At 36.0% G+C, this 72,089-nt stretch overlaps 5 protein-coding genes and 1 non-coding gene across 7 annotated transcripts; 4 read left to right on the top strand and 2 right to left on the bottom strand.

Annotated features, from left to right (window-relative positions):
- The first annotated feature begins 21,518 nt into the window (after positions 1-21,518).
- Positions 21,519-23,425, top strand: LOC145014897 (outer envelope pore 24B-like protein). Its single transcript, XM_078973371.1, has 3 exons — positions 21,519-21,843; positions 22,290-22,646; positions 23,185-23,425. Exons 1-3 carry the CDS (start codon positions 21,640-21,642, stop codon positions 23,263-23,265), a joined length of 642 nt encoding a protein of 213 aa, XP_078829497.1. The 5' UTR covers positions 21,519-21,639; the 3' UTR covers positions 23,266-23,425.
- Positions 23,426-24,888: 1,463 nt separating this feature from the next.
- LOC145014809 (DNA ligase-like protein) lies at positions 24,889-28,891 on the top strand. Its single transcript, XM_078973272.1, has 11 exons — positions 24,889-25,972; positions 26,165-26,219; positions 26,330-26,429; positions 26,515-26,734; positions 26,825-26,878; positions 26,975-27,120; positions 27,199-27,772; positions 27,856-27,970; positions 28,048-28,091; positions 28,161-28,319; positions 28,432-28,891. Exons 1-11 carry the CDS (start codon positions 25,085-25,087, stop codon positions 28,678-28,680), a joined length of 2,604 nt encoding a protein of 867 aa, XP_078829398.1. The 5' UTR covers positions 24,889-25,084; the 3' UTR covers positions 28,681-28,891.
- Positions 28,892-30,626: 1,735 nt separating this feature from the next.
- Positions 30,627-34,521, top strand: COP8 (Proteasome component (PCI) domain protein). The gene is made up of 14 exons (XM_078973179.1): positions 30,627-30,838; positions 30,928-31,079; positions 31,409-31,512; positions 32,328-32,388; positions 32,617-32,709; positions 32,819-32,919; positions 33,017-33,125; positions 33,241-33,285; positions 33,381-33,449; positions 33,521-33,612; positions 33,762-33,804; positions 33,880-33,939; positions 34,064-34,123; positions 34,288-34,521. Exons 1-14 carry the CDS (start codon positions 30,709-30,711, stop codon positions 34,360-34,362), a joined length of 1,194 nt encoding a protein of 397 aa, XP_078829305.1. The 5' UTR covers positions 30,627-30,708; the 3' UTR covers positions 34,363-34,521.
- Positions 34,522-41,587: 7,066 nt separating this feature from the next.
- LOC145014580 (protein DETOXIFICATION 29-like) lies at positions 41,588-48,524 on the bottom strand. Of its 2 annotated transcripts, XM_078973090.1 has the most exons (9): positions 48,405-48,524; positions 47,948-48,314; positions 47,292-47,833; positions 46,226-46,312; positions 43,127-43,183; positions 42,804-43,042; positions 42,194-42,312; positions 42,012-42,098; positions 41,588-41,890 (listed from the first exon to the last, which is right to left on the bottom strand). In XM_078973090.1, the coding sequence occupies exons 2-9, from the start codon at positions 48,242-48,244 to the stop codon at positions 41,825-41,827; spliced, it is 1,494 nt and encodes a 497-aa protein (XP_078829216.1). In that variant the 5' UTR covers positions 48,245-48,314; positions 48,405-48,524; the 3' UTR covers positions 41,588-41,824. The 2 variants fall into 2 exon arrangements, with proteins under 2 accessions (XP_078829216.1, XP_078829142.1); XM_078973016.1 differs by having other exon boundaries at positions 47,948-48,469.
- A 1,008-nt stretch (positions 48,525-49,532) lies between these two features.
- LOC145027891 (U6 spliceosomal RNA) lies at positions 49,533-49,635 on the bottom strand. Its single transcript, XR_013675654.1, has one exon. It is a non-coding gene; the product is annotated as a U6 spliceosomal RNA (small nuclear RNA).
- Positions 49,636-67,857: 18,222 nt separating this feature from the next.
- Positions 67,858-71,042, top strand: LOC145014490 (protein DETOXIFICATION 30-like). The gene is made up of 8 exons (XM_078972905.1): positions 67,858-68,330; positions 68,460-69,001; positions 69,125-69,211; positions 69,630-69,686; positions 69,794-70,032; positions 70,125-70,243; positions 70,348-70,434; positions 70,744-71,042. Exons 1-8 carry the CDS (start codon positions 68,034-68,036, stop codon positions 70,807-70,809), a joined length of 1,494 nt encoding a protein of 497 aa, XP_078829031.1. The 5' UTR covers positions 67,858-68,033; the 3' UTR covers positions 70,810-71,042.
- Positions 71,043-72,089: the final 1,047 nt, after the last annotated feature.

Here is a 72,089-nt window from a genome sequence, read left to right as displayed (position 1 = left end):
AAAGAAATGTATTTTTCATTATATAATCAAAATTCGGGGTGTCATGTTCCGATATAGACCAATAAGCATAAACGATAACATTACAAGTCATTCAACAAATATTTACATATACAGACTTGTAAACAAAAACAACTTGATGGTTCATCCATCTTACGCCCTTGTGCCACTTCCTGTAATACAAATAAAACTGTGTGGGTCAGGCTTGGGAGCCTGGTGAGCATATAGGGTTTTCAACCCACAATAAATAATTAAATTAATTATTATTAACCAACAATAACCCAGTTACCCATTCCCGTTATTCTCACTTTACGTCCCTAAAATAACTAACACAAGGGACCTAATCTAAGAATATTTTCATCGGGGTGACAACACATGATGCGGGGGTTCCTCAGCAATATAAGTCAAATAAGGCAACCATGAGGTGGATGGGATACAACGAATGAACACCCAAGTTCATTAACACCTACAGGTTATGAGCCTGCTAGCGTTCCACTGGACTGTCTAGAAAAGTCCGTGGTCGTCATCTAAATTCCGCTAGATGACTGGATCAAAACAACAACGAGGCCTCTCATCTGTTTATTACACACCAACTATCTACCTATGTTCTACCCAACATATTAGTAGATAAAAACATACATTTTTATACATATTTTCAAAACCTGTATAACATGCTTGATCAATACATTTTTCCATATAACAGATGAGGCACACACACATAACACATATTTCATATAGAAATAATCAGATCTGTTAGATAGAAGAAAGTGAATATACATTCACACACATAACAACAAAATATACACATAACACGTATCTCGTATAAAATACTTCATAATTATACGTTAAGAGAAAGTAACAACACACTCACACGTATAAACAACAATATACTTAATACACTCAAACCATACTTGTATTATTATTGCGTTTATGAAAGGCAGTATACATTCACTTGATCAGAAGATGATCGGACAACACTACGACTTGCAAAAACTAGTAATCCTCAGCAGATCTGGAAGATCTCTACAAAAATCGAACTTCTCGCGGGCAGAGCTTCGGCTCGGAAACCGCACTTCTCGGGATCTTCGGGATCTCGGGACTTGCTTCGGGACTCGGGAATATTTTTGGGGCTTCGGGGGTAAAAACGCAGAGCTTCGGAACGAAACGGAGGAGAAAAGAGCAACTATGCCCGGACCCCTCGCATCCTATTTATAGGAGGCTGGAACCTCCTCGTACGCGGGGCGTACAGGGCTCCGAAATCGTCACTGCATGCGTCATCCGAAGTGTCGACATTTCTTGCTGTACGCGGGGCGTACTCCGGATGAGTCCGGTGACTCGTCTTCGGATAAGGCCGGATTTAATAATTAAATTTAATTATTAATTATTTAATAAACTTCGAAAATTCATATCTCCTTCGTACGAACTCCGTTTTCGACGTTCTTTATATCCACGCGAAGGTGAGACTACGCTCTACAACTTTCGTTTAGACTCCGTCGGCTAATTTTGAATTTATTTTTATTATTTATTTTTAATAGGCCGGGACAGAAAATTTCGTTATAAATTCATAACTTCTTCGTTTGACGTCCGTTCTCGCCTAACTTTTTATCGCTTTGATACTAACAACGAGATCTTCGGGTCACTAAGGCTAAATATCGCTCTAACGTAAATTTCACTTTTTACATTTAATCAGCGTTGCTGGTTCTGTCGCGAAACTTCGACAGGTCATAACTTCCTCGTTATAACTCGGATTTCGGCATTCTTTATATCTTCAGAAACCTTGTTTCAACTACTACAACATTATCTAAAGATATCAGGTTTATTTTACACTTAAATTTTGACGCTTATTTTTATTCTTAATTAATCAAACCACATAATTAAGCAATTAAGCACAAAACACATAATACTCAAATAATACAATTCTAGTATTTCAAAACGGGTTACAAAGGTTAACCTAGACTATCACATTGCTAAAAATGGCAAGCCCAGAAACACAGGCGTTACACCGATACCGACATAATGACTTACACGAATCGATTCTGTGACTTGGCGATTCTGTGTCCAGAGATGGTTACTCTAGAGAGCAAAAAGATTGAAAGGTATATTTGGGGACTGTCGCCCCAAATACAAGCAAGCATCATTGCATCTAAACCTGTCACCTTTGACAGTGCCAAAGAACTAGCACAGTCACTTATTGACCACGGAAACCGTCAAAACTCTGTGGTTACTGCCCCAGAACAACCTAGAGAGAACAACAACAAGAAGAAGAAGAAGGGTTGGAACAAAAGAAAGGGAAAATCTCCTCTGGAACCTTCAAAGAAGCAACAAATAGTGGCAGTCCATGCTACTACTGTGCCTGCTACCATACTTACTACTGCACCTATTGTTGCCCCTAACTACCCAGCACCAACTAAACCCTATGTCGGTAGCCTCCTTAAATGCAACAAGTGTAATTTTCACCACACCGGGAATTGCCCTGAAATGCAGTGTCGTAACTGCAACAGGAAAGGGCATACTGCCCGATTCTGTAGAACACCACCTCAACCCCTTAGCCAAGTACCTGCCGTTGGAGTAAGTCGAGCATGCTACCAATGCGGTGATGTGGGGCATTTCAAGAAAAATTGTCCAAAAGCTGGAAATTCCGGTGGGGTTAGGAGAATTCTAGCACTAGGTCACGAAGAAGCGGTGGCAGACCCTGCAGTTGTCACAGGTACGTTCCTTCTCAACAATACTTATGCATGCATTCTTTTTTATTGTGGTGCCGAGAGGAGCTTCGTGAGCCATAACTTTAAACATATACTAAATCAGAACTCCCAACCACTAAATAAAACTTTCACAGTGGAAATGGCTAATGGGAAATCCGAATCCACCAATGATATATACATAGGATGTATCCTTACCTTAAATAACTTATCTTTCCCAATAGACCTTATGTCGGTCTCTATCAAAAGTTTTGACATCATAATAGGTATGGATTGGTTGTGCCCCAACCATGCCGACATCCTATGCTATGAAAGAGCTATTCGTTTGAACTTGCCAACTAACGAAACTCTTATTATCTACGGTGACAAACCCGGAACGAACCTTCAGATCATTTCTTGCATTAAGGCACATAAATACCTTCGCAAGGAGTATTGTGCATTCCTAGCTCATGTAGTAGACAAAAATCAAGAAGTGAAAGACATCGCAAGCATTCCAGAGGTCTGCAACTTTCCCGATGTATTTCCCGATGATCTTCCAGGAGTGCCTCCCGAACGACAAGTCGAATACCGAATCGACTTAATCCCTGGAGCTACCCCCGTAGCCAAATCCCCCTACCGTCTTACACCTTCTGAAATGCAGGAATTATCTAGCCAACTTAACAAACTCCTAAGCAAAGGTTTCATAAGACCAAGCTTCTCACCTTGGGGAGCACCGGTTTTGTTCGTAACGAAGAAGGATGGATCATTCCGCATGTGTATAGACTACCGTGAACTGAATAAACTTACCATCAAGAATCGATACCCTCTGCCACGCATTGACGATATGTTCGACCAACTTCAAGGGGCGAACTACTTCTCGAAGATAGACTTAAGATTCGGGTATCACCAGTTACGAATTTTGGAGGAAGACTTTCCCAAAACCGCGTTCAAAACTCGTTATGGTCATTACGAGTTTATAGTGATGCCATTTTGGATTGACGAATGCACCTGCAGTGTTCATGGACCTAATGAACAGAGTGTGTCGTCCATTATTGGACAAATTCGTTATGGTCTTCATCGACGATATCCTTATCTACTCAAAGAGCAAAGAGGAACATGGCCAACATCTTCGTCAAATATTACAAACACTTAGATCGGAGAAGCTCTATGCGAAGTTTTCAAAGTGTGAATTTTGGATCAGGAAGGTAGATTTCCTAGGTCACGTGGTCCGTTCAGAAGGAATACATGTCGACCCTTCCAAAATAAAGGCAATTGAAAACTGGTCAGCACCCAAAACACCTACAAAAATCCGTCAATTCTTAGGTCTTGCTGGCTATTATCGCAGATTCATTCAAAATTTCTCTCTAATAGCTAAGTCTCTTACTACTCTGACCCAAAAGGGTATAACTTATAGTTGGGGAGAAAAGCAAGAAACAACGTTCCAAATGCTGAAGCGAGCCTTGTGTAGTGCACCGATCCTGTCTCTCCCTGAAGGGACAGAGGACTTCGTAGTGTACTGTGATGCTTCTAATAAAGGGATTGAATGTGTTCTTATGCAAAGAGGAAAGGTTATATCCTATGCCTAAGGACAGCTAAAGACACATGAAGTCAACTATACAACACATGACCTTGAACTAGGATCAGTGGTGTTTGCTCTAAAGATCTAGAGACATTACTTATATGGCACGAAATGCACAATATTCACGGACCATAAAAGTCTCCAACATATCTTCGATAAGAAAGAGCTGAATATGAGACAACGACGATGGGTGGAGCTACTGAACGATTACGAGTGTGAAATTCTTTATCACCCTGGTAAAGCAAACGTAGTAGTTGACGCCCTTAGTAGAAAAGAATACTCGGGATGCCGGGTAAAGTCGTTGACCATGACAATCCATTTGTATCTGTCCACGCAGATCAAGGAAGCTCAACTTGAAGCCTTGAAACCCGAAAACGTGACAGGTGAAACCCCGAGAGGAATGGATAAGAACTTCGAAGTCAGGGATGATGGAGTGTATTATTTCATGAACCAAATCTGGACACCAAAGTTCGGTGGTTACAAAGACGTGGTTATGAATGAAGCACACAAAACCCGATACTCCATCCACCCAGGTTCAGACAAGATGTATCTGGACCTTAAGAAACTATATTGGTGGCCTATAATGATGGCAATGGGTACGGGTATACCGGGTTTCGTGTTCCCCGTCCCCATACCCGAATCCCGATTCCTAAACCCATACCCGACCCCATCCCCATCGGGGATTAAAAATTTATCCCCATCCCCATCCCCAATGGGTAATCAGGGATTTTTCCCCGTTACAAAGTTTTGAACTTTTATGAAAAATAACTCATAATTATATACTAACCAACATTACAAAAACTAACAGAACAATATAAAACACTATAATCACTGAATGTCTTTAAACACGAACAATAACATTTAAGGCTACAAATAAAAGCATTTTTTGCAAAAAAAAAAAAAAAAAGACATAAAAATTCTTCCTAAAACTATACGTTTGATTGTTAAAAAACCTTACTTTGTCTACTTAAAATTTCTTTATGCATTATTAAAAATAAAAACATAAGTAATACTATATATATATATATATATATATATATATATATATATATATATATATATATATATATATATATATATCGTAACCATCGGGGCCGGTTTCGGGTACGGGTATGGGTACCCGATAGGTAGAACCATCCCCATCCCCATCCCCACTTTTTATATTCGTGTAATACCCATCCCCGTCCCCATCCCCGGTTAACTCGAGGATTTACCCGATCAAATCGGGTTAGGGTTTCGGGTACCCATCGGGTACGAGTTTTTTTGCCATCTCTAGTGGCCTAACATGAAGGCCGAAATCGCTACCTTTGTGGGTAAGTGCCTTACTTGCGCCAAAGTTAAGGTAGAGTACCAGAAACCTTCAGGATTATTACAACAACCTGAAATCCCTGAATGGAAGTGGGAGCGGATTACAATGGATTTCATAACCAAGTTGCCCAAGACATCAAGTGGTTATGATACAATTTGGGTAATCATCGATAGATTAACCAAATCCGCACACTTCTTACCAATCAAAGAGACTTACAAGATGGAAAAGCTAATGAGAACATACCTCAAGGAGATTGTCCGACTGCATGGTGTACCGATGTCCATTATTTCAGACCGAGATAATAGATTCACCTCTCATTTTTGGCAGTCTTTACAAAACTCTCTAGGAACTAGGCTAGACATGAGCACAGCCTACCATCCGCAAACCGATGGACAAAGTGAAAGGACGATTCAAACGTTAGAAGATATGTTACGAGCTTGTGTGATAGACTTTGGGAAGGCATGGGATATTCATTTACCCCTTGTTGAGTTCTCTTATAACAACAATTATCACACTAGCATAAAAGCTGCTCCATTTGAAGCCCTTTATGGCCGCAAGTGCAAATCCCCTCTGTGTTGGGCAGAAGTGGGAGACACGCAGCTAGCTAAAGGTCAAACTCCTGACAGCGCTCTCACAGGTCAATAAATTATTCAAGAAACTACTGAGAGGATCGTACAAATTCGGGAATGACTTAAAGCTTCCAGAGATAGACAAAAAAGCTACGCAGACAAAAGGAGAAAACCTTTGGAATTCCAGGTTGGCGACCGAGTTTTGCTGAAGGTCTCACCTTGGAAGGCCATTATATGCTTTGGAAAGCATGACAAACTAAATCCAAGGTACATAGGACCATTCGAGATTCTTACCCGAATCGGCCTTGTAGCTTACAAACTACGATTACCCCAAGAACTAAGTAACATTCATCCTACCTTCCACGTTTTGAACTTGAAAAAGTGTCTTTCCGTCGAGACTCTTATGATACCACTCGAGGAAATCGAGATAAACGAGAGCCTCAATTTTATGGAAGAACCCGTAGAGATACTAGACAGGGAAGTTAAGAAAACCAAACAAAGCCGCATCCTGATAGTGAAGGTTCGCTGGAATGCAAGGCAGGGACCTGAATTCACTTGGGAGCGGGAAGATCAAATGCAACAGAAATACCCACATCTTTTTCCCTAGTCTATCTGTAAAGTAAATTTCAGGACGAAATTCTCTCTAACGGGAGGATAAAGTAACAAACTGTTATTTCAAACATATGTAATAGTATAGGTCAATTTGTACATCTTTGTAAATTAATAAAGAGAAATTTTAGCATACTATGTGTATTTACATAATTGACCCACAAAAATAAATTATTAAATAATCTCAATTGGTATAAACCAAGTGATAGAGATTGTAACAAGGTTTCCAAAAATATAAAGAACACTAAAATCCGAGTTATAAAGAAGAAGTTATGACCAATCGAAAATCCGCGACAAAACCGGCAAAACATTGTTCAGTGTAAAAGCTGAAATTTTGATAAAAGGCTTTCTAGCCTTAACAATCTAAATGAAAGTTATAGTTTATGTTAAACCGAGAACTTTCATAAAAAGAACGCCAAAATCTGACTTCGTATGAGGAAGTTATGATTTTTCGAAGTTTCAATATAACAGTGTACAGCTAAAAACTCGAAATAAAGACCAAGTGGTTTTTAGCTGACACAGCCTAAACAAGAATTGAAGGTCTCGTCATTAGTAGTACAACGGTAAAAAGACAGACAAAAACGAACGTCGTACGAAGAAGTTATGAATTTATAACGGATTCACGTCCCGGTCTGTTTAAAATAATAATATTAAAAATAAAGTCAAAATTAGCCGACGAAGTCTAAACGAAAGTCGTAGAGTATAACTTTACCTACGCGTTCATATAAAGAACGTTAAAAACGGAGTTCATGCGAAAGTTATGAATTTTACAAGTTTTGGCAAAAAAATAAAGAAAAATAACAAAAACCGGGAATTTTCGCATGAACAGTAACGCCACATCACCCTCGCATGCGAGCCTCCACGTGGCACTTCTGATTGGGTCGCAGCCTCGGGTGTCACCTCCTGATTCGACCAAGTCTGAGGTCCCGTAAGAACCGGACAGCATTGCATGAGACACACCGGACCTCACCCTCGCACGCCCCTCGCACCCTTCTGTTCGCACGTGTCGCCTTTCTATTCGACTGAAGTTCGGTCCAATCCGAGCCAGCCAGCAGCGAACCGAAGCAGCCCCCTCCCTTCGCCACCTATCCGACACGAGGCAGCCTTGCATGGCCTCGGATCCGAGGCTTCGGCCTATATAAGGCATGCGAGGGCTCCAAAGAATTTTCACTTTTTCACCCCAAATTTCACCCTCTTTCACATTCTCCACTCCCCTAAGCTCATATACAACCCCTAAAGCCGCGGTATCAAGAATCGAACCCGAAGTAAGCCTTGACACCCTGAAATTCTTGAGAATTCATCCTCTCTCCTGTCAAAACGTTGTCCAAATTACCATCTATCATGTGAGTTCATACCCCTACATCTTCATAATTTCTATTGTTTTAATGGGGGGGGGGGGGAGGGGGGGAATACAAGTATAACACAAAAACTTTGTGTTATAAATAAATGATTTCAAATCACGATAAAATGATTTTAAACCATAAAAAATACTCCAAACATTGAACTCTTCTATAAACTTATATTTTTCCCAAATATACATATTTGGATATATAAAATTGTATATGTATAAAAATATATAAGTTATCTCATCAGTTTAAATACCCTTTGTAATATGTTGAGCAAAGGATTACATGCAAAAATAGTTATTTACCAATTCATAAAGTATATATAAATTATAATAGGTATAATTTATAATACATAGAGCAATACTTCATGATTTAAGTATACATGAATACACTGTTTTACATGAAACAAGGGTTTTAATTCAAAACAAATCAAGGGTTTAACCTTGTCAAATACATGTTCGGAATATTAATTCAAGAACATACTATCAATCATTTATTTCAGAATGATTGGGTTTTCATAACCAATATACATGTAACGTTTATATGCTTTTTATGAGATATCCAATTCAGATTGTTTAATTCATTTTAGACAAACAAGGTAAAGCCCTGACATTATAACAAGAATCTCCAGTCCGGAGATCGAAACAAGTTGTGTGTAGATCTATATCGGGATTGACAACCCCGCACTCAGGCTGCTAGCTACAGTCAGGCATACAAGCCAATGAGTGGCAATTGTTATCAACAATTTAAGCGCTCACAAGGCGTTTGTTTCAGACGTTCAGGTCTTAGTATGGTTATAATAACTCATTAAAAAGATATTAACAATACGTTAGTGTATAAAGAACTAAACGTAAATACATCTTCAAAGTACTAGTTTACAAAATACAAAGTACAATGGTATACTACAAATTTCAATAACCGTTGGCGAAGCCAGGCACACACTCAATTACCAGTTTTACAAATACATTGGTTCACAAATAGGACGGTTTTATGGGAATAAAACTACTTTTCACATACCACAGGAAATATGGGATTTTCTAGAAGAGTTTTCATATTCAACATACAAAGACACCCATGCAAACATAAAGACTTATGTACTCACTCAAATTATTGTTGATACTCTATTTTCAAATTACTTGTATTCTCAGGGAAATAATAACAGGTACTCCCCGAGCTTTTTTGAGAAGATGGATCCATTATGAGTCTTATCTTCTTATTTTGTATAATTATTTTGGTTTCAATATACAATGATTGAGCACATATAAATATTATACTTTTAAATACAATGGTTGTTTGAACTTTGATTACTATGATGCATGTGTTGTGATACTACAAATGAAGTCCTCTACCCCCGAACGTTTCCGCCATCTGGTTTGTGGGTGTGACATTAAGTTCACCTTGTCTTGTATCAAATAATATGTCCTAAATTTGTCACAATTTTTCGTGTTTAAGTGGACAACAATATCGACGATCGACCAGACAAAGATGTTGTAACGCCTCTATTTCTGGGCATGTCATTAATGTTGATATAATAGTCTAGGTTAACCTTTGTTACCCATTTTGAAATAATAGAAGTGTATTATTTGAGTATTATGTGTTTTGTGCTTAATTGCTTAATTATGTGGTTTGATTAATTAAGAATAAAAATAAGCGTCAAAATTTAAGTATAAAATAAACTTTATATCTTTGGATAATGTTGTAGTAGTTGAAACAAGGTTTCCGAAGATATAAAGAATGCCTAAATCCGAGTTATAACGAAGAAGTTATGACCTGTCGAAGTTTCGCGACAGAACTGACAACGCTGAATGATGTAAAAAGTGAAATTTACGTTAGAGCGATATTTAGCCTTAGTGATCTAAACGTAAATCGAAGATCTCGTTGTTGGTATCGAAGAGATAAAAAGTTAGGCGAGAACGGACGTCAAACGAAGAAGATATGAATTTATAACGAAATTTTCTGTCCCGGCCTATTAAAAATAAATAATAAAAATAAAGTCAAAATTAGCCGACGGAGTCTAAACGAAAGTTGTAGAGCGTAGTCTCACCTACGCGTGGATATAAAGAACGTCGAAAACGTAGTTTGTATGAAGAAGATATGAATTTTCGAAGTTTATTAAATAATTAATAATTTAATTTAATTATTAAAACCGGCCTTATCCGAAGGGGAGTCACCGATCTGATCCGAAGTACGCCCAGCGTACTAGCGTACGCCCCGCGTACAGCGAAGCATCACACGCCTCGCACTCGAGTTCTTCGGATGACGCATGCAGTGACGAATTCGGAGGCTTACGCCCCGCGTACTCCGAGGCTCCAGCCTCCTATAAATAGGATGCGAGGCTGCCGAGTTCTTTTTCTATTTTTCTCTCTTCTCTCTCCCGTTTTGCATCGATTTGCATGCCAGAAATACCCCGAAGCCCCGGTAATATTCCCAAGTTCCGAAGCAAGTCCCGAGATCCCGAAGATCCCAAGAAGTGCGGTTTCCGAGCCGAAGCTCTGTCCGCGAGAAGTTCGATTTTTGTAGAGATCTTCCAGATCTGCTGAGGATTACTATTTCTACAAGCCGTAGTGCTGTCCGATCATCTTCTGATCAGGTGAGTATATACTACCTTTCATAAACACGATTATACTACAAGTATGGTTTGAGTGTATTAAGTATATTGTTGTTTATATGTGTGAGTGTGTAGTTACTTTCTTCTAACGCATAATTATGAAGTATTTTATACAAAATACGTGTTATGTGTATAATTTTGTTGTTATGTGCGTGAATGTATATTCACTCTTCTTCAATTTCATAGATCTGATTTGTTTTCTATGAAATACGTGTTATGTGGGTATGCATCATCTGTTATGTGAAATATGTATTGAATAAAAATGTTATACAAGTTTTAAACTATGTATAAAAATATATATTTTTATCTACTAATATGTTGGGTAGAACATGGGTAGATAGTTGGTGTGTAATAAACAGATGAGAGGCCTCGATGTTGTTGTTGTTGTTGACCTGGTTATTCAGCGGAGTATGGATAATGACCACAAACTCCTTCTAGACAGTCTCGTGGAATGTTAGCAGGTTCATAACCGTAGGTGTTGTGAACGATGTGTTCACCGGTGTACTCTATCCCCCTCATGGTTGCCTTTAGGATATCTATTGTTGAGGAAACCCCTTAGCAGTAATGTTCATCCCGATGAAAATCCTAGATTAGGTCCCTTGAGATAGATGTTGTTTTAGGGACGTAAAGTGAGGATAACGGGAATGAGTAATCGGGATAGTGATTGGTTGGTGAAATTAAATATAATTTATTTATTGTGGGTTGAAAACCCTATATGCTCACCAGGCTCCCAAGCCTGACCCACTCAGTTTTATTTGTATTACAGGAAGTGGCGCAAGGGCGTAATATGGATGAATCATTGAGTTGTTTTGTTTACAAGTCTGTATATGTATATATTTGTTGAATGACTTGTAATGTTATCGTTTATGCTTTATGGTCTGTATCGGAACATGACACCCCGAGTTTTAATCATATAATGAAAATGCATCTCATGATGAAATGCTTTGATAAATATTATTTTATCATGTTTTGTTTTGGGAACAAATTCCGCAACACTTTTAAATCAAAAGGATTTACTCCGAAATTATTTAAAAAAACATAAATGAAATCGGTCTTTTCTGGCCGTGATTTTGGGGATGTCACAGTTGGTATCATAGCATTAGTTTAAGCGAATTAGGAATTTGTAGGATTTCTAGACTTAAACTTAGAATGCTAAGTAGAATTTTGAGATGTGTGTCTGTTGGATTTTAGACACGAGCACTAGTTTATTTTTATGAAAGTTGCCTAAAATGCTTTTATGTGCTAAATGTTATATGTTGCCATATATGATATTGTTTGTTCGGATCTACGGTTTGTTGCCAACCGGATCTGAAGGTTTATGTGTTTAGGATTCTAAACGTATGTATACGATATTAGAACTAGCATGTAATCGTTTCAGAGTGAGAAGGATGATTTGAAATCTATAATGAATGAAGATCTAAATTTCACCTTATTCGGTGTGTAGATCAAAAATGGTGAGAACAAGGAGTGGCGTTGGAAACGCGGATGAAAACAGGAATCAACCGCCAGTGATTGAGCAAATACCTATTGTAGCAGCAACACCAGAACCAATAACGATGGTTTGGGTGCAAGCCATGATTTGGGGTATGTTAGCCGAACAAAGGGAGGAGACGCGACAGATGTTGCATAATAATAGGGACGAACCTATCATACCTATTGAGGAACCTGAATTGATTCCTGAGCAATCGGAGGAAGGGAACAATAGTCGCATTATGAGTCAAGTTGGGACTCAAGAAGAACGAAGAAACAATCCGGAAAGGAGAAACAACAAGGATGAGCGAATGTACAAGAATTTCTTGGGCGCCAAGCCGCCAAGTCTTTCTGGGAGCCCAAAGCCTATTGAGATAATGGATTGGATCTCCGAAATGGAGATGGTATTTGAAAGTTGCAACTGTAGCAACAAACAGAAGACTGTCTTTGCAGTTAGACAACTGAAGACTGGAGTATTGAGTTGGTGGAAGTTGTTGGCAGATACTATGCCACGAGGAGAAGCTCTGAAAATGTCTTGGGAGGAGTTCTTGGAACAACTAAGGGTGCAGTATTGTTCAGAGATAGATCTGATTGATCTGAACAATGAGTTCCAAAACTTGAAGAAGGGGAGGATGAGCATAGACGACTATGCTACGACATTCACTAAGAAAATGAAATTATTTCCGTACCTAGTGCCAACAGAACTCTCCAAGATTGAGAGGTTTGCTAATGGACTGCCTGCCGACTTTGGTCCGACAGTCAAGATGGCAACTACTCTGAAAACGGCTGTTCGTGCAGCTAAGAATGTGGAGGCCCAGCAGAAGGAAAAGGGTCTGGAAAGGATAGAAGTTGGTGAAAGGAGGAAGTTCGATGGAACTTCAGGGTCCAATAAGAAAAACAAGTTCTCGAAGTCTGGTTTGAGGGGAAGTGGAGGCGAAGCGAAATGGTGCGACAAATGTAAGAAGAAGCCTCATGGAAAATGTGAGGTAGTGGCCACATGCTATAAGTGTGGAAAGCTAGGTCACTATGCCAATGAATGTACCCTCACTAAGAAAGTTTGTTATGGTTGTGGTGAGGAGGGACACATGTCGAGGGACTGCCCGAAGAAGAAGGAGGCAGCTATACCCAACATTCCACCAAAGCCAAAGGCGAGAGCATTCCAGATTACACTGGAAGCCGCTAAAGATGAAGCTGATGTCGCTTCAGGTACCTTTCTCGTAAACAAATTGCCTGCCCAAATTTTATTTGATTCTAGAGCCAACTACTCATTTATATCGCATGAATTTAGTAGAAAACTAGCTTTGCTTGTTGATAGACTAGATAATGCTTTACTAGTCGAAGTTGCTAGTGGCAAGTTTGTACCTGTTAGCCATCGTATGAAAAACATCTTAATCGATCTGAATGGGAATAAGTTCTACGAGGAATTATTACCTATCGAACTTAATGGTTTCGACATCATTATGGGAATGGATTGGCTTAGCGCCAATGACGCCGAGATTTTGTGCAAGAAGAAGATAGTGAAAGTGAACCCGCCTGGGAAGGAATCGTTTATGGTGTATGGGGACAAACGCCGAGTGAATTCTGGAATCATTTCCCTAATGAAAGCCAGAAAGTGTTTGACCAAGGGATGTACATCATATTTAGCATTCATGATTGATGCTAAGAAGGAAAAGAAGGTGATGCAGAGTATTCCTATGGTGTGTAATTATCCGGAAGTATTTCCCGAAGATCTTCCTGGATTACCACCTGATAGACAAGTGGAGTTCAGAATTGACTTTTTACCAGGAACAACGCCAATAGCAAAACCACCTTATCGATTAGCACCGACGGAGATGAAGGAGTTGATGATGAAACTTCAGGAGTTATTGGACAAAGGTTTCATTAGACCTAGTTCATCACCCTGGGGAGTGCCAGTGTTATTTAGAAGAAGAAAGACGGAAGTATGAGAATGTGAATTGATTACTGAGAGCTGAATAAGGCAACAATAAAGAATAGATACTCGTTGCCAAGGATTGATGACCTATTCGATCAACTACAAGGTTCGAGCTATTTCTCGAAGATCGACCTAAGGTCCGGATATCATCAGCTGAAAGTAAGAGAGCAGGATATAAGGAAGACTGCATTCAGAACCCGATATGGACACTACGAGTTTTTGGTTATGTCGTTTGAACTAACCAATGCTCCAGCAGCATTCATGGATTTAATGAACAAAGTTTGTAATTTGTTCCTTGATAAATATGTGATAGTGTTCATAGATGACATTCTGATTTACTCGAAAAGCCAGGAGGAGCATGACAGACACTTGCGAGAAGTGTTAGAAGTCTTGAAGATGGAGAAGTTGTATGCTAAGTTCTCCAAATGTGATTTTTGGATTCGTGAAGTCCAATTCTTGGGTCACGTGGTCAGCAAAGAAAGGATAATGGTCGATCCAACAAAGATTGAAGCTGTAATGAAGTGGGAACAACCGAAAAGTCCCACGGAGATCCGAAGCTTTTTAGGATTAGCCGGATATTACTGAAGGTTTATCCAGGGTTTTTCTTCGATCGCTACTCCATTGACAGCTTTGACCCACAAAGGAGCTACTTATGCTTGGAATGATAAGCATAAAGAAGCATTCGAGAAGCTATGCGAGCCACCGATACTTTCTCTACCCGATGGAGTTGAAGACTTCGTTGTTTATAGCGATGCGTCTCGGGTTGGATTGGGTTGTGTTTTGACCCAATGAGAAAAGGTGATAGCATATGCGTCTCGACAGCTGAAAGAGCATGAAAAGAGCTACCCGACTCATGATTTGGAGTTGGCAGCGGTAGTTTTCGCTCTGAAAATATGGAGGCATTACCTCTATGGCACGAAGTGCAAACTTTTCACTGATCATAAGAGTCTCCAATATATCTTTAATCAGAAGGAATTGAATATGAGGCAATGACGTTGGCTAGAATTACTCAAGGCCTACGACTGTGAGATACTTTACCATCTCGGTAAAGCTAATATTGTTGTTGATGCTCTCAGTCGGAAAGTCAATCTTGAAAGGAAGAGGCCAAGAGCGTTGAGAATTGAAGTTGTCTCGACTATTTTGGCAAGTATAAAGAAAGCTCAAAGTGAAGCTTCTGAGAAGAATGACCGAAAGGAGGAACGTTTGGGCAAAACGTTGGTGTTCGGTGTAAACAGTCATGGACTAAAGGTGTTCCAAGATCGGATTTGGATACCTAAGATAGGAGGAGTCATAGATCTTCTGATGGAAGAAGCTCACAAAACCATGTACTCGATTCATCCCGGTAGCACTAAAATGTATAGGGACCTGAAACCCTAGTACTGGTGGTCGACGATGAAACTTGATGTTGCAAAGTATGTGGCTGAGTGTGTGACTTGTGCAAGAGTCAAGACTCAACATCAGAAAACGTACGGGAGTTTAGAACCATTGTTTGTGCCTATGGGTAAGTGGGAAGACATTGTTATGGGTTTTGTCACTAAACTGCCCAGAACAAAGAATGCTCACGACATGATTTGGGTGGTCATTAATCGATTCACTAAGAGTACGCATTTCATAGCAGCCAGGGAGAAATGGTCTATGGAAAAGCTTGCGAATTCTTATGTGAAGGAAATTGTGAGACTTCACGGTGTTCCGCTAACAATTGTGTCGGATCGTGATAGTCGTTTCACCTCGAGGTTTTGGAAAAGTCTACAAGAGGAAATGGGTACCAAGTTGTGTTTAAGTACAGCTTACCATCCGCAGACTGATGGCCAGAACGAACGAACGATACAAACACTTGAAGATATGCTAAGAGCATGTACCTTGGAATTCCTAGGTAATTGGGATGAACATTTACCGTTGGTAGAATTTTCCTACAAGAATAGTTTTCACTCGAGCATTAAGATGACACCTTACCAAGCTTTGTATGGACAAAAGTGTCGTACGTCGTCTTGTTGGCTTGAGGCTGGGGAAAAGCAGTTTATGGGACCACAGATGGTTCATCAAATTGCCGAAAAGTTGAAAATAATTAGGGAAAGAATGTTAGCAGCTCAAGATCGTCAAAAGAGCTATGCTGACAAAAAGCGAAGACCGATGACTTTTGAAGTTGGGGATTCGGTTTTGCTTAAAGTCTCGCCGTGGAAGGGACTTATAAGATTTAGAAAAAGGGGAAAATTAAGTCTAATGTTTATTGGACCGTTTAAAGTTCTTCAGACGATTGGGAACCAAACTTACAAGCTCGAACTACCAGAACAACTGAATGGAATTCATAACACTTTTCATGTGTGTTATTTACGGAAGTTCACGGGGGAAGTTCCCGACATGATTCCACTTTCGGAGTTGAGAATCGATGAGAACAAAAGGTTGATTGAAGAACCAGAGGCAATTGTTGACCGAAAGACTAAGAAGTTGCGACACAAGATGGTCGAGTTAGTGCTTGTCCGATGGAAACACACGAATGGGCCGAATCTCACATGGGAGACGGAGAGTGACATGTTGAGTCGCTATCCACATTTGTTTGTTGATGTGTGATTCTGGGGACAAAATCATTCTAAGGTGGAGAGAATTGTAATGCCTGTGTTTCTGGGCCTGTCATTAATGTTGATATAATAGTCTAGGTTAACCTTTGTAACCCGTTTTGAAATAATAGAAGTGTATTATTTGAGTATTATGTGTTTTGTGCTTAATTGCTTAATTATGTGGTTTGATTAATTAAGAATAAAAATAAGCATCAAAATTTAAGTATAAAATAAACTTGATATCTTTGAATAATGTTGTAGTAGTTGAAACAAGGTTTCCGAAGATATAAAGAATGCCGAAATTCGAGTTATAACGAAGAAGTTATGACCTGTAGAAGTTTTGCGACAGAACCGGCAACGATGAATGACGTAAAAAGTGGAATTTACGTTAGAGCGATATTTAGCCTTAGTGATCTAAACGAGAATCAAAGATCTCGTTGTTGGTATTGAAGCGATAAAAAGTTAGGTGAGAACGGACGTCAAACGAAGAAGTTATGAATTTATAACGAAATTTTCTGTCCCGGCCTATTAAAAATAAATAATAAAAATAAATTCAAAATTAGCCGACGGAGTCTAAACGAAAGTTGTAGAGCGTAGTCTCACCTACGCGTGGATATAAAGAACGTCGAAAACGGAGTTCGTATGAAGAAGATATGAATTTTCGAAGTTTATTAAATAATTAATAATTAAATTTAATTATTAAAACCGGCCTTATCTGAAGGGGAGTCACCGATCTGATCCGAAGTACGCCCAGGGTACTAGCGTACGCCCCGCGTACAGCGAAGCATGACACGCCGCACACTCGAGTTCTTCGGATGACGCATGCAGTGACGAATTCGGAGGCTTACGCCCCGCGTACTATGAGGCTCCAGCCTCCTATAAATAGGATGCGAGGCTGCCGAGTTCTTTTGCTATTTTTCTCTCTTCTCTCTCCCGTTTTGCATCGATTTGCATGCCAGAAATACCCTGAAGCCCCGGTAATATTCCCGAGTCCCGAGATCCCGAAGATCCTGAGAAGTGCGGTTTCCGAGCCGAAGCTCTGTCCGCGAGAAGTTCGATTTTTGTAGAGATCTTCCAGATCTGCTGAGGATTACTATTTCTACAAGTCGTAGTGTTGTCCGATCATCTTCTGATCAGGTGAGTGTATACTACCTTTCATAAACACGATAATAATACAAGTATGGTTTGAGTGTATTAAGTATATTGTTGTTTATATGTGTGAGTGTGTAGTTACTTTCTTCTAACGCATAATTATGAAGTATTTTATACAAAATACTGTTATGTGTATAATTTTGTTGTTATGTGCGTGAATGTATATTCACTCTTCTTCAATCTCATAGATCTGATTTGTTTTCTATGAAATACGTGTTATGTGGGTATGCCTCATCTGTTATGTGAAATATGTATTGAATAAAAATGCTATACAGGTTTTAAACTATGTATAAAAATATATATTTTTATCTACTAATATGTTGGGTAGAACATGGGTAGATAGTTGGTGTGTAATAAACAGATGAGAGGACTCGATGTTGTTATTGTTGTTGACCTGGTTATTCAGCGGAGTATGGATAACGACCACAAACTCCTTCTGGACAGTCTCGTGGAATGTTAGCAGGTTCATAACCTGTAGGTGTTGTGAACGATGTGTTCACCGGTGTACTCTATCCCCCTCATGGTTGTCTTTAGGATATCTATTGTTGAGGAAACCCCTTAGCAGTAATTTTCATCCCGATAAAAATCCTAGATTAGGTCCCTTGAGATAGATGTTGTTTTAGGGACGTAAAGTGAGGATAACGAGAATGAGTAATCGGGATAGTGATTGGTTGGTGAAATTAAATATAATTTATTTATTGTGGGTTGAAAACCTTATATGCTCACCAGGCTCCCAAGCCTGACCCACTCAGTTTTATTTGTATTACAGGAAAAGGCGCAAGGGCGTAAGATGGATGAATCATCAAGTTGTTTTGTTTACAAGTCTGTATATGTATATATTTGTTGAATGACTTGTAATGTTATCGTTTATGCTTTATGGTATGTATCGGAACATGACACCCCGAGTTTTAATCATATAATGAAAATGCATCCCTTGATGAAATGCTTTGATAAATATTATTTTATCATGTTTTGTTTTGGGAACAAATTCCGCAACACTTTTAAATCAAAAGGATTTACTCTGAAATTATTTTAAAAAACATAAATGAAATGCGGTACTATGTTCTAGACTAGGGTCCGATGTTAGGGTAAGCCCGAGGAAGAATTATATGTGCATGTTAGATTATACTTATTGTATTTGCCATCCACGACTACTACATGCAAGATGGTGCCTTTGTACTTTCCCTTAAAATGAGCACCATCCATAATAATAACTTTTCTACAACACTCTCTAAAAGCACGTATTTGCAACAACAATATAAAAAACATTAATATATCAACAATATAATTTGTTTATAAACATTTAAGAAAATAACGAATATATTTAAAAATATATCACAGCGCATCCAATAGCGAAAAAGCAATACTGAAAACGATCATCCGAATTAGTTTTTATGTACGTCACAATACTAGGATTATGTTTATTCAGATTGTGAAAATAATCTGGAAGTTTGGAGAAACTTTCTTCGGGGGTCTCCATCATCAATACCAAAGCAAATTCTCTAGCATGCCATGCTTGTGAATAACTCATATTTATTTGTAGCAAATCATTCATATCTCAAATTATATCATTAGGCCTCCAAAATCTCAAACTTCCTTGATCCATAATGTCATGTATTATGGTTCCCAAAACTTTGCTATTTGCTTGCCTATGATTTGAGTGTATAAACAATGAAGAACATGTATGCTCGTCATTAAACATCTTGATTTCAACAAATTTTGTTCTTTTAATGAGAGATGCGTATAAACATCAATGACAGTTTTCTTGCATACAAACAACCTGATACTGAGATTTTAAAGATGTTTGAACCTTATCTAAAAGTTTTCTCTAATGTCTTTGAATTTAACAACAAATGGTAGGTCTTTTTGGTGTTATAGGTTTGATTGACAATTAATTTATCATTCAGACCTACATTGTGAAACGGTCTAGGTTCAAGAATAGGTTCTGGACAATCATGAATAGAAGGAATACAATACCATGAATTAAAAGCAGTTTTTCGTTGTGTGTACTCATCGTCCGACCACCATTCATTTGCTTTTTCCTCACATCTTCGGTCATCAATTTCAGGAACTTCTCCAAACTCGAACAAATATTGACGTTGTAATTAAGTCATGCCCACTTTTGCTTATTTATCATTATTTGATACAAAAGTATCATTATCAGATACAAATTTATCATTAACCGAAACTTTTTTTTTTCATAACCCATTAGCACTTCATTTCCTCTTCCCCTTTGTACAGTTTCCATCACATTGGCTTCCTCTACGACTTCTATTAGTTTTTGCTAGATTAAACTGGTTGTTAACATTGCTCGTTCTTCAGCTTCTTCGCCTACCACCGTTAAATACAAATGCACCGTCTTCTTTGATTCAGACATTACACGTCTCAATTGAAATACATCAGTTTAATCTCCAAGCACCATGACATACCCTAACTCCGAGTGTTTAAAAGACAAACATATATGACTATTTAACACACCTGCCTTACTTCTAACCATTTGTAATAACATTTTATGGTCAATGTTAGGAGGAAGATTTAAACAATAGTTTTTCAAATTATTTCTAACGTAAACCTCATTTCCATTAACTAACAACCACGACCCTCCCGTACACAAAATAATAAAACTCATTTTACAAATTACTCTCCACAAACACAATGAAAAAACAACTTCTACTGGTAATTGAAAACTCATAAACTCACAAAAAAACACTTAAAAACATATATAACTTTTATAACTGATCCACAGAGGTGTACACCGATCTGCATAGGTGTACACAAATTTGCAGAAGTGTATACTGATCCGCAGAAAAAAGTTTTGCGTATTCCTTAACAGTTATGCAGAGATGTACACTGATCCACAGAGGTGTACACTTATCCCCATAAAGCTATTCTGCGTATTCCCTAACAGTTATGCATAGGTGTACACTAATCCGCAGAAAACAGTTTTATAACTGATATATAGAGGTGCACATTAATCCGCAGATGTGTATACTGATCCCCAGAAAACAGTTCTTATGTGGCTAAATGATGTGTCAAAAACTCCTTACCTGGACTTCTGCATATCAAAGTTTTCGTGGTTTAATTTGAATGAATGAAGTTTATTTCTAAGTATGTTTATTATGAAGGTTGCAACAAATCAAAGTTTTAGTGGTTCTATTTGAATGAATGAAGTTTATTTATAAGTATGTTTATTATGAAGGTTGTAACAGATCAGAGTTTCCGTGGTTCGATTTGAATGAATGAAGTTTATTTCTAAGTATGTTTATTATGAATGCTGTATGTTTATGTTTTCTAAAATATGTTTTTTAACCTACTTAAAGTATGTTTATTATTTAGAATATCGGTATGTATAATTTTATATAAAACATGAAATATTTGTATAATTTTTATTAAACACACAACTTTTTTAAACGGGTAATTAAATAAGAAAAAGAAAAAATGAAAACAATTTTTTTTACATAATAATCACATAATAACTTATGTGATTAAAAAAATAATAATATTAATAAATGAAAATAAAAAAAAAAAAAAAAAAAAATCCGTAGAACCTTCACTGCCTAACCTGTATTTATTTTCTAAAATCCTTATTTTTCATGGTCATTTTCTTAAAAAAAAAAAAAAAAAAAAAAAACTTTTTTTTTTTTTTTATTTATTGCTCGAGATTTCTCAAAAATAGAGACAAAAATAATAACATAAAAAACGTTTCTCACCAAACCACAACAAAATATTGGCCGGAGAAACCGATAACTCCGCTTACTGCTTTTTTCTACAAAGGTATACACGTAGTCTTTTGGCTCCTTGCGGCGCCTAGGGCAACTACTCCGGCTCCACAAAATGAAGGCGTCTTTCAAGGCAAAGTACGACGCCGACAAAACCACCCCCGCCTCGGCCATCACCCTCGCCTTTAACGCCGGCGATGTCAAACTCCGTGCTTCCATGACCGATGCTACTCTGGTCAACGGCCCCTGCTTAAACGGTTTAGCTCTAGCCGTGGATAAACCTGGATCCTTCACCATCGACTACAATGTCCCCAAAAAGGTACCCCAGAGTTCAGATTAGGTCTAATACAGTGAAATTCATAGATGTGATGTTATTAATCAGATAACATATATCGATGAAAATACAAGTTTGTATATTTGCTCCTTTTGCCGCTTGATTTTTTTTTTTTTTTTTTTTTTTTTTTTTTTTTTTTTAAATTTATGCTTCTGCTTGTGAATTCGATTAAGTACGCATATATTACAAACTAGCTCTTCTGATTTTATCGATGCGTGTCGGACGATTGATTTTAGGTTTCGGATTTATGAACACGATAGGTCAATTATATGCAAAATTATACGCGAATAAGCTTATCTATACACCAATTACAAGCGTGTCTGTATATTTATACTCATCTTTGTGTCTTGTCTATTGGTGTAGATTATAGACTGTGTGGGTAATGTAATATGAATTTGTTGTTCCTGAATTGCATTTTGTTTGGGCTACAGGACTTCAGATTTCAGTTCATGAACACAATCAAAATTTCAGAGAAGCCATTAAACTTGGTGTACAGTCACAGCAGAGGAGATCAGCGAACTATGCTGGATGGAACACTGGTGATTGATTCAGCCAACAAGGTATCAGCCAATCATGTTCTTGGTTCTGGAAACTGCAAATTGAAGTACACTTATGTCCATGGAGGGTTGACCATTGAACCTAGCTATGAATTGGCCAAAGATTCATGGGATTTTGCTGTTTCAAGGAAGGTTTACACAGATCACGTGTTAAGAGCTGTGTATCAGACCTCCAACCAAAATTTGGCACTGGATTGGACGACTAAATCACAGATGGCTGGATCTTATAAGGTATTACATTATGCTCCTTATGTTCTTCACAAATCTTTGGCTTTATGTCTTTTTTATATCGGTTTATGAAAGCTTCCAAAAATACATAGTAATGAACAGTTGTTGAACAAAAATTGAAGTTACAGATGAAATGAAACTATAATTGTTACATGTTTACAAAAAAACTATACTTAAATAAGAAAAATATACATCAACTTCAACATATAATTTGTTCATTCTTAGTGGTAGGTCCAAGGAATGAAATTCCATTCTCCCTTCCTTTATTTAAAAAGGCAAATTCCTCCTTTTATACATAATCCAAGGATCAATTTTCAAACCAAACAGAAAACATCAAAGAATTACATTCCAATTCATGCCCAACCAAACACATGATAGATTCAAATTCCTTGAGATTCCAATTCTTTTAGTAGATTCCATTTCCTTCCAAAGACATTTTGCAATCCTATTCAAAATTATGAGAATCTCAATCTATATATATATATTATATATGTATTTACATGTAAGCAAATTACTAACCATGGTTTTCTTACATATGCAGATTTCAGCACTTTTCAACTTGGAGGATGGAGTAAAAGTCCCACGAGTGACAGCTGAAAGCACGTGGGATTTTGAAATGTGAAATTTGGTTGCCATTTTTATTGATATCAGTTTACATGTTAACTTGGTTCGATATTAATATTGTCTTTTCAATGATGTAACTATTTACATACCTTTGTAAGCATCATTGCCTAAAGTCTAAACCGTTTGTGTCATATAAATTGGTTTAAATTATTCCATAAGGCTTCCTCTCTTGAACATGAGTTAGAAGATAGGGTTGTCTTCCTTTCGGTTTTATATATCTTTCAGATTAATCAAAGATGTATACAATTTTCGTATTAGAATATAAATTAAACATCTTTTTAAATTATAAGTAATTTGCAAAAGGTTGTATCCGGGTTTGCATCCGAAATATTGGTTTTATGATTTCACCTTTTGCCGATTTACCTTGTTTGCTTTGATAGATCATTTATGGTTGTCAAAATCGCGATTCTGATCGTAGGATCGTACGATCCTAGGTATGAAAAACGATCCGAATCGTAAAAAGACCGTGGGGTAGAATTGTAGGTAAAGTTGAGATCCGATCCTACCTTTCCTTGATTATTTATTTTATTTTATTATTATTATTTTTTTTTTGCAGATGAATTTTTTACCATTTTATGTCTTATCTTTTATCAATTTACCATTTTGTATTGTGGTCTATTACTAATATTTTGAAGTTTTTATAACTTTTGAATAAAAAATTGAATGTTTTAAATATTTTTTATGATTAAAAATTAAAAATTAAAATTATATTTTATCTTGTGGGATCTTAGGATTCTGATCTTGCAAACCCAAAAGCGATCCTAGGTAGGATCCCGATCTTGACAATCTTGAGATGATTCATCCAATATTTGAATATTGCTCAAAATAATGATATAATTACCATGACATTGGAACAAAAATTGTTTGTTTTGTAGGTCTATCTGTTAAACTAAAACCATTTTTTTTCGTGGATAAAGATAAAATCTTATTTATTTAATTAATAAAGAGGAATTTCCAAAAATTACCAAAATACAAACCGGAGTGCCAAAAAGTTACCAAAAAAACAAGGAGGTTTTCCAAAATCAATCAAGAGTCTACAAAGGGTCTATGGACTCGCTTTCCTTCTTAATACTCGTGTTATTATACTTTTTTCGTAATACATCATCCTCTATGGATTTGCGGACTGATGTATTGTTATGCGAACTTGTTCTTCACAAAGTGAGTTCGCAAAAGGTTTTTTGTGGACTCATTGTACATTGCAGGCTAAAACTTTGAAACATAATTTTTAAGTTCGCTGAGGAAAAGATGGGTCTCGTTGATTATTTCTAGAAAATCTCATTTTTTTGTCTCTAAGATCTGTATTTTGGTTATATTTGAAAATTTCTCTTATTAAATGTGAATAAACCAACAAAAGAATCCATTGTTCAGTTGTGTTCTTGACTAATTGTACGGAAAACAAAACAATGTCATTCATTCGCGGATCTTGCTCGATCAATGTATCCATATGAGATATGACCATCACCATAAGCTTTTGATATATGATGATGACAGGGAGCAATCATATTTCTCTTTGCTATCATAAGTAAAAAAACTGATCTTGTAGTTCACCAAACTTCAAGGGTGAATATAACATCATAGCAAACCTAAGGGCCAAATTTCTTTTACGCTATTAGCAAAAATCGGTTTTAGCGCCTTAACAAATTTCGAAACACTTGCCGCCCAAATCACCCATTTTTGCATCTCCCTCCATAACCCCCCTCCCACCGCTCTTTTCTTTATCCTCACCTGCAAATATACTCATTCAGATAATCAGATTCATTTCCAGTCTTTCTCCACCAAATCAAAACCCTAATTCTCTGACATTTTCATCACAGACGATGGAAATCGACGATGATTACGAGTCATTTTCCTTTCCCAACAACGAGCCTTCACCTTCACCCAAGCATCGAAGACTCAAACGCCTCAAGAAATCTACGGTTGTTGTAGATCAATCAGCCCCGGTCGAATCAATAAGCGAACTCATTGACTTGCCTCAAGTTGATTTTATCAGTATAGAAGCCCTAGAATCTTCAGATATCCGAGCATTTGATGATTCATGTGAGCCGCATTCGTCTCTGCCGGCTGAGAGTTTTGATGATGATGTAGATGGAAAAGAACCGAGCACTGCTTGTGCTGATACGCTTGTGAATGTAGATCGGAAGGAAACGAAGCGGTTATTAGAATTCGAAGAGGGGCTTGATGACGGTAGTGTGAAGGAAAAAGATCTGAGCTCTTGTTATGATGATACACGCGTGAATAGCGGTCGGAAGGAAACAAAGAGAGATTTAGAGTTTGAAGAAGGTTTGGGTGATGATGGAATGGAAAATAATTCAAATTCTGGCGTTGGTGACACGCCCGTGAGAACAAATCGGAAGGAAACCAAGAGAGCATTGGAGTTTGAAGATGAGATTACTGAGAGTGCAGTGGATAAAATGGTGGGAAATGAAGCAGAGATGAACTCTGTTGCTGGTGAATCGCCTGTGAGAACAGATAGGAAGGAAACGAAGAGAACATTGGATTTTGACGATGAGATTACTGAGAATGTAGTTGATTCAATGGTGGGAAAGGAAGAATTGATTGCAGATATGAAAATCAAGGAAAATGAGGAGAAGGAAGTAAATGAGGATGCGATGAATGAGAAGAAAGGGAGGAAAAAGAGACATAAGAGTTCCAGTGAGGACCCAAAAGTCAAAGCCTCTTCTACTAACAAAAAAAGGGAAGCAAAGGTACATATCTTCTAGTCTTTCGATTGTTTTAGATTAGATAACTTTTCTCGTCGTTTTCAGGTTAACTACGAGTTATGTCTTTTATTTTCTAATGTTAAAAATATAAAAGAAGTTAAAAAAAACACAGTTACTTATTTTGCATTGAGCTGTATCATATCCCCCTGTTGGTGATTTTGTTTATTGGATTTACAGGAAAGGAGAGCTCATCTAGAACAACTTCATGCTGAATCTCAGAGACTTTTAAGAGGTGCTTGTTTTAATCATGTATTATCACTTGGTGTTTCTTAATGGTAGCAATGCATTCTATATAATATTCTTTATCGCTCTGATTTGTATTCCATGTATCTCATATGTTAGAGACTAGAGGTGCTTCGTTTAAACCAGTACCAGTTGTGCAAAAGCCCATATCATCCATTTTGGAAAAAATAAGACAAAGGAAGCTTGAGGTGTCAAAGAAGTGAGTATTTATCTTGATTTATTATATTTGGTACATGTGGCCTATATCCCTAGTTTCATACCCTCTTCTTATTGTAAATTTTCAGGTTTTCCCAGTTTAATTGTGATGATCCTGTTAAGGAAGCTGATGCTTTTCAGAAACAGACCACAAATCATTCCAAGAATGTGGAAATAGAAGTTGGTGACATATCAGAGTCTGTGAAAGAAGATGAAGTTTTAAGTGGCCCAAAAGAAGATGATATTGATATGGATGGACCTGATGTCTGTGGAGAACAGAAGACCCATGACAATGATTCTTCTCAAATGGTATGCAGTTATGAATATAAAATTATATTTTGCAAGAATTATTTTGTATCAAAGTTTTGCATATGATTATATCTTTTAACGTTGCTACAGCCTTTGGATGACAAGTCTACACCTGTTCTTCGGGCTCCAGTTGATGATACTCAGGTTATTTTTAACTTCTATCTCTATTGAGAAAAATATTTTACCCAACTTATATTCAACCTTTTTGTCCATGTATGCTCATTACTTTGCTAAATGTAGGATCTTTTTGGTGATTCTCAAACAAGTGATAGCACAGACTCTAAAGATGAGGAACCTGATGAACATGCTATTAGCTCTCAAGAAGAACAAATGGAACCTTCTTTGCTAACAATGAAATTAAAGTTTGATTCTGTTCCTGATGATATGTAAGTTTAAGCTCTACTCTTTGTGTGAAACTTGTAATAATTACCATCTAAATATGTGACTCTTATCCAAAATTTCAGCTCTGATGAAGAAGAAAACGACAAGGAGAATGTTGCTCCGTATGTGAAAGAGAGTTCTTCTCCAAAAGGAGCTCCTGTAAAAGCATTTCTTGATGATGAGGCTGAGGAAGAAGATGATAGTGACAATGACAGAATGAGATTTGGAGATGATGAAGAAAATGAAGATGATGATGATGATGACATTGAGGAACTGAGAGAGATGATAGTCACTGGGTATAAAGAAAAACCAGTTGACAAAGAAACCCGAGATGAACTTCACCAAAAATGGCTTGAAGAAAAAGATGCAGCTGGAACTGATGATCTTTTGAGAAGACTAAATGTTGCTTCTAAACTCAGAGAGGAATCTTTATCTGATGATGATGATGATAATAAGGAAGGTGAAGAGGATGTAGAGGCGGATGATGATGTTGAAGAAGATGAAGATGAAGAACGCCCACGTGTTCCTCGATTAAATTCAAAAAAAGCAAAGGAAATGATTGCTCAGATGTTTCTTGATAAAGATGAAGCTTTTTCATCATCTGATGACGAGGAAACAGAGAAGATACTTGCCAAAACACGTCTGCTCAACAAAGCTGTGAGTAATTTGTTTTTTTTGAATCTTATATATCCTTGTAATAAAAATATTTAAATTTTAAACTCATATTGTATGTTGAATAGGAAGAAAAGTGTAAATTAGTGTCACCTGATGAGGATGATGATTCAAGGGAAGTTTTTTGTCGTATAAAGAAGCTAAATACAGTGCCTGATGCACACAAGAAGGCTAAGATAACAGGTAAGTTGTGAATGTGAGTGGATACTTTGATTACTTTAAAATCTTGTCATTTTGCCTTAATTGATACTTTTTTGCAGCATTCATTGATACAATAGGAGGGAATAGCAACAGCTCTTCTAAGGTAAACTAAACTTTTTTATATAATCACATTTAACACATTAATAAGTTATGAAGTTTATAATTGCTGCAGTCATCTTTCTTGAGTCGAGTGTCAAGCCATTCTGTTCCAACTTCCTCCAAACAACTGAAACAAGGATCCGGTGTGGGTCCCAGTCGAGCATTTATATTTGGACGAGATGACAGTAATAGCAGAAGCTCAATGTCAATTTCAGAGGATGCTTCAGATACAGTAAGTGTTTCAAGTATCTTTATATTTTTATGATTTTATATTTTATTTAAATTATGTTACCTTATCTCAATAAAATAATGAATAATGTAATGATGATTGTTGGGTGATGCAGACAACAAAGGAAATCCAAACCAAGAAAGTTACAACCAAGTACAGCATCTCACAGTCACAAGTCAGATCAAGTAATGAAAACAGTAGCAGTAACAGTAACAGCAGCACTTCATTTTTTGAGATGCTGAAGCAATCTTCTGTGCAAACCAATGTTGGTAATAAAGAAAGTAGTGTAGTTGAGCTTAGTCAATCTGTTTTTGCTGCCTTCAAGATCCCAAAGAAGCCTCTAAAGATCCAAGGAAGAGTATAGGAATTTGATGTTGATCATACAATCTTTTGAACTCAACAACTTGTTATTCATAGGTAAATAAGGTTAAATTGCATGTGGAACTATATTTTTAATGTTGTTTTAGTAATTTGTATTCGATATTTATTGGAACTTTTAGTTTACAAGATTGTTTGACTTTTTTTTTTGTTGCAACTTTATTTATAATGAAGCAGATGAAGGTTGTTAGTTGTCCCATATTGATCTTATTTGCCTTTGTATATGTTGGAGTCTATTTTTGTTTGTTTGAGAAAAAATCTGATTCCATATTAAGGACTAGAAAGGGGCCGATCATTACTATATGATGAGTTGAAAAGGGGTAAAAGAGCAGTTTGTCTCATCTAACGTTTTCTTCATTTTGTTTCATTTGTTAGCCCCTGAGAAGGGAATGAAACATTTAAGAAAGGAAAGGGCACTTAAGAAAGGAATGAAGCACTTACTGAGTAGTGGAGCACCTTAGAAGGGAATAGAGCATCTGGGAAAAGAATGAAACATCCTTGATGAGCCATGAAGCAAAGATGATCCATTTTGGAGGAGAGTGTGTCGCCTATAGACAAGATGCACCATCTTCATGCATGGTGCGCCACTTTGGAAGGTAGATGCACCATTGTGAAGGTAGATGCGCTATTGTGGGAACATGGCACGCCACTTTTGTTCTAGATGCGCCACTTTGGTATAAGGTGCACCACTTTAGTGTGCCATTGTATGATTCGAAGTATTGATGTGTTGCTAAAGCATATATGTGCCACAAATGATCATGATGTGCCATTAGGTGGCTTGATGCGCCATATAGGTTGTGTTGTACACTAGGATACTCAATATTGTCCAAGGATGCTCAAGGTGGATGCCCCAAATGGCATGATACACTATGGTGGAGGATACACCATCATGATGCATCATTGTCATTCCTGATGATCCATCATTGTGCATGACGCTCCATCATGTGTTTTGCTGATGTTCATGTAATGTATTTCAATGATGAAGGTTCTAGAAGTGATTGGATAGTGGATTGTGATTGTTTGATACTTTTCATAGGCCTATGAATTGATAGGTTTGACCCATTAGGGTTTCAGCTCTTATCCATAGTCTATAAATATGGATGCCTACTAGCCATTTGTTTGTCTTCAATGTCTTTTGTATCCTTAGTGAGTATATCGAATATCTGCGGGTTGTATTTGTAATATATTTTTGAGAACTTTATGGATAAATAATACTCTCCTCCTGTGGACGCAAGTTACATTGATCGAACCACATAAATAATGTGTTTTGTATGTTTTTTGGTTTTTATGTGTTATTTGCATTACTTTCTAACAAAGGCCCTCAAAGTTTGGCAGGTGGCGTTCCGATTCTTGACAAATAACATCTGATTTCTTAATAGGATTTTTTTTTCAAAGTTATGTTTTAATGGAGCTTGTTAATTAACAGACTTTAAACATAGTTTTTTCAATGATTTGGTGGGCTACATATGTTTTTAACCAATTATAATAACACAACTTATACAAAAATCCCATAAAACATAAAAATGCTCATTCAATTGTTAAGATAAAATAAGTTTTTTCATGAAAAAACTTAAAGAAAAAATCTCATGTTATAGATGCTTAATGACATATATAAATCAATGAAGTATTGAGGATCGTTGCAAATATGTTAATATGGCTATGTTATAACATGCGAACACTACTCTTACTATTTCTTTTTGTTTATCTCTTTTTACTCGTCTCTTTTTAATATCATTATTATATTAGAAATTTAAGATGATTTGAGGTGACAGAGTGGCAGGTATTTTTTTTAAGGGTAGATGAGCTATGTTATTGTGTTATGATGCACATAGCCTTAATGAGTATTTTATGAAATAGAAAAATTGATTATTTTTGTGAAATAAATAAAATATTATTTCACTTTTTCTTTTAAATTTATAAGAGTGCGGAAGAGCTCCTAAAACCCGGTTCTGGTTTGCGCAAATTTGTAGGGTTCCAGAAATTAGCAACTTTGAACCCCAAAACCTCCGTGCAAATGGAGAGTGCCTTCGCAAGTGCTTCTGCAATCGGTGATCAACGCCAAAAGATTGAAGAATACAAGCATATTCTTTCATCCGTAATCGCGTCCAACGACGTAGTACAAGCCAAAAAGTTCATTGATCACAGTTAGGGTTTTATCTAACAGATGATGATGCAGTCTGTAATTTTCTGTAGTATGTTACTTTATTTATCGATTATTGTGTTGAATTGACAGTTCTTTCGGACGATGTTCCGTTGGTTGTATCAAGACAGCTGCTACAGACATTTGCACAAGAGTTGGGGAGGTTGGAGCCTGAGAATCAAAAGGAGATCGCTCATTACACGCTCCATCAGATTCAGCCTCGTGTTGTATCATTTGAGGAACAGGTTTGTTTCATACTAAATCATCAATCATTTATCATCTATGCATAGTTCAGTAGCAGCGTTAGAGTGTTTTGAAGTAGAGATAAAGTACATTGGTTTTAGGAGGTGACAACAATTCTGTGAATGGGATTCTTATGTCATCCCAAGATGGTGGTAGCTGTTTTTATATTATACACTAAGATAGTCTCGTTAGGCTCTATAAGATGACATTCTTTAGTGGTTTTCTTTCATTTGGGACTTCTATACATATCAGAATGAGCAGTTTTTTGGCTGCATTTTTAGAATTGATTCATATTTCAATAAGAGTTTCATATAGACCCTGCATCTTGCAGGTTCTTGTTATTCGAGAGAAGCTTGCAGAGCTGTATGAGTCAGAACAGTTATGGTCAAAAGCAGCACAGATGCTGAGTGGCATCGATCTTGACTCTGGAATGAGGTAGGAGAGAATGAAAATTCTGTTATCTTTTACTATATATGACAAACTCACATGCTGCAATCTTTGTGTTACATGTGTTTTATTTAACAAAACTATCTTTTGCTGGGATATCCAAATATTATTCATGCTAAGGATAGAAAAAAGTCAGCATTATTTATCAAAATAAAGCCTACCAGATCATTTGAGTTACTCAGGTGTTCTGTTTTAGTTACTACTTGTCCTACTCCTACTCTTTCTCCTTGATGCCTGGTAATCACCAATTGTAGGTCTTTCTTTCAAAACCAGTCTTCCCACTAAACTTTATCTTCTGGAAAGCAAAATAATGATTTGCTAATGGTAGATAGGGAATATTTAATAAGTGGTTCTGTTGAAAATGATGCTTCAACATGCCAATATTTTGTTTGACCATGTTATGTCATTTCACTCACATTATTTCCATAGTATAATCCATTATTATACAATTATACTAACAAAAACAAGATGTAACTACTGTTGCTTGTGCTTACAAGCTTTCCTCTAAAAAGACCATTGCAACTGTGACATGAACATAGTTGATGAGTAGAAGAGTAATTAGAAATATAGAGAAAGGTTGCCTTGTGACAATGATGGTTTCTTCTCTTGTATATCTGTCTTCAATCTAGAATGGATCTTCCTTTTCTTCCATTCTTAAATATTTATAAAATCGGTATTATTTGAACTTCAGCGATTGTGGTCTAGTTATTAGTACTTCATATTTTCTACTTAGCACTTGTATTTGTTTCCTTACCCTTTTTCATGTTAATTCAGACTAATCTCTGCCTATTTCATCTTTGCAGAGTGATTGATGATAAGTTTAGGATGACAAAATGTGTGCAAATTGCTCGTCTATACCTCGAGGTATCATTTAACTAACAGAAAGAATTAATAGTTATTTATTATTATGATCTTGCATTTTTTGCATTACATTGCTACTGTTTGTTTTGAATAGTTATCATCTTGGCGTTTTTCAATTTGCTGTAGCAACCCTATCTAGATTTTTACAAGAAAAGTTCATGGTCCTTCCCACAAACTACTTGTTTTATTGTTTATAACTTGTGGATTTGTTATGTAACTGTATTTTGGCAGGATGATGATGCTGTGAATGCAGAGGCTTTTATCAACAAAGCTTCTTTTTTGGTTAGCAACAGTCAGCATGAAGTATTGAACTTACAGTATAAGGTTGAGAAGACTGCTGGAAATTTGCTTTAACTTGAATTCCTAACAAGGCTTCATTTATATTACATTAAAACTTGATTATTATTATTATATTTTCCTTCTTTTGTTTAAGGTTTGTTATGCAAGGATACTTGATTTAAAAAGGAAGTTCTTGGAAGCTGCACTTCGCTATTATGACATTTCACAAATTGAAAAACGCCAAATTGGAGACGAGTAAGTATTTTACAATAATTTGAATACATGTAAATTGTAATAAATCTTTAGTTTTTATATCTATGAATTGTTTTTTTTTTTTTTTTTTTGGTAACAGAGTGATTGATGAAGATGCACTAGAACAGGCCCTAGCTGCTGCAGTGACCTGCACAATTTTGGCTGCTGCTGGTCCTCAGAGGTCACGTGTTCTTGCAACTTTGTACAAAGTAATTACTTTTTTGCTTTATGACACCTGTCCACTATCAATTTATTATCATTTATGATATGACATGTGGCTACTAACAAACACAACTTTTGTTCTATCAATTTATTCTCTTGAAGGATGAGCGATGCTCAAGGTTAAAAATTTATCCAATTTTGCAAAAGGTATTGATTGGTATTGTCTCGGATTTAATTGGTGGAGGTATTATTTGAAGTTGAAGGTGAAGTTGATAATCTTGAAATGGTTTTGAGATTTTCAGGTGTATTTGGAAAGAATATTGAGGAAGCCTGAGATAGATGCATTTTCTGAAGAACTGAAAGCACATCAGGTATCATCATTAAAACCTTCAATTATTAATCTTAATTGTGATCATTTCTAACATCTTTGCTTCTTCAACAGAAAGCAATTTTACCTGATAATGTTACTGTTCTTGATCGTGCAATGATTGAACATAATCTCTTGAGTGCAAGCAAGCTGTATACAAACATAAGGTATGCCACTATCACTATTGTTGCTTCTTCTTTCTGTGTTGTTGTTAGCATTTAAACTTTATGACAATGTTTAAAACAATATGAAAAAAATCAAGTTTATAAACTTGGTATTAGCATTTTAAAATTATAATGTTATGTGTTTGAAATAGTTTTGGTGAGCTTGGCACACTACTGGGCATTGCTCCTCATAAGGTATGCTTTCAAGTTTTATCTCTTAACAAATTTATTTTTTGTATTTTTTTTTTAGTAAATGATAGTTTATTGCAGGCAGAAAAAATTGCATCAAGAATGATTTGTGAAGATAGAATGAGGGGGTCTATAGATCAGGTATTTATAGTGATCAATTTCTACCAACATCTTTTAATTTTTTTTTTTTTTTTTTTTTTGTAATAGCTTTGGTTTTTTTTTTTTTAAATGAATTCTGAGTTGTGTCGTGGTTTTCATATATCAGGTAGAAGCAGTTATTCATTTCGAGGATGATAATGAAGAACTTCAGCAATGGGATGAACAGGTGATTAATTGTTTTTTTTTTTCAAAATATTTTTAAATGTCATTTCTCTTTTTGTAATTAACCATTTTCTGAGGAAAAATAAAAATAAAAATAAAAATAATAAGAGCAACTATTTTATTCGGTTAAATTTGATGTTTTGAAAATGTGGAATTTTCTTTTTGCAGATTTTTGGACTTTGTCAAGCGTTGAATGATGTTCTTGATACAATGGCCAAGAAGGGGTTAGCGATTCCTGTGTAACTAACTCATCAGTATCTAGTTTTTTTTTTTTTTTTTTTTTTTTTTGTTAAAATACGAAACAAATTTGTCCAGAAATTTCTTTTTCTTTTTATTTTCTTTTAAAATTGGAATCGAATGTAGAACCGATTCAATCTAATATATTATTGGTACTTTTCAAAAGTAGGTATTTGTAGATGTCAAAAAGGACACTCACATGTGCGTTTAATGTTTATTATACACCTAACTATCAAAAATTAAAATCGATCAATTATGAAAGGACATCACAACAAAATATGATGATTGATGCGGTTACCAAATTTCATAAATTTTGTTCCTTAAGTATTTTTGGTATTTGATAAATAGTTTGTTGGAAGAGAAGTTGCACTTGTTTCGTATCAAAAATATCAAAATATATAGAGGAAATAGCACAGAAGATATTAAGGGGCTGTTTGATAGTTTCAGATCGAGTAAGTTCTGATTGAATCAGAGCCTGACTGGGTTTGAAGTCTCACTGAATCTACATCCAACTGAAACTATCATGTTTGATTATACGTCTAATTTGCTGTGCTGACTGTTGAAAATGACAATTTTACCCTTATGTTCTATTTTTTAGTGACATGACAAAAGAACAAAAAAAAAAGTACATCGGCAATTCCTCCACAAAAATCAAAAAAAGTACATCGGCAATTCCTTCACAAAAAAAGGGTGTTATATGCTTTAGGAAGCAGAGCAAGTTGGGCCACAGATTTATCATACCATTACGAGTCGTAGCCAGACTGGATAAAGTGGCCTACCGGTTAGATTTACCAGAGGCGCTTCACCAAATTCATAACACTTTCCACGTCTCTCAGATTCGAATGTGTTTGGTGGATAATATAGTTGTGGTCTCGTTAGATGAAATCCATATCGATGAATTTCTGAACTATATGGATAGACCAGTGGTGATTATTTATAGGAAGACGAAGGCCTTGCGTAATAAGGTGGTGCCCTTGGTTAAGGTTCACTGGCAGCATTGGAAGGGATCAAAATGGACTTGGGTCCCTTTGGCAGAGAAGCGCGTGCACTATCTAAATCTGTTTTCGATTGAGGATTTCGAGGATGAAATCTCATTCAAGTTGGGTAGAGTTGTAACACCACTTCCATGTATATATGTATTTCTTTTGTGTTATTATCAATCAATACCTCATTATGGGATTTTTATGTGTCCACAACATGGTAGTGAAGACACCACGATGTGGACTCAACCGATGAGAACACACCCTTTTAATGGACGCCACGATGTGGCAAGGTTCTTGGCTACATGAAAACCCTAAATTTTCTAGGTTTTAAGCCCTATTTAAGGGATGTAATGGCTAACGTTTGCTCACCCCCAGCCTCCATCACCTCCCTTCGACCTAATGCAAACCTTATCCTCCATTGTTGACATTTTGAGATTTTGTAGTGTTTTATGGTGCCTTGAAGAAGAAGGCGCTCTTGGTTCATAGATCCAACAAGCAAACCTCCTCATTACCTTCTTGCATACATTCTGGACTCTTGTAAGTCCACAAGTCTCTATCTTTTGTGTGCAATCCTCTTAGACCTATGTTTAGAACCTTGTTCTTCATGTTCTTGATGTTTTGGATGGATGGATTCCATCAACTTGGCAACTTTATGGATCCTTGAGGTTCCTTTGTTTTGATATGTCCCAGATCTAGTGTTTTATGGAATCCTTGATCTCATGCATGAGTTTTGAGTTCATTTCTTTTATTTTAACCTAACTTGGAAAAGACATGTATTGGACATGCCTGTCCATAAAACAAATACTTTTATGATGTACTTGGGTGTAAGAAAGCCTCCTAGAAAGTATAGATGAGTGGATTAAGGGATTAATAGCTTAACCATTTATTTGGATAAAACAAATACCATGACGTGGTGGGTTGATCCCTACGATGTGGTGATAGGCAGTCTTGCGATTGTTTTGTCGCGAGGCTACCACGACGTGACCTATGCTAGGCCACAACATGGTGGCCAGCTGAGGTTGACTTTGACAGTTGAATTTTGACAAAGAGGGTTTTTAGGCTATAAATTGAGAATGTGCCTTTGATTGTTGTATATGTAGCTCATAACACTAGTCTCTTTTTCGTGTGAGCTGTGTTGAATCTCTGCTAGTTTGCAAGATGAGTTTTGTCACTACACTTCGTACTGCAATATGTATCTTTTATGTGCAGGATGTTGATATGCTATAGTGGTATGTTATATTGGTAGATATGTTATGATTATATGTGTTTGCTAATTATTGTTTGTTTGTTTGTTTTCATATGTTGACATAATGTTGTTAAGTTGAGGCGATCCTGCTTTGTATTATTGTCACACCCCCACACCGAGAACGACGAAAACGTGTTGACTTCATTTATAGTGTTATAACAATTGAATAATAGAGATCAAAGCATTACAACCATAATATTGATAAATTATAAGTTTTTACATTGTATTCAAATCGTTGTTTGTTTGATTGCCAAATAAACGTGACAAAAATATGTGATGTGATGTTGCTACGCCCCATCTTCAAAATCCTTATGAGTACCTGTTACTGATTTCCTAAGAATACAAGTAGTTTTGAAAAATTGTCAACAATTAAGTTGGTGAGTTTATACATTTTTTATGAGAAAAATCTGCCATTTTTCTTTGTAACATGTTAGAGTGTATTTCCAGAAAATCCAATATTTTTCTTGTAATGAACTATAGTTTTAGAATCCTTAATACCGATATGTGTAAGTATTCCTATACTAAAAGTAGTAATTTGTAGTTTTAATTCATATAAAACCATTTGTATGTTTGTTTCCAGAAATGCTAGTTGAACTGTACTGGAAAATGGTATAATGTAGTTTTATAATTATATAAAAATGATTAAAGATATTATGCTTCCTTGTATTGTGATAGAGTGTTCCCAGAAAATCCAATATTTTCTTTTAAAATGAATTGAAGTCTTAGACACCCTAAGACTGATATGTATACGTATTGTATTGGAAAATAGTATCATGTTGTTTTATTATTTAATAAAACTGATTGAAAATAGTGTAAGTTAGCCCCATAAACCAAATATGATTTTAATACCCCATGTGAGTTATCATAACCATGCAAGCGACTAGTGGCCTGTTACGACGTTCTTCAGGCGTCAGAATGGTATAACATTTGTCACCCCAGACTTGTCGGTCTAACTGTAGCTAACAGTTTATGTGCGTGATTGTCAGTCCCGTATAGATCTATACACAAATGTCACACTCTCCCTATAAGAGATTTTGGTTATAATACAGGACTTTAGTATGTACTCTACAAAGTACGGTGAAGCCAAATGTCTCACAAAACTATCTCACAAAACTATATCAACGGGTTTACATGTAGTGTAATGAAAACCCTTTTTTGTTTGTGGAAGTATTATCCTTCCATAGCAGTGACATAGTGTAAAATAACTATGCCTTTAAATAATTATTTTTATGTTGCATCCCGAATTGGCAAAATAGTGTAAATGACCCATAAACTATACCTATTATAGTTTATAATGTATGTTCCATTGAAATGAAAAATCCCTTATAGGTGCCATTATCATTTTACCATGATAAAAATAATATGGACTGAAATAATTATATATGTATATTTATATAATTATACACTTTTGCTCAACATGTTAAAAAAGTGTTAAAGTCTTATAAACTATTTTTATATAGTTTATCATCGTAATCGAATTTTTACCCTATATATATATATATATATATATATATATATATATATATATATATATATATATATATATATATGTTTCTAGTATCTATTGTGTGCTCGTACGCAAAAATCTGGACCAACGGATGGAATAAAATCGATGACCATGATCTGAAGGTGTATGATATTAGAATATGTTAACATTTACTATATAATCACACAAATTTCAACATAAGGGTATTTTGGTAAATTAACCTATATTAAAAAAGGAAAATTTTGGATTTTTACGGATAATAATCCTCTTAATTAAATAAATATGAATTTTTCAAATTAATTCAATTTTAATTCTAGCGTAATTCTTTCAAATAAACTGAATTTATTCTGACAGAATGTCATCCATAAACTAGTAACAATATTTTCGATTTTATTCTTACAAAATATAGTTCAAATTCAGATATTTTTGATAACTAACCATATTTAAGAATTCTACATATTCTTCATATATTCGAACTTAAATACAAATTCATACATATTCTTACAGACTAATAGCCTTATACATATTAATATAGTTACATAGATTCTAACAGAATATCATCAAAAATGAGTAAATTTATTAAGAAATAGAATTCTTAAATATACTATTATTGAACAAATTCACTTGATCTTCCTCAATGGTCCAAATAATCCATTTGATTTCAACTATTCTTACAAAAATGTGATGTATTATCGTAAGAATGTAATTCTTCGCAAATATACTTGATGTTGAATTCGATTTCAAGTCTTTCTCTTGTATGATTAATATTAGATTCCTTCTTCAAGCCATTCTGAAAGGATAACATACATTACTCATTAATATTACCAATTAAGTAAATATATTTGTTATTAACAAACATTCTTAAAGACATTCTGACAGAATACATTTATATAAATAAATTATGATAGAATACAGTACAAAATATTCTATAAGAATACATATACTTTATTCTAGCAAGATATTACTTAGAGTCTAATAACTGTAAAAAAAACATGTTTATTCTGCAAGAATGATGCCATAAATATTCTCTTAGAGTGGTTTTGATTATTCTTAAAGAGTATGAAATTAATTCAAAGAAATAAAACTAAATCATCATGTTTATGGAATAACTAACCATAAGAAAAGCTAAAATAAAGAAAATAAAGACCCCATTAGACCAAAACAAACCATATTAACAAAAGTACATTGGCTAATATTCAAATGACTTATCAGTGGACATCATATACAAATGAATGGATGAAATATTTGGTTCAAGCATTTTAACAAACAACTGGTGGGCAAAATCAGATGTCGTTTTACTCTGAAGCTAGATACTAGTTTAGGGAACAAGAAAATCAAAGTTTTCTGTTAATCTGGTCATTTAAAAAGAAAACTTAGAAAGTCGAGTTTTGGGACTGTAACAAAATAAGACTTTGCCATTTGAGAAACATTAACAATCTTTAAACTAACTAGGAAAGGAAGAATCTGTTGAATTAATCTACTTATGTTGGTCGATGCTCAAGATTGATGACAAATCCTTCTTGATGATCTTGATATATATTCATACACACACAAGTACACATATATAGCTCGTCTTTAGTCTTCATGCCTTCATTCTTGCATCGAGTTAAAGAAGATGAGCAGGTTCCTACGAGGTGACTAGTGTTTGCAACAATGTCCTTGTTTACTGGACAAAAAATCGAACATGATGGAGGTGAGTGATAGCAACGACTAGTGGAGGACCGACAGTAAAGATTGCCACTGAGCTTTTGTGGTCGGCAATTGAAGGATTTAGGTTGTGGTCAAAGACGACATTTTTCTGGTGATGATAATGAAAGAGACATCTAATTTAACAAACAAATTCACCCAATTTAAAGGATATTAAAATGTTTAATATTTACCATAATTAACTGCAGCCAAGATTACTATTATACCATTTTATGGTTTATTATTGAATTTATTTTTGTTTTATTCTGATTGGTTGTTAGAGGCACACAATACTTATTGAAAACATTTGAACTATATATATATATATATATATATATATATATATATATATATATATATATATATATATATATATATATTTGTGTCAGAAAAATCATAACGTATATGTACAAATCTTTTTATGTAAAAGTTCGCAAGTTTGGTGGTAAAACTGTTTTATGAATTTAGCATTTTTGTATAACAAGTAACAAAACGGATTTAACCATTTTGTATTTTAACACAAGTTCTCTTGTGTTTTACTTATATTTCCCCTTAAAACATTGAAAATCTCGAAAAATGTAGCGGTATAAACTCACATTGAGTGTGTTTTTGGTTTGATAACGAGGTGATGGTGATGATCTTCAAGTTAGAACACTTGAAGGTGATTGTATCCTATAAGTTTTTAACACACAATAATGTGTGTAAATTAGTTGAACTAACATGAAAGTGTTGTATAAACACTAGATTTAACAAGGAAATTTAGAATATTTCCTAAGAACTATCTTGAAGAATTAACTTCCTATGGATATTTGAAGATGATTCTGGGAATGTGTATGAATATTTGAAGATGTTAAGAACTCTTTCTTGAGAGAAAATTGGGAGAGTTTGAAGATGTAAATGAGGAATGGGGAGGGTGATTTCGGCCAAATATATAGAAGAGATGTGAGGTTGATGTGATGTTTGCATTGGTTTGTGTATTATATCATATCGAGAAAAGCACCACCAACTCAGATTGGTGATTTCGGCCTAAGCACCACCGAAATCACCTTTAAACCATAAAAATCACATGTGATTTCGGTCCTGGTATGAATTCGGTCTTGGTATGATTTTGGCCTAGATGTGATTTCAGTGTAGGCATGCGATTTCGGTCTATCACAACTGAAATCTCAAGGTTTTTGGGTCCTAAAAACCAAGAACCCTAAAAGCAAGGTGAAATTCATGATTTAAGTCCTAACTATTTGACTTTCGTTGACTTGCTTGACTTTTGTTAACCCATAATAGCCGGTTGTCACAACTGTAGGCCAAGATACCCGGATGGTCTGGTTGATACTGTAGGCCCAAAAGAGCGGTCCAACCACGTGTTGTAGTCTTAAGAGAGCGGTCCGGTCCAGGTGTACTGAAGGCTCATGTGTGCATGCATTTTATGTATATTGGTGTGTGTGGTATTTTGGTGATCTCACTAAGCTTTAACTTACAATTGTTGATTAAAATATTTCAGGAACTTCAAAGGATTGGAGGAAAACGAAGGCTTAATTGTACACCTCATCTAGTTATCATGTTTTTGAAAGATGTTACGTTTTGATACTCTGATTTTATAATATAGTTGTGAAACAATATTTTGACGATATATGTTTTATAGAAAAATGGTTTATTCCCTTTTTGAAAATGCAAAAAATTTACCATGGGTTTTTGGATGTTATGACATGGAATTGAATATATTTTGTTGTTGGATCGGGTTCCACGTGTGTTGTCCATATGATATCGTTTATCATTGAATATTTTTGACTAGTCATTTTAACAATGACAATTACCAAATCCACAACGAAAACCTCTCAAAATAACCAAATCCATAATTTTGAAATTGGTTGGATCATATCCAAGATTTTACAATTTTGTGAAGATAAAGAAATTTCGTTTTGTTTGTTTACCGTCGTAATGGGATATATTAGAAAACTTAATTCAAAAAAATCTAGGACTAAAATCTATAAAAACTAGTTCACATGTGGTTACATGCACCCAAATCGATATCGAAAATCAAAATCACACATTAAACAAGAAATTAGCCTTTCATTTTTCTTCAACTGTCTTCTTTTGACCTGACCATTCTTTAATTCTCTTGTCAGCCAATGAGGCCTACAAAAAAAAAAAAAGGAACACGATACAAATAAATTAAGTTTGTTCGAATAGTTGAGGCTTGTTTAAATGATAAGCCAATAAATTACTAATAATAAATAATTGGTGTCATGTAAATTACCTCTTTGTCCCAGTTGGTTCTGTAAGAAATTAAGAACAAAACCATGGTTTGTACCACAGTTCCACTCATCATGCCTACCCATATACCCTGTAAATAATATCATCAATTGTTAATTTACTGATATAAATTTTTTTAACTTTTAAAACATTAAAATGATTTAAAATTACTAAAAATGATTTTACCTTTATGCCCCATCCGGCTAGAAATCCCAGAGAGAGCCCCAACGGTACGCCGAATATGTAGTAGCATGCAATATTTATATAAGCGATTACTGCTTGCCATCCTGCCCCGATTGCTACCCCTAAATTGTATCACAATAAATCATTTAAGTATTAAATAATTACAACCCAAAATATAAAAAGATTGAATTAAATCATAAGCATTCAAAATAATCATTATTGGATGATATTTTTACTAAATTAACCATATTTTTTTTAGCTAATCAACAAAATGCCACCAATTGTCCAATTCCGTATTGGTGGACGAAATTGCTTCCCGCCATAAAAAACCTTGTCTTTTTTTTTTTTTTTGTGGGAATCAGTTTCTAGAATTTTTGGAATCATCAAGTGACAAGTAGGGAAATTGTTGGTCTTTTATGTGATTGAAGAAAAACTGATTATTTTTGGTTACTTTTGAAATATGGAAAATAACATAAAATATAGTAAATGACATGTTGGATTATGAGTTTTTTGCTTTGAAATAAAAGTTTTAAAGTCGTTATTTTGTTATTCCTTGAATTAAAATACTACAAAAATACAAAAAAGATAGAGTGATTGAAATTAATAAACTTACCAGAAAGTGCCGGTTGAATATTATTAATGACAAGGCAAGCTGCTAATAAAGGAGTGAGAGCATAAACCGCTTCTTGAACTTCCAAACTATCAGCAAATATGGCAGGATACTGATGCCGGAAAATTACCAGAAGAATGGCCAGACAAGAACCGAATATAAATGACGAAATTACCACCACCCCAATTGCGAATTTCGCAGCTCTTGGGTGCCCTGCCCCTAATTCATTTGATACCCTCACACTGCAACCATAAATAAAAATAATTTATTTTTTTAATAATACATCTGTTTTTAGTAATTAATAAAAATATTAACTTAAAACTCACCTTACGGCTATGTTAAATCCGATTGCTATCATAACTGCCCATCCAACAATGTTTGTGCTGCAATAGTTATTCAAAATGCATTATTATTACCAAATAAAACACATCAGTGTTAATATCGATTAAAATAACAAAATATAACACGATAGATTTTTATCTTTTTTTATACTGTATGTAACTTATAGTTGATTGGATAATGAAATAAAAAATTACTGCCGTTTACTAAAAAGACAATTAATATATCATATCATGGTGATCCGTCTTGCACGCTATGATTAAAGGCATGTAATGATGACTACTTTTTTTATACACTGTAAACGAAAGTCTCCACGAAAGTGGAAAACTAATTTAAAAAATATTGTCACAAAAGCAAGCTAGTTAAATCTATGTCGTATCGTAAGGTGTCCTTTATCAAATTTTCTACTCCTACCAATTTATTTATTGAAAACTGTAATCTCCGTTTTGCATGCATTCTCATGTGATGTCAAAATAAGGGATGGCGATGTTTTTAACCCATTCCCATAATTCCATACATTACGAATATATATATATATATATATATATATATATATATATATATATATATATATATATATATATATATATATATATATATATATATGGGATAATGTCATAAAAAGCCTTAAGTTTGACAGAAAATATCAGTTTTACCCTTCGGCAGATTTTTGGTTCGTTTATACCGCAAATTTGTTATTTTTTTTTTGTTGGTTTTGCCCTTGTTGCTGCAATAGCAGGTTTCCAGGTAATTATGAATTATTTTTTTACAAAAAAACCCTTAAGTTTACAAATATTTTGCAAAAAAACCCTTAAGATTATAAACATATAAAATATAAATATATATTCAAAATTTTATAAAACTAAATAGTTTTCTACTAAAATATATTTTTATCTTTACATACGGTAATTTTTATATTTGTTTGATATAAACTTTTTATATTTAAATTTTAAAAAACTTACCTAGTTTTAACAAAATTTGAATATATTTCTTAATTAATACTTCAACTTTTCAAAACAAAATTAAAAAACATTTGTTAGTTAATACGTAATTATGCTAAAATAGTTATTATGAATAATATGGTATCATGTACACTCAATTAATTTTTTTAAAAGGTAAATAAAAATATTTTATATGTTTAAAAGGTTTGTATTTCAGAAATACTAACATATCGTATTTTTTATATGTTTAAATATATAATAATATTATCATATTTTTTTATAAAAATATCATAAACATGTTAAACATCAAAAACAAATATAAACATTTTAAACATATAAAATATAAATATATTTGTCTAATTTATTATATAAATATATTTATTTTTATATAAAATATGATAGTTTATTATTTCTGAAATTCAAACCTTTTAAACATATAAAATATTTTTAATTTTCTTTTAAAAAAAATTAATTGAATGTCACTAATGTTATATTATTATTAGCTAACAGACGTTTTTTAATGTTATTTTAAAAAGTTTAAGTATTAATTAATAAATATTTAAATTTTGATAAAACTAGGTAACTTTTTTAAAATTTAAATATAAAAACTTTATATCAAACAAATATAAAATTTACCGTACATAAAGCTAAAAATATGTTTAAGTAGAAAACTATTTAGTTTTATAAAATTTTGAATATATATTTATATTTTATATGTTTATAATCTTAAAGATTTTTTTGCAAAATATTTGTAAACTTAAGGGTTTTTTCGCAAAAAATAATTCATAATAACCTGGAAACCTGGTATTGTAGGTAACAAGGGCAAAACCGACAAAAAAATGACAAGTTTGCGGTATAAATGAACCACAAATCTGCCGAAGGGTAAAACCGACATTTTCTGCAAAACTTAAGGTTTTTTATGACATTATCCCTATATATATATATATATATATATATATATATATATATATATATATATATATATATATATATATATATATATATATATATATATATATATATATATCTTTACTACTTATAAAAGAAATCTAACTATTTCTATAAATAGATTGAATATAATAATATTATTTTTTTAAGACGTCCAAACTATTAAGCTTGAAGTACAACCCATTTATAATATAATAATATTAAAACTTTAACCCTATCCTTTATCACTAAAAATCTCGTATCAAATTAATAGAAGAATTCATTTGCAAATTGAACCCGTCAATCTCAACACTTCAGTTATTTGAAGCGGTCAATGTCAACAATTTATAGAGGATCTCTTCTCTCACATTGGTAACAAGCCATCTCATAATATCTATCTTCGTAATCCCTTCAAAGTAAGAAATATACGCACACTCTCTCGAAGAACCCTAACCAGTAACCAAAACAGTATAACCACCACCACCACAGCCGCTCTGCCTCCTTCCGCCTTCAACCAACCACTATCACGACTACCGTCCTTCCTCTCACCTACGACATGAACTTTCTTTTGGAACATAATATTTTTCTTTAAAAAAATATCGTTGAAAGAAGCTATTTGTCCCCGCCGCTGTGCGCGGGTAACGGCTAGTGTATATATATATATATATATATATATATATATATATATATATATATATATATATATATATATATATATAGTCACGGATCGGATCTAGTCAACAAGAGGCTGCTCTGAAGTATTTGAAATTTTTTATATTTGATAACTGCAATTCAGGCATTTATAGCGGCCTGTGAATATTTTTTCTAATACTAATATAATACTTGTCATGATTTTTAAATAGCTATAGAACTGAATAAAATTAAAAATTATGTAATGAACAACAGTAAATGTTTAATATGTAATTAAATGAAGTACCATGTGAAAGAGTAGCTTTATCAAGATCAGAAGAGCTTCTAGTTATGTGAATTGTATCATTTCCAATTTTAATTTCCGGCTACTTGTGGAAAGTTGACTTTAATAATATTTTGAGTTTTAATAACTACTAATCAGTAATAGGTAAAAATATAATTTCGCATCAAAAACTTATTGGAAATATAAAAAAATATATTTACTTTGGAAATTCTTTTAAGCATACAGTAACTTATAAAATAAAATGTAAAATGAATAATAAAATGTAAAATGATAAAGATACTAACCATACGGAGAGTGCATCAACTGCAATTTCAGCATTCTTTAAATATCCAGCAAAAAGTACCAATGCCATAAAATACCATGTTTCCAAGCTGCATCAAACATTTAAAACTCATCAAACATTAATATTGTTATTTATGTTCAATTTTATAAAACATCAACCTTTACTTTTATTAAATAAAAGTACAAGAAAATTTGAAAAGTTCAAAAGACTTGTAGTCTAGAAACTTTCGATTTAATAAAGTTAAATTTTTGTATAGGTGACTTTTATCTAGAGACTTATCGAATAATACCTAACATGTTCGACAAAACATCTATAGCTTCTAAAGTTTAAACTATTATTAAAAAACAATCATCAAAACGAATTTGAATACCCTAGCTATAACCCTATTTTAATTATTTATTTGTAACAAAAAAAAAACATATATTATAAATTTTAAACAAATTTAAATCTTTTTAGATATCACTATCCTTTTATTTAGATGGTTAAACATCATTATATGATATCTAGAAGTTTTAAAACTGAATAATTGAAAAATGTTAAATGAAATAAATTTAAATCGATCGACAATGATTGCTATTTTTAAAATAATAACTGCAAAATTGAAAAATAAGTTATTAACCTTAAAATTATAAATACTATTCTAATTAATGCAGTGTCGGCAGATAGATGTCGTTCAAGATTTTCTGAACCATATTAACTGCTATTATAATTTTTAAATGTTATTACTTATTACATCATTTTATATATAGCACTAGGTATTAACTTTCAATCCTCTAATCATATAAATAAATCAAATAATCTAAGTGTTTCTACTAGTATTTTATATTGTTATTTATCTCATAATTAATAGACCCATTATATTACTACAACAAACAACAAACATGCATGTACATTTATAATTTATTACTTATTTAAGTATACTCCCAATGACAATCTTTATCTAAAGGATTTAATTAGTATGCATGTTGGTAAAATATCTGATATGATCAAATATACACCACAAAGATTAATAAAAAACAATTTAAAAAACGTAAAGAAACAAACAAACACAAGTCAATTTGTCTTACCACAGCATGACAGCTGACGCGAAGGACAGCTTCACAAAGCTCCATAGATTATTGAAGGCAGCGAAGCTAAATCCCGACCATGCTTCACCACATGAGCCTCTGAATATATACACCATCTGAGCCACCACGATGAACCACCACGACGCATTCAGCACCATAGCTCCGCCGAACAACCCCCACCCCAACTTCAACATGAAAAGCCAGCTAAAAAAGGTATGCAGCACCAACGCCGTTCCCGTTATGTAAGCCAACACCATTATCCTACTCTGAGCTTGAAGAAACTTGGCCATCGGAAAGTTTAAAGCGTAAGCAAACAGCTGCGGAATCATCCATAACGCCATCCTCCCCGCCGCATGAGCTATATCTTCCTTTTGTCCGATCAATAGAAGCACCGGAGTCGCGAAGATGTAGAGGGACAGCATAAGGAGAGCGGTGGTGATCAGAATAATCCACGATCTTTGCATATATACTCCCATCATGTTAATCTGACCTGCTCCATACGCTTGCCCACACAGTGTCTCCAACGCGCTGCCCATTCCAAGCTGTGGATTAATATAATATGATTTCATCATAAACAGTTAATACACCCATCGATTAACGTCTAAGTTAGGGAAATCTTTTGATTTCAAAACCCTTAGATGAAGTAAATTACGAACCATGATCCCCAATGAGAAACCTGCAATGACTGAGTTTTCGACGGAGAAAGCTGCGAGATCAAGAGTTCCAACATGACCGGCGAACGTTTGCGTGACAGCACCGAGAGAGTATCGGCAGACAGCGGTGAAGATGGCGGGGCCGGCGAGGTACCACATCCTCTTCGATTCGATTCCAAATTGTCTAATGAACTCCTTTACTCCGGTTACCGGAGGACTATCTTCGACGCCGGTGCGGAAGTGGGCGTTCGTTGAGACATTTTTAGAGGTAAGAAGCGGTGCATCTGCGTCGCTTTCCATTGAAATTGTTCGCACCTTTTGACTACTCTACTGTTGAGTAGCGTGTGAGAGGAAGGAAAGAATCGAGTTCCTGTAGGTTTCAGATCCAGTGATGAACTGATGATAAATATATGTATATATATCGAGAGAGAGAGAGAGAGATGAACGGAGAGCAACCAACCCTCCAATGAGCGTCGAGTTGGTAAGATGGGTGTCTGTAGTAATTCCTGCGATTTAGCGTAGATATCAAAATGATTTCGTACTTCTCAAATAAAGATAATATTTAACTTTTTCTTATTTTATAGAGCGGCAGATAATATTTGAACGACCACCAGTAAAATCGTCAAACATGTGCTCCTATACAATAATAATATTTAGGGATAATGACTTAGGAGGGTACTAAGGTTTCCAACTTGTCCGTATTAGATCATTAAGATTTTTTTTGTGCGTATTAGACCAATATGGTTGTTATTACCGTTTAGAAATAGTCCTTTTACCGGTTTTAACGGGTAAAAATGACTATTTCTAAACAGTAATAACAACCATATTGGTTTAATACGCACAAAAAAACCTTAGTGACCTAATACAGACAAACTGGAAACCTTATTACCCTCCTAAGTCATTAACCCTAATTATTTAGAAAACATGCTTACTAATCAATGTGAATGATTTGTTTGACTGAAAATAGTTGCTTCCATTTAAACTTATCTCACAACTCTTTTAGAACTTCTAAGTCCAGAAACTCATATGATTGATGATCTTCATTACATAAATATGCAACATTTTATCAATAACTTCTTTTTTGTCATTTAAATGTTTACATGAAAACATCCATATGTACAAAAACAAAATCTTACTTTGATACCTCCCATCAATGTCTACATTTGATAACGAATGAAAATGTAAAACCAACGGGGACTTGTATAGGATGTCTATTATCAATTATTTTATAAAAAGCAAAACCACAACATGAACTAAGAAACTGAAGTTGCAAAATGAATAAAAAAATCAGCACATAAACAACTACATACATATTATATACAACACATAAACAGAAGTTTATAAAGCATGAAACTTAATGACAGGAAAAGTAAAAAACTTAAAGGAGACTTTATAGAAAGAAAGATCACCCTTACTTGCCATAAATGGTTGAAGACATCAATAAGAAGATCAATCTGACCATATAATCCACATGTTGTCTGATCATGACTTCAGTAGATGAACTACTGAAACGTAAGAATTGCAATTGAACTTTATTAGCATTTGAAAAGGGAATTAGGGTTCTAGAGAAGACGACGAAGGGTTAAAAAATATTTTGGACCATTTCTCGATTTGTGTGTGTCATCCTTGCGCAGGGGCCATGCTAATCTTCTATGTATCGTTCCAATTTTATCGGATGTCCCTAAAGGGACAACTATAGATGAAGAGCTTCGCCATATAGAGGAGTAACAGGTTATATGAGACGACGCGAGTTCTAAACGAAGTAGTTTACTGTTGATGGTCATATATTCTCAATGTATTTAAAATTAGGGTTAATGACTTAGGAGGGTAATAAGGTTTCCAGTTTGTCCGTATTAGGTCACTAAGGTTTTTTTGTGCGTATTAGACCAATATGATTGTTATTACCGTTTAGAAATAGTCATTTTTAACCGTTAAAACCGGTAAAATGATTATTTCTAAACGGCAATAACAACCATATTGGTCTAATACGCACAAAAAAAACCTTAGTGACCTAATATGGACAAACTGAAAACCTTATTACCCTCCCAATTCATTATCCCTAATATTTACGATAATTAGAAATTAAAATTACATTTGAGTATTTTAATAAACTAAGTTAATCAAACTTCGTTCTATGGTATGTACAAGAAATCCAATTATACAACAGAAAATAATGAAATAAAATAAAACTACGGCTCAATATTCTTGAAAATATGAGTATTAAGAAAATACCAAATAATCAACGGTATCGATGTACGAACAATCATATCAAAACTATTATTTTTAACCAATATAAACACAAATCATCGACCCACCAGATTCAATCATCGACCATCGTAGAGACGGGTTAACAGTGAACAACCATGTGCTATAATGAACTCACCATCTCACAACACCCGAACAAACGATCGACAGTCTTGGTACTATCTCTATCTATCATACATAATATGGAGTCAATATCGACTTTTCACTTTCAAATTACCCTTACTCGGAATTCAATCAAGAATGATAAGTCTACCTAATACGTTCACTTTTATTGGAACTAATTTATTCCATTTGGTCCATAGTATGCATAAGTATCAAAATCATATATTTAAAGTATGACTAAACTACCATGATAACCATACCTACCCGTTTTATGATAGAGATCAAATGTGATTGAAAACGACATAAAAGAGCTTAATCCTTTAAGATTTGAAGCCCCAATCATAGATCTGAGTCCCTTGAAAGGTCTTAATCCATAAAGTCGATTACTTGGTGGCTTGCATGCCCCCAAATAAGCCCAAACTCCAAAAATAACATTCTACTTCCATGAAAATGACCTTAACTCTTGCATGAACCCATTAAGACCTTCAAGATGACAACTTTCTATCTTAAGGACTCAAATAGCACCAAGGTTGGCAACCCTAAACCTAGGAAACAAATTTGAACCATAAAGCTTCATCCTTGGGACCAAAAAGGTCTAAAAACGCAACACAAGAGATCTAAGGAATAACCACCAAGTTTAAGACTTTATACCTCAAATGAGAGTCAAATGCTAAGGAGGTTCTGGATCTAAAAGCTCTATCTTCTTCAATGAACCTTCAAGAGTGAACACCTTCTTCAAGAGCACCAAAATACTCTTTTAATGGCCTTCTAAACTTCAAGAACACACAAGGAAGGATTAGGGTTTCGTGGTAGCTACTTAAGGGTGAGAGGGAGGCTGATATTAAAGGCATAATGTTCCTTATATAGTGCCAAACCCTAAAATCTAGGGTTTTGGTCTGAAGGGAGTACATCCCGCGTACCTCTTAGTACATCCGACGTACTCACAAACCACCCGCGACCAAATGACCTTATATGTTGGGTGTAACCCAACCTACGTTGGGCGTTCCCAGCTAGGCGCGTGCATGCATCCTTGCATGCATGGGAGTGATCTGGCAACCATCTCCATTAGGGGCTAATTCTACCAAAACCTTCAAAGTGTCATAACTTCCTCATCCGAGATCCGTTTCCAACGAACCTTATATCCACGAAAAGGTGGCAAGAATCCCTACGCTCCTAATAACTAGCCCAAGACTTAAAACCTTCCGAACAAAAACCAATACCCATAAAGGACCGAATCATCAGATTACGGTTATACCCTTGGCCTTTGAAGAAATCAAGAAACCATCGAATACCTGAATCACTTATACCCTAACACCCACATCTGAAATGGGCCAAATCCTTCCTTTCCCAAGGCCCTAAACCTTATGACGACTAATGATTAGGCCACAACTCCGAGAAATGAAGCACCTTCAAAACCGGGTGTTACAACTCTCCCCCGCTTTAATTAGATTGCGTCCTCAAAATCGTTCCTTACTAACACCCCAATCAAAACCACAATCTGGAGATAAACAACCCTGAGCCTCTGAAAGAAGCCACTTTACCTTTATGAAATTGGAAATTCGCATTGGTCTAACTTTCTGACAGACCACCCATGCTGAGATTTACCATGCTTAATCTTCCTAGAATGACCAACCAAATGTCCCTGTAGAACACTTATACTTGACAGAAGGCTCAGATAATCCTTCAAGTAGAAGATTCGTCCCTGCAACGGTTAGACTCAGACGAGCGTTGTGCAACAAGGTGAAATAAATTACTCTGAGATTATTTAATCCTACTGCAAGTGATTTAGCACCTTCGATCATCAAGCTACTCCACACATATGAATCCCCAAATCAATACTACTGCCCGAAGCATCACGCTGCCTCCTATCTACTTTCCGAAGGCAACCGAGACCTCCCTGGTCCCAAACTTATTTGGAATACTAAATTCCTGTTTGGTTGCTGAGCGAAGAGCAACCTCACAGTTTCCCCACACGACTTTCGAAGAGAACTTCGGCTATCGAAATCTGCCCTAATCATATTGCCACTCATGGTTCCATTATTCCTTCTGATCTTCCCGATCATAACCGTTAGACTACCTGTCGCTATTGAATCTAATACGAAAAGTGAATGCTACAAAACCAATGTAGTCTTACATTACGCTTGGTCTCCAACGACCTACCATTTCCCGAATCCGATCATACTGTGGCCTACTCACCTCTGTGCGACTGACCCGCCCTGACTAAATCATCTGAAGGAGTCCGTGAGTGAATCACATATATGTCACATTCTCACTATCGAATAGGGACCGATGAATGCTACGGGCCACCCCGCAGTCTTACAACACTCTCATACTTACTGGCCACTAGTGAATGCTATGGGCCACCCCCACAATCTTACTATATGTGACACCCCCATTTTCACGACGAGAAAAGACCGATTTATTTATGCTTTGTTTTTAAAATCAGAGTAATCTTTTAAAGAAAATAGTTGCGGAATTTGTTCCCAAAACAAAATATGATAAGAATTTATCAAATCATTTCTTTAAAGAAATGTATTCTCATTATATAACAAAATCTCGGTATGTCATGTTCAATACAAACCAAAAGCATAAACAGAACAATATAGACCTTACAATAGTTATTCATAACTACTGGCCTATAATCCAAAATCTCTCGTTATGTCAGCCAACTTATGCTCTCGTACCATAACCTGTAATACAAAGAAAACTGAGAGGGTCAGACTTGGGAGCCTGGTAAGCATATAGGGTTTTCAACACACAATAATATAATTATTATATTCACTTATCAAATAATCAATCCAATTACCCACCCCCATTATCTTCCTTTATTTCTTAAAGATTTATATTAAGAACCGATTTCCATTCTCCCATTCATTCCTAAGGATTACCCTAAGGAACTGCCATAAAGTCTAGTGCTGCTAAGGTTCTTAGATTACCTCTGGTGCACACGCAGTTCACAATAATTAATGAACACCTAGTTCAAGAACACCTAATGAACACTTAGTTCCAATATTACCCAATAAACATCTAGTTCACCAACACTTAATGAACACTTAGTTCAAATATCCCTGATGAACACTAAGTTCAAATATCTAATGAACACTTAGTTCGAACATCCTTGGTGGACCCAATCACCTAATGAACACCGAGTACGAAAGCTCTTAGTTCAAACAATGTGATAATAAAGTATATCTCGATCCTGCAAAACCACTAATATTATAAACACATATAAATCATATTTCTAAAACAATATATCCCATCCCGTCGATCCCCACATACTGACCCTATACAATGATCTTACAAGATCTAGCCTAAGGAATCGATATGGACCACAAACTGGCGAAGCTGCTTCGGAAATTCCCTGGCAGCAAACACGGATCAATAAAGACATCAAATGATGGGAATGGAATAAGTTTCACGATGAACCTTTGTTCGTAAAAGAAAGAACCACAAGACATTTTAAGTCAGGGGAAGTTATCTAGATAACAATGCCAAGGCGTGGCCTGACTATCATGAGGTATTATACCCCCAGACTCTACCTATCCCAGCATCGAACTTTTCCTAGTAGTGGCCTGAATATCATGAGGTATTTCAGCCCCAGACGCACCCTATCCAACAATATAACACCAGACATACCTAGCAGTGGTCTATTACCGACACACTTTATTAGGAAGTCTACAAAGTTCCCTTAATTACTTCGTGAAAGAAAATGCTAACATATGAAGCTCGGTCGATCACTTCATAAAAGAAACGTTGACTACAAAGCTCTCTCAAAATAAATGTATGGGGAAATACTACTAGAGTACTCCCGTACACTCCCGTAACCGACACACAAAATTGTCAAAAAGATTTTGTACATGATAGTACTTCTGGCATGTTATAGTACTTTGGTATGCGAAGGACTCGTACCCGAGAACATAGTAGTACCCTGGCACAAGCAACACCCAAGACACAGAGCTTTGAAAAGGATTTCGTACATAAAATGTACTTCTGTGCATACTCCACCGATCATCAATCTCACAACACACATACTCTTAATAAGAGGCTACCCAATGTCCAAACTTAATGGAACTAAACATCCCTATTTAAGTCTTAACCCATCACTAGGCACACTCTACCTCAGCAAAGGACGCGATGAAGGAGTCACCATCTGTCACATGGGTGATCAGGGCGGACATTAGCCTATAATGCCTATAATCAATTTTCGACACTATCTCCGTTTGGAAACGCTAACTATGAGTATATTTAACACAAAGTTTTTAAGTAATAATATCATATATACACATCTTAATACATATTGGACCATAACTGGTTCGTACGTTGCATATCATCAATTATACATAACATACGTTTTGAGAAATAGCAAATAATTCACACACACACATATACATATATATGTATATATATATATATATATGTGTGTGTGTGTGTGTGTGTGTATATATATATATCATACTTTAATCAATACTCGTATTAAAATCACGTTCCTAAAAGGGACTATACACATGATACCTTATCGAATGAACGCATAGTTCAAAAATACATAATCCGTACTCCCGGATCTTAAATTTGCCTCATTACCTAATCCATAATCTCGGATCTAAAACTAGCCTCTTGATCTGACCCATACTCTTGGATATATAACAAGTTTATCTCTTTACCCTTTTATCTCATGATCCAACTCATCTTTTATCACATACCAACAATCTTATTTACCCATGTTCTACCCAACATATTTGTATATACAAAATACATATATGGTTTAACTCATTAAAACCTATATAATTCATCAATTCCACAATCATCTAAAAAAACAACAATATATACACACATAACACATATTTCATAGAAAATACTTAATATTTATGTGTAAGAAGAAAGTGACTATACACTCACTTGATCAGAAGATGACCGGATAGCACTACGAATCTTCAAATAGAATTCTTCGGTGAAACCGGGATCACTTCACACACCGGACTTCTCGCGGGCAGAGCTTCGACTCGGAAACTCTTTTCTTCTCGAAATCTTCGAGGCTTTGGGACTTGCTTCGGGTCTCGGGATGATACTAGGGCTTCAGGGGTACTTCTTTGCATGAAAATCGAGGTAATATGGGTGAGATAAGAGTGAATTAGCAACCTTGGCCGGCCGCCCCTTCAAATCTATTTATAGGGCTAATTTCTCATTTTCCACGTCGTGGGCACTTTTTCCACGTTGTGGGCTTGAACTATCGTCCACTTGCTCTGTCAGGCTCCAGAAGGAGTCAGAAGTCATGCCACGTCGTGGGCACTGTTTCCACGTCGTGGCCACTGACACAACTTTGGGGTTCGCGCCTCGAACTTCAGAAAGTCATAACTTTCGCATACGGACTCCGTTTTCGACGTTCTTTATATCGACACGTAGGTAAAAATAAGATCTACCACTTTTATTTAGACTCCGTCGGATACTTTTGACTTTATTTTCAATATATTATAAATTATATTACTTTTATATTATTTTTAGTAGGCCGGGACATGAAAACTCCATTAGAAATTCATAAGTTCTTCATCCGATGTCTGTTTTCGTCTGTCTTTTTACCGTTAGACTACTATTAACGAGATCTTCGATTCTCGTTTAGATTGTTTCGGCTAAAAATCACTCGATCTTATATTCGAGTATTCGGGTTGCATACCGCTAAGTCGAAAAGTCGAAAAATCATAACTTCCTCATACGACTTTCATTTAGATCATTAAGGCTAGATATCGCTCTATCTTAAATTCATATTTTACGTCATTCAGCGTCATGCTGGTTCTGTTGTGAAACTTCGACATGTCATAACTTCTTCGTTATAACTCGGATTTCGGTGTTCTTTATATGTACGGAATCCTTGTAACATATACTAAAACTTAGTTAAGATTATTCATTTTAAATAATATTCTGTCAAAACATATTTTTTGATGCTTATCGTCTCTAAATTGACTAGCCCTGATCTACAGGCATTACACTATACCGCTATACTAATGGCTAACTAACGAATGTTACGGGTCACCCCTGCAGTTTTACAACATTTCTACTCTATCTGCCAACTAGTGAATGCTACGGGCCACCTCGTAGTCTTAGAACACCTCTACTCTATATGCCAACTAGTGAATGCTACAGGCTACCCTATAGTCTTACCACATTCCCCATGCTATCAGGCCGCTGGTGAATGCTACGTCTATCCCACAGTCTTACAACACCTTCCATGCTATCTGGCTGCTGGTGAATGCTACGACTATCCCACAGTCTTACATCACTTCCCATGTTAACTGAACCGCTGACCATGGGCTTATCGCTGATTACCAATCCGAACACACCCATATTCGAGCACACACATGGTCTAACATCCCACACTGAACTCATGTCCTGACTGGGATTCCTTAACCTGGTTCCCCATAGTCTGCTACACATTAATCAGATGTGGTCCCAAAGTTGGGAAGTTTCCCGAACTTCCAATTCACATTATCCCCCATACAGGCAACCACTTGGGCCACCTTTTCCTTTCCTGATGAGGATACGAGCTCATCCCAATTTCATGCTTGCTTCTATCCTGGGTACTTGACCAGTTCTCCCCCACTTTGATCTGACTAAGTGTCTACGACATAGGACAAATAATAGGATTTCCAATCCTTCCTACCTTCCATTGATCGATCTGTTGACAACCAGCACTTACTAATGCTAGAGATTCATTACTAGCTGAACTTACAAGACCATACAACCTCTGAAGACTAGATGAATACTTTCTGAATCCCAAGAATATTGATAAATCCAAATGCATTGAAATGATACCATACTCAGATCTTGAATTCCAATTAGTTGATGCTTAAAGCAAAACTTCTGTAGTAAATAACTTCCCTTGGCGACCCCATGAGTCAATATGAGCACAATAACTGAACCCTCCGAATGCTGACGAGGGTGGGTAACCGCCCTGTTGAACCCTAACCGCATACATTTCACATAATAACCCTAAAATGATCTCGACCATAACCCAAGATGATACTAAACACTCTGAAACATCAAAAGAGAAACGACCCTTCCTTAACCACTTTGAAATCCACGGTATGGAAATGGCATATGACACTACTTGAAGATGTAACTCATATATGAGCAAAGAAATGAACGGGATATATGCTTTACCTAAACTAATGTAAGATTCCAACAACCATCATCACATATATAAATAACCTGAAAGAAGGAAATAGATACATACATGTAGAACTCAACTCCTCTCTGATGGGGCTCCTGCCCTACCTTCTCGTCCATTGGTGATCCTTAAAGAAGACGTAGCAGGTGCACTCACTGCTTCTCCCCTCAACGTCGTACAATCGACCTTCATGTGGCCCACCCGATTTCAGTGAAAGCATAACAGACTTGCTCCATGAGGACAATCCTTGCTGATGTGGCCAACCCGGTAGCACTTGTAGCAGCCTAAACCCCTAGAACGAAAAGCCCCATTGTGCAATTTCCCGTATGTGCTGCACTGAGTCTGGTCTTGCTGGCCTCTCGAATGCTGGTCAAAAGTCTTGGGTCTCTTCCCGAGACCCTCCAAAGTATGCACCTGATCTGAACTCCTCTTCTCAATGTGCTCCAAATCAATCTCCCGCTCTCGAGCTCTAGAGATCATATAATTCAGGGTCTCGCGCCCTGAAATACTCACGAATTTCCTAATGTCATCACGCAGTATATCATGATACCTTACTTTCTTCATCTCCTTGTATGTTACATACTGCGATACTAATAAAGCCATCTCCTGGAACTTGGCAGTGATCTCTGCCACCGCCTCAGAAGTCCGGTGAAGATCCACGAACTATCGCACTAACTGCTGTACCTCTATCGCTGGTGCAAACTCAGCATGGAACCTAGAAGAGAAGTCATCCCATGACATAACATCGACCACATATCACCAAAATCACTATCGATCTCCTCCCACCAATCACGTGCCCAATACTTCAACAGGCAGGAAGCATATCTGACCTTCGCCTCCTCGGGGCAGAACCTCATCCTAAACGCGATAGCCATATCTGCTAACCACCTCCTACTGATAATGGGGTCCCTCTTCCCATGGAACGCAGGAGCTCCACAAGCAAGGAACTCCCAAAAATTCAGTGTGCGAGCTCCAACGATAACCATAATCTCTGCACGAAATGAGACCAAGAGCTTGTTTACTATCTCAGAAACACATCGAGAGATCTCCGATGAAATGAACTCCCGCAACGACTCATCGGCTCAACACCTGCACCTGAGCTGGAACCCGAACATGAACCATCTCCATGAGAGCTCATCTCCAAACTGCAATACAATCAAGCCAACACTCAGAACTCGCCCAAAAATCCAACTCTCATAAGTTTCTTAGATTATGCAAGACTCTCACCGATTCGAGTATGAATCCTGTGCTTTCAGTAGTACGAGCCCAATACTGTCTTCCACACCTGTGCATACTTTCCTCAGGAATCCTCCTGAATCCTCTAAGTCACTTCTTCAAACCATTATGCTAGTACTCACTGAACCATACTTCTAACCTACTGCAACATATCCTAGGCTTTTTTAGGTTCCCGAACCCACCTAGTCCTCAACTACTGAAGGATTCCCATTAATGTCAACTAGCTACCTCATGAATATAGCCACATGCAACAGAGATTAGATAATCCTTCGAGTAAAATACTAATTTGCAACCAGTCGTGCCTTGAATGTGTCCACTTTCCCATCCATGTGAGTCTTCTTCTTGAAGATCCACTTGCACCCGACCGTCTTATGACCCGGTACATTGTCAACCAAATTCCAAACTTGATTGTCATACATGGACTGAATATCGCTATCCATCGCCTCTTTCCATTTTGTAGACTCCGGGCCTGCTGTGGCTTCCTTGTAGTTGTTAGGATCTGAGTTGGAGTTACTGGTGGACATGCATGAAGTGATAGATCGTTTGGTACGTCGAGAGGTGCTTGACCTACAGGATAGTCAAGGCCGAGCATCAGAGGCCACATGGCAAGCTATAGCATCTGGAGATTCCCATGTGGAAATGGGAGCACATCATGATGTACTTTATCACCAAGTTTCTGAGGTCAACAAAGGGATATGATGCGATATGGGTTGTCGTATATCGATTGACCAAGAATGCCTATTTTTTTGCGATTCAGGAGAGTTCATCGGCCGAGAAGTTGGCCGATGTGTATATATGCGAGATCGTTGCTCGCCATGAGGTGTTAAGCTTTATTGTTTTAGACCATGATGTTCGCTTCACATCCTGATTCTAGCAGGAGTTCCATGAGGAACTAGGCACGAGACAACATTTCAACACTGCTTACCATCCGCAGTCACACGGCCAGAGCGAATGGACCATTCAGAAATTCGAGGATATGTTGAGAGCCCGCGTCATTGATTTCAGCAGGAGCTAGGACTCCGACCTACCCATGGAAGAGTTCTCCTACAAGGATATACCTATGGTAAAGGTACAATGGTAGCATCAGAAGGGATCTAAGTGGACCTGAGAGCCGGAGGCCGATATGCGGGAGCATTATCCAAATTTGTTTGTTGCAACAGATTTTCGAGGACAAAGTCTAGGTCAAGTGGGGGAGGGTTGTAACATCCCGAAATTTTCAGATATTTTCGAATCCTGCCTTATTTATTATCCTTGTTATATTTAGTCCTTAGGGATGGAAGGGTGGAGTCATGAGATGCCCTAATGGCTAAAGTTGCAACTTTGGATCAGGAGGAGTACGCCAAATCATTGCTGATTCAACAACAATTAGCAAATAGGTAAGATCGATAAGGGACATGTCGCGGTCTGTCATATAGTAATCTTTAATGAACTATCCATATGACTTAGGAAGTGATTGAAGAACCAAGTCAAATACCAACTTCCTCGATACAACGACTCCTAACATTCCTAGCCTGTCAATGTGTGACTTCATCTCCAAGGCATGTGCACACATAAACCTTCCATCTTGGTCTTTGATTGCCAATAGGGCTTGAGTGACCTTGAAATTTTCAACTTGATGAACATGTGGGTTAGGGATAATTATTGGAGGAGGTGGAGGAAATGAAGTATGATTTCCATTTCCATAATCCAATCGTGGGACATCATTTTCATAAGGAAAGCTTTTTCTAAAAGATTTGGGAAGACCATAATTGTCTGACCTAGATATCTATAATGGGAGAAATACAAGTTAGTTGATTTAAGTCCTTAATATAACATCCAAAATGAAATATTAATGCTAGGACCCAAAACAATATTCTACAATTCGGAAGAGTGATGTCGTAATCCAATTGTAAAATATTTGAAGGTAGGTAAATGACGATTTACCAATTTACACCATGAAAAACGAAATTGATTATTAAGTTTTAAATGAATTGAAATTCCTAGATTCTTTGAGATTCATTGAAATTTTCAATGGCATGTTAAATCTCGATTATGCCCTTCAAGTTTGTGACTGAGATGTCGAGGATCACAAACAGGGCGTGAATAACCATGCAAATTAGCTTGGTACACTTTATGTTACAAATCACCCAATCAATGTGTCGGTTAACCACACACGCTCCATTGATCCATGATTAACATCGAGCTACCCATTTCCATTCTTCACTAGTCCCAGATTAGTGTATCGGTTAACCACCCACGCTCCACTAACGACTAATAAGGTGTAATGTGCAATTTCATGGGTTAGCATCAAATTCACATTTTTCCTAAGTTACTAAGATTGGTAATTTATAAAAGTATTTAGTTACTTGGTATTTCATTATACTTTTAATAAGAATTAATGTCCTATCCTACCCGTTCGGCTCAGGACCCTCCACCAGTCAAGGAAGCGGTGGGTGAGAGTGGACACCCATTAAAGCTTTTTCTCTCGGATTGCAAAACCTCTCACCACGTTGACGCAGAAAGGAGTGACATTTGACTGGGAAGAGAAACAGGAGAAGGCATTTCAAACCCTGAAGCGAGCCCTATGCACCGTACCGGTGTTGTCCCTCCCTGAAGGGACAGATGATTTCGTGGTGTACCGCGATGCATCAAACCAAGGGCTCGGTTGTGTCCTGATGCAACGGGGTAAGGTCATCGCCTATGCCTTGAGACAAATAAAGATGCACGAGATTAACTACACCACGCACGACCTCGAGTTAGGAGCGGTTGTATTCGCTCTAAAGATCCGGAGACATTACCTGTATGGTACAAAGAGCATAATATACACTGACCACAAAAGCCTCCAACACATACTGAACCAGAAGGAGCTCAATATGAGACAACGACGGTGGGTCGAACTACTCAATGAATATGATTGCGAGATTCGTTATCACCCGGGGAAATCCAATGTAATAGCAGACCCCCTAAGTAGAAAAGAGTATTCTAGTCGAAGGGTAAAGTCATTAACAATGACTATCTATTCACATCTATCCACACAGATTAAGGAGGCTCAGCTCGAAGCTTTAAAGCCTGAGAATGTGGCGGGAGAATCCTTACGTGGAATGGATAAGAACTTGGAGGTCAAGGGTAACGGAGCCTATTATCTCATGGACCGAATCTGGATGCCGCGTCACGGTGGTTTCAGAGACTTGGTCATGAAGGAAGCACATAACACTCGATATTCCGTTCACCCAGGTTTAGATAAGATGTATCTGGATCTCAAAAAGTTATACTGGTGGCCTAACATGAAAGCAGAGATTGCTACCTTCGTGAGTAAATGACTTACTTGCACGAAGGTTAAGGTCGAATACCAGAAGCCACCAGGTCTTCTCCATCAACCGGAGATACCGGAGTGGAAGTGGGAGCGGATCACTATGGATTTCATAACCAAGCTACCCACGACGACGGGTGGGTTGGATACCATATGGGTCATCGTCGATAGACTGACCAAGTTTGCACACTTCCTACCCATCAAAGAAACAGATAAGATAGAGAAACTCACCAGAATATACATTAAGGAAATCGTACGACTGCATGGTGTCCCTATATCTATAATCTCCGATAGAGATAGTAGGTTCACTTCGAGGTTTTGGCAATCACTACAAAGCGCCTTAGGGACGAGGTTAGACATGAGTACCGCCTACCATCCACAGACCGACGGGCAAAGTGAAAGGACGATCCAAACCTTGGAGGATATGCTGCAAGCCTGTGTGATTGACTTTGGTAAAGCGTGGGATACACACTTACCCCTTGTGGAGTTTTCCTACAACAATAGTTATCATACGAGCATCAAGGCAGCTCCATTTGAAGCCCTCTACGGTCGAAAGTGCAGATCTCCTCTATGCTGAGCTGAGGTGGGTGACACTCAGTTAGCTAAAGGATGGTTTCCTCACATCGCTCTCACAGGTACGGAGATCATTCGAGAAACGACTGAGAAAATTGTGCAAATTCGCGAACGATTAAAAGCCACCATGGATCGACAGAAAATCTATGCAGACAAACGAAGAAAACCTGTGGAATTCCAGGCGGGAGACCGAGTCCTTTTTAAAGTCTCACCCTGGAAGGGCACGATACGCTTTGGAAAGCGTGGAAAGCTGAACCCAAGGTACATAGGGCCTTTCGAGATTCTTGCTAGAATCGGCCCCGTAGCTTACAAACTCAACCTACCCCACCAGCTAAGTAACATACATCCTACCTTCCATATCTCAAATTTGAAGAAATGCCTGTCCGACGAGACTCTCGTTATCACACTCGACGAGATCGAAGTCAATGAGAGCCTCAACTCCGTGGAAGAGCCTGCGGAGATTTTGGACCGGGAGGTCAAACGAACAAAACAAAGCCGCATCCCAATTATGAAGGTTCGATGGAACGCCAAACGGGGATTGGAGTTCACTTGGGAGCATGAGGATCAAATGAAACTCAAATATCCCCATCTCTTTGCTTAGTTGTACTGTAATAACTTAGCTGCTTAGATTCTAAATTTCGGGACGAAATTTCCTTAATGGGGGGATGATGTGACAACCAAAAATTTATTCCGTCATTATAACCTGTTTCCGTTAATAAAATATTCTATTTTATAAAAGTTCCGTTAATTCGGGGTAGACAAATCAATGAAATGTTTTATTTCATTTTCATTTTATGTTATTATCGTCGTAATAAAATAAATAAAAACACGTAATTTACATTTCCATTTAGTTGGAAAAAGTTTATTTTTAATTACGACCATTTAACCGGGTAAAAGCTTTAAGCCCCGTTTAACATAAGTATCGGGTAGTCGTATACCGAGTACAACACTCAAGCCCTATATAAGGGAGAGTGGACACTCTTTAGAACCTTTTTACCACACTAAACACACTTTCTCTCTCTAGTCTCTCTCCTCAAATCCGATTTCATCCAAAAAACCGCAAGTTTCCGCCTCCAAAACGTAAGTTCCCTCACCCTAACTTGTTCTAAACATCATTGATTGTTGTTAAGGATCAAAAATCATGCAAGAAAGCCGAAATCAAGGAGTTTACGGCCTAAGAATCTCCTTAGGCCGTAAACCCCTAAAATGGTGCCAAAATGCTCAAAACTCTCCCCTTTAGGCTTAAAAACCAGTTTTGGCTTTAACCTAGAAGTGTTTGAGTTATGAATCAACAACTTTGAGGGCTTGAAAGAGATTTTACGGCCCAAGCATATGCTTAGATCGTAAACTCCCTCTAAGCATGCAAATCAAGACCAAAACACTTCCACAACACATTTAGGCTTAAGACATGACTTAGGGACTTACTATTTCGGATTTGGAACACCTAAACATCATCATTTGAAGGGTAAACTAGAGTTTATGGCCCAATCATATGCTTAGACCGTAAACTCCCTTAAACCATGCCAAATGACCCTCTAAACCCCTAAAAGGCCTTATACCCTCACTAGAACTTGCTAGGAATGAGACAAGGACCTTAAAAATCGAAGTTGGAGGGTGCCCAAGAGTTCACGCCTAAGCCATGGGGATTACGACCGTAAAATACCAAGGAGTGGTCCTAGGACCGTAAACTCCAAGGGAGTACTCTTTTAGGACCTTAAACACCCCTATAGCCTTGTATATTACCTTAGAATCACTTCTAGAACCACAAGAGGCTTGAAAACACTCAATTACACTCCTCCCATGAGTTTACATCTGTAAGCTCATGGGGGATGTGGTCTCCCAACCGTAAACTCACCAAGGATGGGTTTGTGAGGAGTAAACTCCATAGTGAGGCCTAAAACTCCTTCCTAGCAACCCATTAGCCTTCTAACACTCAACCATAGAACTTTTATTCATATTAGGATGTCGACATGTGTTTAATTAGAGTTTAAATCACTAATTACTTGTAAACATATGTCTTCATATGTTATTAGGGTCATAAAGGGTGTACAAGTATTTACTTGACACTAAACGCTCATCCGACACTTCCACCCGATCTACTCATTTCAGGTGAGTTCATACCCCTTAATGAACCTTTTCAAACGTTTTTACATGTTTTAAAGAGGGGGGGGGGATACAAGTTGAATGCTACAAGTTGTATTATCAAACCATATGTGATTCATAACTTACCCTCAAAAAGGGATTTTTCTATACTTTTAGTTACTTATCAATAAAACTGTTTTGAATAATTATCAAATACAAATTTTCAAGGATAAATTGTTGTTAAACTGTTTTCAACCAATAGCTAAACTAATTTTCTTTTTTTTAAATATATCCACACTAATATATTTATATAAGTAAGACTTGAAGGACTTAGGACCGATAGCTCGCCTTAGTTCCTGTTCTTGTTTGATGTGGTCTTAGGGTATCTGTTATCCATCTGACTGTCGTTGATTTCTTAGTTATATATCATATATATTTGTGTTTGATATGAAAGTATTCATTTTATTCAATACCGGTGTTATTCAAGCGCATGAAATCACACACTCTAGTTAACTATAATAGGTATAGTTAAGACTACTGCTTGTTACCTCTATTACTACTATACTCACTATAATTGCTATTACAAGTTAAAGTACGCATAAGAGAACACTCTAAGAACAACACTAAAAGTCTACTACACTATAACACAAGAGAATACACTAATCCAGAGTATGACACACTATCTCACTATAAGGCACACTACAGCGCTTACACAATGTAACTGGGGCTTCCCGGAAGGAAAGCAACACTACACGTATATATCTATATAGGACGGATGCTATTACATCCCGACTGTTAATTACAGTCCGAGCCGACTAGGCCCAGGGATGACACTACATCACTACACTATGTATGAACGGGAAGGCCATCGGGTTCTCTATCATCATTTAGTTGGTTACATGAGGGGTTACATACATATCCAAATTAATACACATACGTAAAGTCTAACTAACATCCCGAAGTAAATAAATACCTGCGGCTAATTGAAGCGTGCAACACTACTACTATCGACAGACTTAACATCTACTCACTTTATTTTTATAATTGAAGGTTCAATAGAAATACTTTTATACACTTAAAGGATTTAACTTACAGATGTACAATTCTGGGAAATATAGGATTTCCTAGGGGTCTCTATTACTCGTATACATAAGTTTCAGTTTTATATTACAGTATTTGTGAATATTTTTATACAAACTACGACACTAAATTCTTATGAACTCACCAGCTTTATACTGATACTCGTTTTCAAAATAACTTGTATCCTCAGGTCAAAGATAGATACTGGTGCAACTTTTGAGAAGATGGACCATATACAAGACTCATCTTTTATTTTTGTTATACTTTTGGTGTTTGTCAACTGTGCAGAACACATTTGTAAATTAACTGTGCAGAACACATTTGTAATTATATTCACTATATTAATGAAATGGTTGTTGTTTCTTGTTGTTACTACTATGCAATTGTAATGATACTGTACATGACGTCCTCCACCCCAGAATGTATTCCGCGGTTCTCGGTTTTGAGGTGTGACACCCAAGGCCATAATAGGGGAAGCTCCTATTAGATCTACACATACATGTTTCCATCCAACTCATCCAAAAACTAAAACATCAGTTGGTCTAAGTGTTGATCTTCCTTCCAATGGACCGGTCAGAAAGTTTACAGGTGCCTCTTTCTTGGAAGGGACCCCGACACGCCTAAATATGTCAAATGGAACATCCCTAAACATATCGTGCCGGTACTTGAAACCTGTGAGCTCTCTACAATGAGCTAGAGGCTCCCAAAGGAGTATAAGCATGCCTTGCGACAAACAAGGCATGTCTCATTAACCAGAAATAAAAGGATCATAATATGATACTTGAGGATAACACGATACTCTACTGGCGACATACTCTAGCAATAACCATCAATAGAGATAGTTATAAGAAAATCCCGAGCATGTGGTTCCCTTAGACACTCAAAAACCGCTTTCTGCATAATCGTAATGTCGAAGTGAACTTCCATGTCTTGGACATTTACTAAAAATGACGCTTTCCAATGAATGTTGGGCTTTTCGAGGGTGGTGTCCTTATTAGTGAAACTGTTGAAGTCAAAGCTCGAAATTGTATCACGAAGACAGGCCAAAGCTCAAAAATAATCCGAATCCATACCACATATGTCGCTATTTCATAAGATGTGGTCTTGTAACACCCACGATTGAGTTCATGAGGCCACAAACATATGAGGAAGCCTCTACCGCTGAGTACAACCCCAAACCACCAAGACTAATTGGTAATGAAGCAAGTTGCCATTGAATGTCCCCAAAGAAAGGACCCTTACAAACCATAATGTCCTTAATTGACCTACATAACCCTTTATCAAAACACAAGATTGCCTCCTCCATGTGAACGAGATGGGAAGTCCTCAAACAATTTTTTTTTTGGCGATGCCCATGCAAGATCGAAGAAGGAACTCACTCTAGGGGTCGTGTGGTTGTGGAAGAAGACACATCAAATCAATAGCCTTGACAACCCTCTTCTTGGCTAACCCGCTAATAAAACTCGCATCTCTACTAACGGCTCCCTCAATAAGCTTCACCCCAATAACTCCCGTCCAATGTTAGTATGGAATAAGCTCACAATAAACTTCCTACCATCACATGAAGGCCAAAATAACTTAGTAGTCTTGATATTCGGTTCAAGACCTAATCCTCGGTTGCCACCCTAATGATGTCCTATTCTAACCACCTCATCTCCTTTGAATCTCTAATGACGGTCCCATCATTAAGATACGTGACATGAAGAAGAAGCTTGCAATTGTCTCTAATCCGATTTAAAAGTGAAGAGCAAAAAGAAGCCGTCTCAAATGATCAATTTTTTTTTTTTAAACTTTAAATTAAAACTTACACCTAATTAAATAGTCACATACTATTAGAATTTATTTTATAAAATCTAATAATTGTTTAAGTTTGAAAAATTACAACATCAAACGCAATTCATATGTTCGAATAAATATAAATATACTTTTAAATATATTGACGGATTGAAATGATGTTAAAAATCTACCATAACTCAACCCGTTTAAAGTAAACCAGTTGAAAACTTCAAATAAACCTACTAATTTGTAATCGTTTTTGTGTGCGGACGGACAAAATGTTAATTTATTTCGAAAAAATAGGGTTATTTTGTATTTTGTCTTCTAAGTTAAGTGGGTGTAAATCTGTAATCGTTTTGGAGAAAGGCGGGAACTAAACTGGTTTGGTGGGACTGTGTGCCTAAAGATTGCATATTAGGTGTTCGAAACCAACAAGACTGTAACCAACAAAATCTGATTTTACAACTCCTTCCTTCCTTTCACACACATTACTACTACTGTGTGTGAGATAGACAATTCATAATTCAATGGAGAGCAACGCAGAATCGCCGCTTATTACCTCAAAAGATGGCCAACAGAACGCTCACATCAACGGAGACGTCGAAGATGTCCCTCCGATCAACGGAATAAACGATTTCTTTGTCCAATTTGGCGTCGAATCAAAGAAGCTCTGGTACCTTGCTGGCCCTGCAATTTTCACCACCGTCTGTCAATACTCACTCGGTGCAGTTACACAAACCTTCGCCGGTCATGTAGGAACACTCGATCTCGCAGCTGTCTCAATCGAGAACTCAGTTATTGCAGGTTTCTCTTTGGGAATCATGGTTAGTTTTGTCAAGTTTTTTCCTCACCGAATTGGTTTCAGATATTGTTTCTGAAATCAAATTAACGACTTGAAATCGAAATTTCCCCAATTAACTGAAACTCGATCAATTGATCTGTTAAATCAACAGGTTGGAATGGGGAGCGCATTGGAGACTTTGTGCGGGCAAGCATTTGGAGCAGGTCAGGTGGATATGTTAGGAATATATATGCAGAGATCGTGGGTTATCCTCTTCGTAACTGGTCTCATTATGATGTTCCTCTACATCTTTGCAACTCCGTTACTTCTCTTGATCGGACAAACAGAAGATATATCTCACGCAGCAGGGAAGATGGCGCTATGGATGATTCCACAGCTTTATGCGTACGCCTTCAACTACCCAATCGCTAAGTTTCTTCAAGCTCAGAGTAAGATAATGGTGATGGCTTACATATCTGCGGTGGCGTTGGTGCTGCATACGTTTTTTAGCTGGTTGTTGATGTTGAAGTTGGGATGGGGGTTATGGGGAGGAGCTATAGTGCTCAACCTTTCATGGTGGTTCATGGTGATTGCTCAGATGATGTATATTTTGAGTGGGACTTGTGGTCGAGCATGGTCAGGGTTTAGTTGGGACGCTTTTAGTAATCTATGGGCCTTCGTTAAACTTTCCTTTGCATCAGCTATCATGCTTTGGTAAGTAAATTACCCCAATTACTCCTTTCTAGTTTCCAACAAAAAAACAAACAATGAAAACGCAACAAACTTCTACCTAACTTTACAATACCATGTTTATTTATTTTTAAATATTTGGTGTAGCTTGGAAACATGGTATTTTATGGCGTTGGTGCTTTTTGCTGGATACCTGAAGAATGCCGAAATTGCGGTGGATGCACTCTCCATATGGTTATTAATTTAGTATTATTTGTTGTTATAATATCATTCTTTTATTAATCGATAATTACTATAAACTATTCGTAAGTAACTTTTTAATCCGTCATAAAACCACCACAATTTATTAAACTTCCATTAAGTTAATTTAGGTGCGTTCCATAAAGTAGTTGTAAGTTGATAGTAGATAATAGGTGCTAGGTAGTTGGTAGCTTTGATTTGTAATTGGGAAAATGATCATTTTGTTAAATGTCCCATTACAAAGTTGGACAAATATATATCATTTTCATAAATGTCTATCATGTATTCATGTATAATTTATGATGGAGCGTATTCTCCCATATCAGCCGTATAAATACTTGTACAATGATATGTATCAAGGGCCATGTAAACAAATACACGATGATCCTAATCTTCAAACCAAATTTTGCAGCACAAACATTGTTGGTTGGGCAGTTATGGTAGCACTCGGATTCAATGCAGCTATTAGGTTAGTTAATAAACATTTTCCCCTAAAAAAACGTCATTTTAATCAAAACCAAATAACTAATTAAATTCACATACTACCAAATCCATTTTTTTTATTTTATTTTGCAGTGTAAGGGTGTCGAATGAGTTAGGTGCGGCCCATCCAAGAGCTGCAAAGTTGTCCGTTGTGGTGGTTATTTTTTCTGCTTTTTTCATCGGAGTTTTGTTGGCCATAACTCTGGCCATTTTCCGGCATCAATATCCAGCCTTATTTTCTGATAATTTAAAAGTTCAACAAGCTGTTTATGCTCTTACTCCATTGCTAGGGGGTTGCCTTATCATTAATAATATTCAACCCGCACTTTCCGGTATGTGATTTTATTTTTATTTTTAATTTTCATATTTTATGTATTCTTGCAACTGTATGAGTACTAAAACTTTGGATATGTGAAAAATGTAGGGGTGGCAATTGGGGCAGGATGGCAAGCTGTGATTGCTTACATAAATATCGCATGCTACTATATCTTTGGCGTTCCTTTGGGACTCACTCTGGGATTTATTGCCGATTGGGGTGTAAAGGTTACTCATCTTTGTAGTAGTACATCATGCATTCATGCAATAACATGGAATTTACGACTCAAAAATCAAAATTGATATGTATGCTAATTTTGCGGAAATTGCAGGGTATATGGGTAGGCATGTTGACTGGAACGGTGGTACAGACTTTGATTTTAATTTGGATTTGCTACAGAACCAACTGGGAAAAAGAGGTACTTAATTTTCACTTTTCACCTTGTATATTTTTTCTTCATTCAATAAATTTCCAATCATCTAATTAGTATTTTATATATATATATATATATATATATATATATATATATATATATATATATATATATATATATATATATATATATATATATATATATATATATATATATATATATATACCACCTATGTCTCTTAATGAGACTTGAACCATGAGGACTCTTTACCATTAGGCCAAAAGCCTTTTGCTTATTGTATATTATGTAGTAAGATTCAAACTTCTCTGAGTCATGCACGTATGGATATTGTAGGCATTTTTGGCTGAAAGGAGGATAAAAAAATGGTCAGGTCAAAAAGAGGTGGAGGGAGAGCAATAAAGTTCTCTTGTTTGATGTTAGTTTGGATTTGAATATTGTGCAATTCCTTATCTTCATAAAATCATTTCACCAAAATAGCATCAAACTTGATGACGGTTTTTATCAATCGTTTGTAAAATTGTGTTTGGTTGGTGAACGGTGTTATTAGGATTTAAATAAATACTTAACAAACACGATTCATGTGATGTGGATTTATACAAAATAATGTGATGTGGATTTATACAAAATAACAAGTTGGGGTTAACTCGCTTGGTTAATATGGTGATTTTAATTAGGAGGTCATCGGTCCAATTCTAGGTAGAGTAGATATATAGTTATTTGCCGTTAAAAAAAAATTATACAAAATATGTCGATTTTAGGTTTTTGTCAAAGCTTGATGAATTACTAAGATCTATTTGATATAATAGAAATTATATTTGATTGTGATGTTTGTTTGATTGTGATATATGTTTGTTTGTTATGTATAAATAAAACACTAAATAAAATTAATTTGATAAATAGAGAATAAAAATATTATTTTATGAAACTAAAATTTAATTATTTTAAAGTGTATTGTCAAAGAAATTACATATAAAGATGGTTCGTTTTGTTTACTAGAAAACAGACTTTAGCGACCGAAAGTACCATCTATAAACCCCTCTCTAATTTTTGTTGTTGTAAATAAGCAGCGCATTTAGCGTCAAAACGTTTCATAGTCATCAACGAATTACTGTACAATTACAAAAAATTATTCGTCGTTAACTGATTTTTAAATGGTCAAATTTTTACCGATTAATGACTGTTTTAGGAACAACATTTCCATTGATATTAGAAACACTTTTCCATTTACAGTTATTTTCAATTTGTGTTTTGATTTGTTTCAATATTAGAAATATTATAATTTTATATGCAATAATATTTTCCTCTATAATGTATTTCACACAAAGTTATCTTTTTATTACAACCATATATAAGAATAAAATTTAGACATTGTATTTTATTACAACCATATAGAAGAATAAAATTTAAACATTGTATATACAAAAGTAATCCAACATCCAACTACCTAGTTTACCACTAGAATGGTTCTAACACAAAACTAGTACAATCACCCTCTTAAACACTAAAAATGAGAATGTACATAACAAATTCACAAGGTATATGTAGGCAAAACATTACTTGGTAAATATTTTTTCAAAAACACTACCTTAAAAATGAGAATGTACATAACAAATACACAAGGTATATGTAGGCAAAACATTACTTGGTAAATATTTTTTCAAAAACACTACCTTTTAGTA

This window comes from Lactuca saligna, chromosome 1 (assembly GCF_052625555.1).
Source record: "Lactuca saligna cultivar CGN05327 chromosome 1, ASM5262555v1, whole genome shotgun sequence".
NCBI classification, from domain to species: Eukaryota; Viridiplantae; Streptophyta; class Magnoliopsida; order Asterales; family Asteraceae; genus Lactuca; species Lactuca saligna.
Note: the sequence above shows the minus strand (reverse complement) of the source record. Positions and strands in the feature narration are given on the sequence as shown.

Excerpts from the sequence above, each read along its gene's own strand:
- COP8 (XM_078973179.1), top strand. The coding sequence starts at position 30,709 with ATGGAGAGTGCCTTCGCAAGTGCTTCTGCAATCGGTGATCAACGCCAA. Across the intron at positions 30,839-30,927 it reads CAAAAAGTTCATTGATCACA|TTCTTTCGGACGATGTTCCG; the intron begins GTTAGGGTTTTA and ends TTGAATTGACAG. Across the intron at positions 33,613-33,761 it reads AAGCTGTATACAAACATAAG|TTTTGGTGAGCTTGGCACAC; the intron begins GTATGCCACTAT and ends TGTTTGAAATAG.
- LOC145014580 (XM_078973090.1), bottom strand. The coding sequence starts at position 48,244 with ATGGAAAGCGACGCAGATGCACCGCTTCTTACCTCTAAAAATGTCTCA. Across the intron at positions 42,313-42,803 it reads TATTCAACCGGCACTTTCTG|GGGTAGCAATCGGGGCAGGA; the intron begins GTAAGTTTATTA and ends GATACAATTTAG. Across the intron at positions 42,099-42,193 it reads TAGCCGGATGGGGCATAAAG|GGTATATGGGTAGGCATGAT; the intron begins GTAAAATCATTT and ends TATTATTTACAG.
- LOC145014809 (XM_078973272.1), top strand. The coding sequence starts at position 25,085 with ATGGAAATCGACGATGATTACGAGTCATTTTCCTTTCCCAACAACGAG. Across the intron at positions 26,430-26,514 it reads AAGCTTGAGGTGTCAAAGAA|GTTTTCCCAGTTTAATTGTG; the intron begins GTGAGTATTTAT and ends GTAAATTTTCAG. Across the intron at positions 26,735-26,824 it reads ACAATGATTCTTCTCAAATG|CCTTTGGATGACAAGTCTAC; the intron begins GTATGCAGTTAT and ends ACGTTGCTACAG.
- LOC145014897 (XM_078973371.1), top strand. The coding sequence starts at position 21,640 with ATGAAGGCGTCTTTCAAGGCAAAGTACGACGCCGACAAAACCACCCCC. Across the intron at positions 21,844-22,289 it reads ACTACAATGTCCCCAAAAAG|GACTTCAGATTTCAGTTCAT; the intron begins GTACCCCAGAGT and ends TTTGGGCTACAG. Across the intron at positions 22,647-23,184 it reads AGATGGCTGGATCTTATAAG|ATTTCAGCACTTTTCAACTT; the intron begins GTATTACATTAT and ends TTACATATGCAG.
- LOC145014490 (XM_078972905.1), top strand. The coding sequence starts at position 68,034 with ATGGAGAGCAACGCAGAATCGCCGCTTATTACCTCAAAAGATGGCCAA. Across the intron at positions 69,212-69,629 it reads GTGGATGCACTCTCCATATG|CACAAACATTGTTGGTTGGG; the intron begins GTTATTAATTTA and ends CAAATTTTGCAG. Across the intron at positions 70,033-70,124 it reads TATTCAACCCGCACTTTCCG|GGGTGGCAATTGGGGCAGGA; the intron begins GTATGTGATTTT and ends TGAAAAATGTAG.